This window comes from Sciurus vulgaris (genome assembly GCF_902686455.1).
Source record: "Sciurus vulgaris genome assembly, chromosome: 1".
Lineage (NCBI taxonomy): Eukaryota > Metazoa > Chordata > Mammalia > Rodentia > Sciuridae > Sciurus > Sciurus vulgaris.
Window position 1 is genome coordinate 151,399,881 of NC_136461.1, and position 72,089 is coordinate 151,471,969.

The 72,089-nt window shown below is 35.5% G+C and overlaps 1 protein-coding gene across 1 annotated transcript; it reads left to right on the plus strand.

The window, feature by feature from the left end:
- The first annotated feature begins 8,276 nt into the window (after positions 1-8,276).
- On the plus strand, positions 8,277-35,824 carry PI15 (peptidase inhibitor 15). Its single transcript, XM_079103525.1, has 6 exons — positions 8,277-8,402; positions 8,974-9,286; positions 25,333-25,451; positions 26,720-26,852; positions 26,979-27,094; positions 30,135-35,824. The coding sequence occupies exons 2-6, from the start codon at positions 9,014-9,016 to the stop codon at positions 30,268-30,270; spliced, it is 777 nt and encodes a 258-aa protein (XP_078959651.1). The 5' UTR covers positions 8,277-8,402; positions 8,974-9,013; the 3' UTR covers positions 30,271-35,824.
- Positions 35,825-72,089: the final 36,265 nt, after the last annotated feature.

A 72,089-nucleotide genomic window follows, 5' to 3' on the forward strand; every position in this document is an offset into this window, starting at 1 on the left:
CTTCTTCATAGTGAAAGGACTGGAGAGAATTGATGACTCTGGCCAGAGTGCAGATGGTGTTTGGAGAGCCCAAGTTTATTCTGGCTATGTGCCCAGGTCCTAGATTAGAAAAAGGCTATGCTGATACAGTGTTTGTTTATTTATCAAATTTAACAAACATCTTTGAGATGCCTACTATAGACCAAGTCTGAAATGATTCCACGAATAATTGCATTAAAAATCCTTCAGTCTACTTGACCATTGCATAGACATCCTATGGGGATTTACTTTGATATGGTCTTGGCACATAGAAAATAAATTTCCTACCCTGTGTTGCTATGGTGTTGTTCTTCTTTTCTAGCATTGACTTTATCCTAAACATAAACTTCAGTAGAACTTTAAGGCTTACTTTCTTTATAGGACAATCAAAGGATTTCTGGACAAACATAATAACCAAGACTTTCCTTCTCCATTATATAACCAACAACCACGTTCCAATTCCACCTATCTGCCTTTAAAGTGCTATGCTTCATCACATGTTTACCAGAGGTAATCATATATTTCATACCAGAATCCCTTGATTTACCCACTTTGAATGTGAATGTCCATACCTCTGGAGACATATGATTATAACTTAAATTATGCCATTGTTCAGGCCCATTAAATTCCAATGGACCTAAAATCCTTTTAGTGATAAGCAACTCAGTTCTCCATCTGGCTATTTTATGGACAGCAAAACAAATGCAGTTGCTCTGTGAAAAGTTTTTTCATACATTCTTTCTTCAGGGATGGCAAAGTCCATGAATAAATAAAATCTAGTTAAGCTTTGGGATTTGGCAAGAGCCTCAAGACACTTTGAGGTCTTTTAAAGAGTTTTGAGTTCATTACCCAAGATTTTAGAAGGATATGTAGTGGAGGTAAAGTATGTGACCATTCTAAGGATGATTTAGAAAGCCAGAGTTAAGGCTACCCCTCTTTATTCAAGGCCATGAGTTATCTACGGTAGCAACTGCTACACACATGTGAATTCAGGGCCTGCCTCCTTCCTCCAATGAACTGGAAGATGAAAATATAGCCTCAAACTCAGTAGGACAAGGAAGGTAGACAAGGATCATTAATAATATAGGAAGGTTATTGTCAGAGTAAGACTATTAAATTATTAAGACTATAAAGACTTCAGTTAGAAACTTCTGTAACATAACCAAACACAATGCGAGAAAGGGGGACTCAAATATAGTTTCAGTTGTATCTACAGTTTGAATTATGTCATCTGTTTATTCATTTGCTTAGTAAATATATTTTAATCTGTACTGTTTACCAAATTAATTTTAATAGTTTATTATTTTTTATTTTAATTTGGAAATTTATTAAATTTTAAAAGTCAAGTAGCTCTGTAAAGTTAAAATAAAAAGTATAGTAATCTCATTTTATTCACTCCCGCCCACCTTTACCTCCCCCAAAAGCAACCACTTTAACCTCTTTTAATTGTTTCTTTTGGTATTTAACACTACATTTCTAAGTAATATGCACATTTCTTTATTTAAAAAAAGCTATTTTCCAAAAATTTCCAGTGGTTGCCAGCTTTTAAGATGACCCTCCATAATCCGCAGCTACTGATTCGTGAACTTGTTTAGCTCCCTCCCACACTGAATGGGACCGAGTGACATTTGTAACCAATTTAATGTTGTGGAATGCTGGTGTGTGACTTGCTTGTCTAGATTTTTAGCAATACGTTTTATCTCCTACCTTGCTCACTCTTGGATGGTTTAGCCTGGGGTGCAGCAGCTTTGATACTCTATGGATAGTCAAGAAGCTCTATGAAGAGATCAATGGATCTACCATCCTTTTCATAAGAAACAAGCAAACTCTTCAACTGGCTATTTTATTGACAACAACACCAACATACCAGCTTTTTGAAGAGCTTCTTTTGGCCAGCCCTGTGAATCTTGGAAGCTCATCCTCCATCTCCACCTAAGCCTCAGCCAGCATCTTGACTACAACTTTATGAGAGATCTTGAAACATAATGACTGGTTAAGTTGCTCCCAATATTCCAATGCATAGAAACTGTGTAAGGTAACAAGTGTTCATTGTGAAACCTCAAGCTTGGGATAAGTTGTTATGCAGCAGTTTATAACTTATACAGTCCTATAATAGAGAGGGAGTATTTAGCTCTTTTAAGCCCCACTCTTTCCTGATAAACACACAAACTTACACTTATTTCTTCATCTTTCCAATAATTTCATATCTTGGGTTACAGTACCATTTGTTATTGTTTACATTATTGTGTATGTGTGAAATTTCACAGTAGAATCATATTGTATTTGATTATTATACTTTCATTTGCCTATAGTATTTTATAGATACAATCTTAATGTGTTAAAAAATATCATGAAATCTATCAATTTCGTTTATTTCCCTGGGAAACACTATGTTGTAGCTCTTTGTGCTTTTTCTCCAATCTAGACTGACTGCTTTCTAGGATACTGGAAAGTTTTTGCTGAGAGTATTCCTTTCATCATTGTCATGGTATTTTTGTTTATGTCGTTTTAAAATAATTTTATTCTATTCTTCTCTTAAAATATACCATTGTACAACTGTCCTTTATTATTTCTTATTATGAATTATGTACCTTAGAATCAAACCATGTCAGGCTCTTAAAAGGATGCTTTGGAACCATATTTTTCTGAACTATTTTCAATGTGAAATCTTGAATTTGATAACAATAGGGAATATAAACATATAGAAGTTGGAGTAATTACACAAGCATCACTGTATAATATTTAGCTCCTAGTCAGTAACCTTTTATTAAAAGTAACCTTGTATTAAAAACAGATGCAAGAATCTAGTTTTGAAGTTTCAGATAATATGATATAATTAATTATAACATATGGATAGATGGCATTTCATATATATTTTATCTAATGTCCCAAAACTTTTGAAAATGCAGTATTTTGATATTTTATATTTTAATTACATATTTATTATCTGAATACATAAAATATATATAATGAATATATGTATATATTTGTTTAACATATTGTATTATATGGAATAATTATATATTATAGAATATTAATAAGATGAACAACTTAAACTTTGAAATTGTATAAATTAACAACATTACAAATGGAAATGTCAAATGCTTTTACACCAAAATTTTTACTATTCTTGCAAGCCTTAACATTTAATCCAGTTACACTCTATACATATCCTTGATTGATTAGTGATTATCAACCTTTAGACTGATGAAAAAATAGTACCAAATCTCAAACATTCGTAACTGTTAATGACTTTGGATGCTTTGAGACTTGTAACTAAACAAGAAAGTAAACTTTATAAAGGGTAGTTGTTACATAACTAGTGTAATGTCATTTTCTGTTTTCTAAAGTCTTTTCATACAAAATAGATAATGCTCTGCAATAATTACACTATCAGAAGCAAGAAGGCTATTCTAATGAAAAAAACATACGTGGGCCGATGAACCTGGTGAAGTTAGTAGGAAGAAGAGTCACTGAGGGCACTTATGGCATAGGGTGTGGTAGGAGTAGAGAAATAGAAAGAAGTGGTTACAAACAAATAGGCCTGAAAGTTAAGTATTTTATAGTCTCAAGGTCCTTGTAAGGCAGGTCAAGACACTTGAATTTGAATTTTATGGGCAAGGAGAGTCAAGAATGAGTTACATGTAAACAAGTGAAAAGATGCAGTTTGTTTTTCAGGAGGTCAGGGTTCTCCTGAAAGACAGATCCATAAGATGAAGACAAAGAGATAGATGAGCGGGATTTACTAGGGGAATTGGCTTACTTGATTATAGAGGCTGAGCTCCACAGTAGGCTGTCTGTAAGATGGGAGAATCATGGAAGTCAATAGTGGTTCAGTGTAAGTCTGAAGACCTGAGAACCAAGGACGTCCAAGGTGTGTCTCTCCGTGCAGAGTTGAAGGCCCAAGAGCCTGGGGATCCAGGAGGAGTCTCGTGTGTGATATCAAGAATCTGCAGCGTTGAGAACTTGTACTTCTGATGTCCAAGAACAGACAAGGAAGAGCACCCCAGTTCCGGAAGAGAAAGAATCCTCCCCTTTATTTGCCCTTTTGTTCCATCTGGGCCCCAGCTGATTGGATGGTGTCTACCCACACTGAGGGCAGAACGTCCCCATTCAGCCACCAACTCACATACCAATCTCCCGTGAAAAAAACCCATGCAGATACACCATGAAGCTCTTTTATTCCAATCAAATGCCACGTCACCAGGGCTTCCCTTTCAGTAGAAGAGGATGGGCTTACCCATTGAGAATAAGCAATGCAATGACTGAGAATAAGCAAATGCTTTACCAGCTATCTGGGTATTCCTTAGTTCTGTCAATTTTTCACCCAGAATCGGTTATCACAGGAGGCAAATGAAGGCAGTATTGATAATGAATGAGAGAAGAAGCATCAGAGTCAGAAATATTGACAACAAATGTGATGAACTGATAATGATAAAATAAAAAAGAGAAGATCAGTAAGACATTTCAAAGATAAAAAGCCTCACGTTTTCCATGCAGCAAGGTAAGAAAGAATGAGGAACAAAGGATTTCATGGGCCTCTGCCTTGGAGAAGACAGAGCAAAATAATAGTTCTGTTCATATGGCATGCCACGGTTTATAAACCCTTTCATTTTACTGTTTTCCATTGTTTCAATGACATTGTGATCAAACAATATGTATTAATTAGAGTTTATATGGTAATTTACAAAGGTGCTGACTACTACTAAATAATTTTTTGGTAAGATGCTCTATGTGGGTGCTTTTCTGAGTCATCTTTTTAAAAAATGAAATGGAAGTCAACTTATGTTCTCTACTTCAGAGACTTGTGTATACCTATATTGTCTTTAATTCTCTTCATGTTACTATATAAATAGACTTCTAAGTTCAATGAGCTGGGAATGGTAGCACAGGCCTATAATTCCAGCAACTCAGGAGGCTGAGGGAGGAGGATCAAAAGCACGAGGCTAGTTCCAGCAACTTAGCAGGACTCTCTGCAACTTAATGAGGCTCTCTCTCAAAATAAAAAAAAAAAAAGTAAGAAGTTCTGGGGATATAGCTCAGTGGTAAAGTGTCCTTGGGTTCAATCCCCAATACCAAAAAGAAAAGAATTCAATGAGCATATTTGCATTGGGTAATGCCTGTGTTTCTAAAGACAAAATGATTTAAACAGCATGTCTCAAACTTTAATGTACATGGGAATCATCTGAGAATCCTGATGAAATGAGGATCCTATTCAGCGGTTATTGCATGGTACCTGAAATTTTGCATTTCTAACAAGCTTCCAGGTGTTATCAATACTACTGGCTTATGGAACATATGTTGATTAGGAAGAATATAGGATCAAAATCATATGTTCATGTGTATACACACACATACACAAACACACAGACACACCCACCAGAGTCCCCCTGAACAAGCAGGTGTGTTATACTTGAGATGCTAATAAGGTACATGATTTCAATTTTAAAACCATAAGCATTTTCTCACAGGTTTCAAGGTGCTGCCAACTGTATACGTATTTCTTCTCAGTAATATAAACTGCATTCCAATTCTGTCTTTGTTGGCAAGAAGTCCCTTGAAGGTTTCAAACTATGCCAGTGGTCTGTTTCAAGAAGAGTTCTTATAAAGAACCACCTCATTGTTAGTTGTTCATTAATAGTTCTGTTACTGACAACTTGGATGTGTGCCTCTTAATTTTGCAAGTATTTTAAAATTAAAATTAGTTCCAAAGCATTTCAAATACTTCTCCTGGCAATAACGTCTGCTTGGAAGCAGAATTCTTAACTCTCCTCCCACAGGTCTTTTCTCTTATGATTCCATAGTTGTGTGGGTTTCCTTAATAGTTTGAAATTCCACAGTATAATCCATGTGTGCTGAAAGACATCTGAAATCATTGACATGCCTCAGGGTCTCAGGATTAAGCAACTATCAGCTTTGCCTTTATGTAATTGGATGCAAGGAGGTGATCTCCTATTTAGGTTCATCTAAAAAAATCCTTTCTCTTTCTCTCTCTCCATCCCCCCATTCCTTCTTAGAGGAAATCCATTTATGGTTTGGACACATTTCACAAGAATCATATTTTCATCCCTATGGAAGTCCCCAGAGTCAGACTCCAAGAGGCAAACAATATCTCTTTGTGTACATGACAAAGAGGGTAATCTTGAATGCAGTGGTTGATTTTTATGAGGTCCTAAAAAGAACTCAGTTACCCTGGAGGAAGATAGACTCCTATCTGCTGTTCAGGCATGAAAAGTCCTTTAGTTCTCAGTATGATGGGCAGCTATCTGAGTTAAGTAGAAAGTATAGAATAACTTGGACTGACTTGAAGTCCTCCAAAATTTCAGGAGTGGTAAAGTAGAGAGTATCTTATCTTACCTCTGACAGATGCAAGAATCTTCAGTATGGTGACCATGCAATGCACTCAAATGAATACTTGCTGAAGGGTTGAGACCCTAGTTGGACAGCTCCAGTTAAAAATATGCAACTATGAGAGTTGCTTTGATATTTCATATCTCCCCCTTTGTGCTCATGTGAGTTCTTTCCTTTTTGATTCTACGGTGCCAATCATTTCCTTGTTTTAAAAATTCTGATATTGTAACTTCAACACTTCTAAAATGATTTCACTTTACTTAAGAGCTTAATGCTCATCAAAATATGGCAAAACCTAAAATCTAACACAGAGCATTGCTATTGAAGTATGTGTCCTAACACTGTATTTTGAATGACAGAGGGACTTCTGGTTCCAAACACCTAACTGCTTGCTTAAAAAGATGATAAATGTCTGTCTCACATGCACCTTTTTATTCCTATTTTGAAATGCACTGACGAAGAGTTAAATATTATGCATTAGGCCACACATACTGCTGGTGATCCAACTGGGAATATATCCTAGGAAACTTGGCTGGCGGTCCAGTGTGTCACACGATTATCATTTCTGTTGATTGTAAATTCACATAGTAATTCTCCTGTTGAAACGTGCAGAAGACAATCCCATCAGCATATTGAACAAATCAGTCTATGCTAAGTAAGATCCTAAATTGAACAGTATGTGTTTTCCAGGGTACTTATTCCTACTGATTATAAATGATCCATGTTTTATTAATAAGATCATAACACTTTACATTTTTAAAAGTCCTTTCTTTTTTTATTTGTTCTTTAGTGGAATATATTTTGACATATCATCCATACCTGGAGTATAACTTCCCATTTTGGTGGTTTTACAGGATGTGCAGTACACTGGTTGTGTATTCCTATATGAACATAGGAAAAGTATGTCTGATTCACTGGATCACACTCATGTTTGCATTCTTGGCTCTTGCTTTGCCTGATAACTTATTTTGCTCCAATGGTATTCTTCTGTCAAGGCACTTCTGATTATTGGTGGCTGCTGCTAAATTCTTCACAACCTCTCTGCTGTGCCCTCCAGTATTCTTCCTGGGAAGCTGAACTATTCTCTGCTTAAAATTTCAAGTATATTCTTCTAAACCTGAAACAGATGTTATCTTGGCTTCTGACTTTCACCATGAATTTCTCTATTCACATTTTCACAAGGCAGGTAAAAAAGGGAGTAATTTGCTGACCTCACTCTGTAGAAAAAGAAAAAAGACAGGGAATGTGAAGAGACAGAGAGAGAGATGGAAAGAGGTGGGGCGGGGGGAGAGAGAGAACATATAAAAAAAAAGTCCAAAGAAGACAGAGTACAACCACTTGAGCGTCTATTATACTAACATCATATGCTATAGTTTGGCTACTACTGATTTGCCTGGCATTCCTCTTGAGTCATATTTGTGGCCACCCAGATTAACTATGTGAGCTGATCTCTTGATTTAATATCAGCTTGCTCTTTCCAGCTCCCATGTCATTTACTATCTTAAAAAAAATGTACTGCTTGTTACTCAGCCATCTGTGTTTTCAAGAGCCTCACGGTCTTTTTTTTTTTTTTTTTTTTTTTTCTTTCTTTTCCTTCTTCTTTTTGTATGGGAACCAAAAACTAGAAAATGTTAAATGAGAAAAATTAACCACTCACAGAAAAGGTGGAAGCCCAGAGAAAAGAGGTTTGTCTTTTATGGTTTGCACTTTGTAAGCTGTGGGTGTGACTCAATTTCCTAACCACCCACATAAAAAGTTGCCACCCAATCACTGTTTTTTCTATCCAAAACCCCTCCCCTTTGATTTTGGCTAAGAGAGACCCTAAGAAAGACTGCCCTTTCTGGACGTTGCAAACTGTGACATATAAAAGCTGTCAGCTGCTCCTGTAGCCAGCAGCATTCAAACCTTGCAGGCTTTTGCTCTCTGGGAGCTTGTAATAAGACATACTCCTCTTACAAGAGTTCATGCTACAACATAGCAAAGAACTTTAAATTTTTGGAAGAACAGTATATTCATTTTGGCATTGTTCAGAGGTAAGCTATTTGGCTCAACAAGTTTATCTTGCATGCATTGATTTTAAAGTAGCTCATTTTTCTTTTCTTTTTTTTTCTGAGAGATGAGATTGGATTACTATACTACTTTTTTTTTTTTTTTTTTGCTATGTGTTGTGTCACTTGGTGTACAGCTGTGCCTGGGAGACATTGTCAGCACAGTCTCTATTGTTACCTATGATGCATTTTTTTCCCCCCTCTTCACTCCCAAGGCAAACTTTAATTCCTAAAGATTCCCCACTGGAAAAAACATGCACCAATGCATTCTGTGGTTCTGGCAATTGGGGCAGATGGCTCACATTTATTTTAGAGTTAGTGGTCATGTTGTTTACTTTACTCTAGCTCTAGAAAGTTCCTCTCAGGGGTCTTTCTCATAATACAGTCAAATGAAGAAAGATTTTACTGTAAGTGATCTCCTAGACTTGAGTTCAACATTTGTTTGGATTTTTGGAGACAGTCAAATCAAGTAATGCTCCCAAATGATGACTTTGTAAATTCTGATCCTATTTTTTTCCTTCCCAAAGACCCTAACTCTAACCTTTCTGCTTTAAAGCAAAGTAAATTCGGTGGCCTCTTCTTCTCCGCCCCTCAAAATGATAGCAATCTCTGCTGTCAGTCGTGCGCTCCTGTTCTCCCTTCTCTGTGAAGCAAGTACCGTCATCTTACTCAATTCCACTGACTCATCCCCGCCAACCAATAATTTCACTGATATTGAAGCAGCTCTAAACGCACCACTAGATTCTACGGAGATCCCCAAAGCCAGGCGGAAGCGCTACATTTCGCAGAATGACATGATCGCTATTCTTGATTATCATAATCAAGTTCGGGGTAAAGTGTTCCCACCGGCAGCAAACATGGAATATATGGTAAGAGGAATTCTTTTTTCTTTGAATTCTAAGCGAGAAAACTTTAATTCCTTGGTTAGAAGGACCTAAAGGCACCATGAGCGTTTGCATGTCGAGGGAAAGGGGCTTTTTATACATTTTAACTTAGCAAAGATTTTTTATGTGCCTGATAATATTAAATATTGTTCCATCACAGAATTAAAGGGTGTGTGTGTGTGTGTGTGTGTGTGTGTGTGTGTGTGTGTGTTGGTGTGAATCTGCACGGATTTTTCTTCTGTGGGTCTCATAACCACTGATGAACCACATCTTACACAAGGAACATAGAGTGGGGTACATTGACTGATCACATTTGGAAAGTCTACTTTAAAAAAAAAATCACATGGAACTTTCTCTGTGATTTCTGTATCTAATAGTCCTATTTATCAGCTAAAACATTTCTTGAAACTATTTCTTGAAATTACAGGTTTCATGAGCCTGGTTTATTCTTGGGTCGTTGTCTCTTCCCTTTCTTGGACAAAGCTCTCCCTGATGCTGATCTATTTGTGTTCTGAGAGAACATGCTGACTTTTTCCTTGTGATTTAAGGCTTCGTCGTTCAGATAGCAGTGAAACCAGTGCGCTTGCACACTGTTCCAACTTGCCTTGCACACATTCTTTGCTCTCTCTTAAAAATAGAATCTCTGTGTTCAAATCATTTTACTTGGGGAGTAAAAAAATGAAGTTGGTATTCAAAGGAAAGAGTCTTGTTAAAGTTTATTTTTGGTTTTGAACTTATGCAAGGTTATGATTTAAAGTCCTGCATTTTATAAAAGCATAATGTGGAGTCTGTTTAAAGCAATGAAGATCATGCATATGATATTTCCAAGTTGGGTTATTGGGCCATGGTACTGCTAACAGTTTTATAAGTGCTGAACTTAAGTTTGGGATTGCTATTGGATTCTAGGTTCATATATTTTATATAAACAAACTTTTTGAGTTTGACCCAACGTAGATGCCAATGTCACTGGAAAAAATGAAGATTTGCCAAGCAATATAAGAGAGTCATAGTTCATCGAAGTCCAACTTAGACTGTGAAAATGTGTTTCCTTAGGATTTATCAAAGAAAGAGGAGATGTAATCATCCCTAGTGGGCAAAAAGCAGTATGGTCTCATGGTTAAGATTATGGGCTCTGGAATCTAGATGCTTGGATTTGACTTCTCATCTTAGAATATAAGCTGTGTGAATGTCTTATCTCCTTGTTTCATTTTTACTATTTCTAAGATTTTTATCATTCTAAGATGAGGATAAAAGTGGTGTCTGCCTCATAAGGTTGTTGTGAGGACCAAATGAATTGCGGAGTACAGTGCCTATAGGTCAACAGATGTTCAATTAGACAGTTTTTATGGGTTTCTTTGAGCTTTCTGTGAAAGGTGTATAGTGAAAACCTGTTCAAAATCTAAACATAGAAGAACTGGGGATGTATCTCAGTGGTAGAGAGCTTACCTAGCATGCCTGAGGCCCTGGGTTCGATTCCCAGCACAATATGCACAAAGATCTAAAAATAGAAACAGTTACCCACATAGAAGAGGTCTTTCTAGAAGTTAATGTAGAGATATAAGGAGAATAAAAAAATAAGTAGGTTGGAATTATTATAGAGTTTGAAAGAAATATGTAACTTGTCTTGAAGAAGTTACTTAATGTGTCTATGATCCAGTCTCCCTTCCCTTAAAATGGGAATAAGTACACATAATAACCAATGAATAAATAATGCAAGCAAACACTATGAGTAAAGGTATAAGTGGGTATAAAACAATAGAAATAGGTGAAAAATAGATACTTTTTTTCTGCTTATATTTCTCCCCCACTTATCAAGAAATTAATTTTCTCCCCATGTGTTTATTTAATTGCTTCTATGTGCCAAGTCCTTAACTGATAATTTCCATAGATGATCTCATTTGATAGCTCACATTCTTGCTGTGAGGTTAAGATTGTAATCTTCAATTTACAAATGAAATCATGTAGACCAAGAGAAGGTAATGACTAAGTCAAAGTGGTATGGGTAATGAATGGTATTGCCGGAATGAGAATGTAATTCCAAAGAACATGTTCTTGCGGGGGCGGGGGGGCCCGAGCATCTCTTCATTTAGTAGATCTTGCAAACATGTCCCCCTTGAGGGACATCTCTGGAAATACCTCCCTTAAAATGCCAAATGGAATACTATACTATTTGTCATTCCCTCATTATTTTTTTCTCAAATACTGGAACTCAAACTTATGATTTAGTTTGTTAGAAATAGAAACAATGCTAGTTATATATATATATATATATATATATATATATATATAAGATATTTATAAATCTTCCTTAATTCCATGAAAAGTAATGAGGAGTACTCAGAGCAGTGAGTGCTATAAAGCAAATAGTGACTATCTCAAATATCCATGGAAATACTCAGCACATAGTTCATTCCCACATACATTTATCCATTTAATATCAGCTGAGTATTTGTTGTATGTCTGCTCTATTCCAAGCATTTGAGGATAACATTCAGGAATCCCAGGGACAAACAGCTTTACTCCCTGGATGGGAATCAGACAACAAACCAGGAAAATAAATAAATTACATAGTATGTTAAAAGGTGATAAGGTTAGGAAGAAAAATCAAGCAGTTTGTGGCGAGGTTGCAATATTTAATGTATTGGTCAGGGATGAGCTCACTGAGAATGGCCTGGGGGCAGGCAAAGCAGCAGCCACATAGTAGATGAGGGAGGGAAGGCAGATTGAAGAGCTAGGAACAAAGGGCCGGAAAGAGGAGGAAATTGATTACTTCAGCTAGAAAAATGTGCTTGCTTGAGTGAAATCAAGTTAGAAGGACTCTGAATAACCTGGTCAGTGGAAATGCTTCATATGAATCCATCATGAAGAAAGTTGGTGGGAAGTACAATATAATGCATACCTTGGAGACCAGAGCAGGGACTGTGATTTTAATTGTCTAGACTAAATGAAAAATGCACTGGACACTGTTACCTTCATGTTAACTTATTTGGATTGTGAGCAACTGGAAAGCTAGCTTGGTTACTAAACTGTGCCATGCACCTCAAAAACTGAGGACACCCTTTGCTACAACTGCTTCACAAACATCTGTGCTCTGAGTCACCCACTGTATATTGAAATTTTCCTTCCTCACTGCAGGCTGTCACTCAAGAGTGCCTCATACAAGAGCTTCTCCTATTTGCACCGGCCTGATTCACAGTGGTTGTTTTCACCTACAATTCTCTGAGCCTTTTACTATCAGTTTCTCCCACTAATGTCTCCTCCTTAATTTATTCCTTAAAAACCCTATCTTTCCAGGTTTGGATATCAGAATGCTAAACCATTTAATAATATTTCTTACACTCAGACCCACATGGGCTTTCTCCTTTTGGATTACTGAAGCCCTTCATGTGTATAGTATTGCTGTCATCACTGTTCAGGTTAATTTACAGTTATTTGTGTATTTCTTGCTCCTTTCTCAGTTCTAAGCTTTCAGGATGCTAAGTCTGTGATTATTCATCTTTTTATCTCTATTTTCTTGGACAATTCCTTGTGTATAGACACCCATTATTTGTCAAACTTGGTTGAAACCCCTGTGAATTATTATATGTTTATAATTAGCAATCATTTTGATATTATAAACATTTTAGTTATTTTTCTCATCATTATTCCACACACTGAAATAAGACAATTTTTTCATGAATTCTAAAAAAATCTTAAAATTAATTTGACTTTTCTTAAGTGTTTGGTTGTTAGAGAGTGTACAATTGGCCACACAAAGCAAAAGCAATTTGAGCACAGAGTTATTTGTCCTGATGTTCATATTATGGTTCTATTTCTTCAGATATGTAGTCCATAATTTTGGGAAAAAACACCTTGCTTGAAATATTCAATGTCTTAAAACAGTGTCTCTTCACACAAAGTATAGTACAGATAGAACTTTATTATGAAATTGAAACTTCTGTACTCTTGGCCTCTGTTCTACAATTAGTTTATTGACTAATTTCCAGAGCTCCTTGGACACCAGCTGTTTTTCATTCTTCCTAAGGACAGCGTAAGCCATGTCTCTAAGCCACAAACCACACTAGTTTCTTAGAATAAGAATAATCCCCAAAAGAATGAAATTGCCAGGCTCACACATATAGTAAAATTGGTAGGATGGTCTCTGAATTTGAGTCCACTGAATGAATTCACTTAACATTTTTGGAGATTCCTCCATGAGTGGAGGAGATCCAAAGATAGAAATCTTTGTTTTTTAAGTGTAAACAATGCAGTGAAAACAAAACAAATGTGAGGGAGACCACTATGCATATAATTCAGTATTAATAGACTGCTGCATAAGATCCATGTCATACCAGACAGCCAAATACTGTGGAGCAGTCAAAGAAGTGATAATCTCCAGTTGGCAAATCATGAAAGTCTTCTTGGAGGAGGAGCATTTGAGATAGATGCTCAGAAAGGGGTAGAATAGGATGACCGTGACAGCAGGCAAAACAATACATTAAAAAAAAAAAAAAAAAAAACCACCAGGAGAAAAAAAATAATCCTAAGACTATAGCCATATTTTTGAGGAGTTTGAGAAAAGATTAAGGATTTCTTAATACCAAAGCAATTAGGGAGACTATCACGTTTGAAGCAGGGTCAGGAGTGCATCCTAAAAAGATGACCTTGGCAGTTGAAGGAACTCAGGATAAATATTGCCAAGGGACATGGTCAGACTGCTAATTTCTGCTGGACAAGCAATGCTAATTAATTTTTAGGCAAAGGGTAAAAGGAACAGAACAGCTGCACCTAGAGATAGTGATGGTAGGGCAAATAACTGAACTGCAGGGCCTAAGATAGAAAACATTTGGACAGGCAGGTGAAGGACAATGTGAGGGTAATGATGAAATGAACGGAACACCTTAAAACTGAAAAAAAAAAAAAAAATGCATAATGTAATTTCAAGAAGCCAAAGTCACTATCTTGATAATATGGCTTATTTTATTTGCTAAGTGCCTGAAAATATTTTTTGTAGAGTTCAAGTTATAAGGTTTCCTGTACTTTTCTGGAAAAGAGAAAATTACTGGTTACCAAGTCATAGTAGGTAGTGAAGTAACAGCATGACTCAAATGAATGAATGGAGAACAGATTAATCCATCCTCAGAGACAGCCAATAAACTATTTGCTCAGAATGATAATGCATGACTTGGGAATAAAGAAAAATGTTGATTTCGTTTATTTGAGCCTCATGTGCAAGAGAATGTGGATAATGTAAACTACGTTTTTTTTCCTTTCTTCAGTAGTTGACTTAACACTTGTGTCTATCCTTGTCTTCTTTTTTTTTAATGAAACCATATTTTGTCCCAGATGACACATTTCCTTTCATTTGGGAAGGATAACTCAATTTTCTTGTTATAAACATAGGAAATTTGATGTGTCTAACCTAAATCTCTTCAATGAATGCTTTTATGACTACTAGCTAGCCTGAGAGTAGTTGCCAAAAAGCAGTGGACTGAGAAAGATTGCTGACAGGAAGGCGTTTCTCCAGCACATTCGGAGCTCTGCATTCCTGTTCCCCTGGATGTAGACCCTTTCAAGTGCTTTGGCTTCCAGTGGAGACTGGGCACATTTTGTAGGAATTTTCTTCCAAGTTGCATGTTGATTAGTGTTACTGGTACACAAATGAAGAGGGTAGTGACCTTGATGTTTCTTTCCTTACGTTTCTCTCTCCGCATGCAGAGTCCATTAAAGGCAGAACATTGCGTTAGTCACTGTTTTTGGTCTAGCCTGTAAGAAGTGCAAATATGAAAACATCAGTGTGCTATGATTCAGCACCTCACCATCAGGTGTCGGGCATCAAAGCCGAAAGTCAGACGTGGTCCATATACAGGGTGACTCTATTTTCTGTATTCAATACTATTTTTTTTTTTTTTTGATGGTCAGTGATATTTAATTGCCTGCAATGATGTAAACAAGTAATTTCATTGTGTTTCCTCTGAGTGTATATAGAACCTACTATCTTATATATCTCCCAAAAAACACTCAGTAAATATTGGTGGAATGATGAAATGAAGTCTTTAAACTGTTCTGATTAGAGTGTGAGTATGTGGCTGTGGTGCTGTCATGGACAACAGTCATTCAAGTTTCAGTCATGTACTCATTCCACAATATTTATTCATATGTCTGGTGCTGTGCCTAAGGGTCAATGAGGAGCAGTGACACTCTTTGATAGGAAGAAGTGGGGACAGAAAAATAAATAGGCAAAGCAGTGTGCTGAACATTAAAGTAGAATAATACAAGTTGTTTTGAGATCATATGAGGATAATGAGCCCATACTGCGGTAGGAGGCAGTAAGGGCTTGTGGAAGGAATTATTTTAAATATTAGATGCAAAAAAAAAAAAAAAAAAAAAAAAAAAAAAAAAAAAACACTATACAGGAAGGAGGCATTAAGGAAAGAGGAACTGTAGAGTCAATACAAAAGGGTGTTCTAAGAAGGTACACAGTGCCCCGAAGTTATGGATGAACTATAATGTGCCTTGAATTTTTTGTATAAAAAGAGTGATGTTGGATGAAGTTGGGGTAGACACCAAGAAACTTGTCTGAGTTTTATTCTAAGGACAAGGGAAATTATGGAAGGTTGTAGCTGGGAAGTTTCAGACTCACATTTTCATTTTGGAAAGGTCATTCTAGCCACAGGGTGTGGAGGGACTGGAAAGAGGCAGACGCGAAGACAGGATGCACTGTCATGAGACTGTCATGACCGTCTGGGTGAGAGATAATTGAAACCTGAACTAAGTTTAGGCAATAGGGATGCAGTGAAGTGAATTAGAGCAGTGAAACATTGAGACTCAAATTAATAGGAGTCAGTGATTCCTGTGATAAGGTAGAATGAGGATTCGTATGACAAGACTATCAAGGAGGATGAGTCTATATTTAACTACGACAGTTGGGTTTTTTCGAGTTAGAGAACACAAATAAAGAACAGGTTTCAGGAGCCCATTAAGTGACTGCAGGTTTATCCTTGGGGTACGTGTGGATGGAGGTTAAAAAAGTGGCTAGAGTGTGGGAAGGAACATTCTTCTAACAGAGAGTTTGGGATGGGAATATGCTTTGTTAGTCAAAATGGACCATTTTGCATGGTAGAGGTAGGGTAGTGTCATGGAAACAGCATGTAAGAATGATTTTATGTCTGGGAATGTACTCAAGAATTTTTGCATGAAAATGACTTTTTTTTTTTTTTTTTTTTTTGACTGAGATGTAAACTATCCCTAATCCAAATCTGTTTCAGGAGCTTAGGCAGCACCAACCTATCTAGTCCTCCTGTCCTCCTGACATACTCAGTTTAAGGTGTTTTGGGAAACTCATCAAATGACTTCAGAAAAGTAGAAGTTGACTAGTTTGGCTAATCTGGTGTTGTGAATTTAATATATCTGAAAAACATTTAAGAAACATTCAATGGTCATTCAATAGTTATGAACTTGAGGTGTATGGTTGCCTATGAGGATTTCTGAAGAATGACTTGGGAGAGGGGCAGGGAAGATAAATACTGATAATTTAAATGGGTCAATAAAATGCATCTAGAATTGGGTTTGGAGAGATGGGATTTGAATACTTTCAATCTATTATCCATAGCACCTAAAATCAGGTACCAAGCATTATTTTTTGACACAAATAGGGAAGAATGCTCAATAAGTTGTGTTTTTAGACTAAACTTTTCATGAAATCTCTTAAAATTTCACACCATGTACTTTAAACCAAAACAGTTCAAAAATGTTATTTAAGGACACAGTATTTCTTCCTACTAAAAAGTGCATCAAATTCATATTTCATAAGTTAGTTAAATATGAACATTCTACCAAATCTGTCTCTCTGCATTCCAGAGAGATCATGATTTCAGCAGGCCGTAGGTAGGCGGAAAGGCATTTGAATTCTTCTGACTCAGTGGGTAAATGCTAGATATGGGGTTTGCATGTGTATCACAGGACAGTTTAACAATCAAGAAATCTGGTTTTAGAATGCTGTAAACACTGAGTTCATGAAAAAAACTAACAGCACATGAAAATGCCTTCCTGTCTCATTAGTGCAGAATTAAATGATAGCTAGTGTGTATTATATTTCTCTGGAAAGAAGAACCATTGCTAGAATTCATCAACAAATTGCTTTAAAGATAAAAACATATGTTAAAGAGTGTTAAAGAGTGACTTCAGGGGCATTAGTGTCTTAAAACTTCTAAAATGTTCTTTAATGTTATCGTTCACTAACATGATTTTCCCTTTCTGCAATCTCTTCATCATTTCTACACAATTTGGGTTTTGACATTTTTAGTTGCTTCAGGGTAAATCCATTTAGTGGAGTTCATGCTTCATAAGGTGCTCAACAATGCACTGTCCACTGATTCTTATTTCAGAGGACTTTAGTCCACTAACATCACTATCATTCTCAATTCCCCATCAACAGAAGTTTCACTGAATACACCCTTGTCTCGTGAGAACTGTGCTCTTTAGTCACTATATCACCTAACCCTCACCACAGTCCTCAGAGACAAGGTTAATGTTCCTCATTTAAAGACAGAGAGCCTGAAGCTAATAGGGTGTAAATTCTCCAGTCCTAGAGCAATACAACAGTACAGTACATGTGTTCCCTTCATGTGTTCGTCTCTCCTGACCATAAGCACAGTGCATGGAGAACATCTCTACATGCACATCATCTTAGGACATCATTGAATAGTAGAAAGAATTTCTTTATTCAAACTTTTCCTTCTGTACACTTTCTACCCTTGGAAACCATGTAGGAAAACTGATAGTGCCTCAAGTCTTGAATGGTTATTAACAGGGAATAAAAGCTGTATATAATTGACCCTCAACTCCATCGCTAAGCTCTTTCTTAATCTCCAGGCCTTTTGTGTGCAAGAACTCCACACATCATCTCTCACATGAGGAGTGCTGCCAATACAGACTCTTAGGGAAGATTGCACAAAGATATTTGACTACTAAAAATCCTGATAATGGCCAGAAGTGGTGTCATTAAAATAAAATTGAAACTGAAGGCACCATGCCCTCTTCACACGAGAACAGTACCAGTTAGATCATCTTGGGAAATGGAAGCAGTGTGGCTCTGAGCCAGCAAGGCCCTTGCCTGATGTCCTCCTTGCCTGGCTTCCAACATGAATGTGTTCTTGTGATAGTGAGAGTGAGGTGGCTGAAATTGACTTGCAGAACAGAGGTAATTAATTATTCTCTGTTTATCCTACATCTGTGGATGCATCCTAAAGTCAGTTGCAGATTCAGTAGGCACATTCCCCTGCTGATTCATATTATCATGAATTAAGTTACTCATAGGTCAAATGTGTGTTTTATACTAAGGCTTGATGGAAAGGGGTGCCTGAATTTTTATTTTTAAGATTTTGGATTTTCAAAAGTTACAAACACATTTCTCTGACATTTTTAATGAAACAACAAATCCCACCATTATGTACAATTATAATGCATTATAAGAAATATGGAAAAAATACTACATCAGGGATCACAGATGTTGGCAATAATTCAGTTCAGAGTCCCTAAAAACAGCACATCTATTTATAGATAAAGAAACCTACATAGCAATATGCTTTAGTCATCTTTGTGTTGCTGTGACCAAAAGAACTGACAAGACCAATGTAGAGAAGGAATAGTTTATTTGGACCTTGAGAGTTTCAGAGGTCTCAGTCTGTAGATGGCTAACTCCAGTGCTCTGGGCCTCAGTGAGGCAGAACATCAGGACCAAAGGGTGAGATGAGAAAAGCAGCACAGACAGGACAACCAGGAAGCACAGAGAGAGCTCTGCCTACCAAGGACAAAATATGTACCCCCAAAGCATACTTCCAGTGACCTAATTTCTCCAACCACACTCTACCTACCTACAGGTACCACTTGAATCCTTTCTTGCATTGTCTCACACATGAACTTTTGGGGGACACCTCTTATCTAAACCATAACAAGATAGGACTCATTTTACATAAAAGACATCTTCTTTTAAACTTGTAGAAAAATAGGATCCCACGTTAATATTTTTTATATAAAGTGGTTCCTATTTTGTGTTATTTTTAGACCCTAGAGGGAATATTGTTATTGTTTTAACCAAGTGTTCCTTAAACCACTTCTACTCTTACCAATACTATTATTCAGTTGGTCTAATCAGTACCCCAGATTTCCCCTATGATGTCCCTTCTTTTGCTGTGCTCCCACACTTCCTCTCCTCCAGCCTAACCAAGATTCAGACTCACTGCTGCCTCCTGTCTGGTTTAACACCTGTTGCTGTGTATTCAGTTCAGTTTCCTCTATCATCATTTCACAAACATTTCTATCTAATGAGAACAAATCCACCAATTTTAAGACAGAACCTCAATAATGCCCATGAGCATTTTAAGACTTTTGGCTGCCCTCAGGGGAAATACTTTGTCATCACTTAATTTTTTTAATGGCTATTAGCATCACTTCCACAAGTCAGCACTCTTTCCAAGCTAACAAAAAGAACAAATAACCTTAGCTAAGTTATTAAAAGTGAAAACAAAAAAGCCGCCTATGTAAAATGCATCTACTTTTTATATAAATAAGTGAGAAAATGACCACATAAATGTCCAAGAATATAAGCCTCCACAGCACATACCATCCTGTCTCCACCGTCATTGTTATCATGGCATTCACGACAATGGCAGTTCATAAGTCTGTCTCCAGATACTCAATGTGAAACCGTTTTTAATTTTTTTACATTTTATATCTTTGAAATGTTTCCATGTACACATCATATTTTTCAGAGTTAACTTTGTCAAAATTAATATTCTTGTTTCTTTAATTTTTAACTTCAAATTATGAATCCTTTTGTTCTTTTTATAAATATAGCAGGCTTTGACAATTATATTTACTTACAGATTAAAAATTTTAAACTGTATTTATAGATTTAATGTTTGATTTTCACATTTAGTATTTCAGCTGACTTACTCATAAGCATCCTTTCCATGTATTTAAATAGGTCATGTAAGCGAAGAGAAACAGTAACTCTTAGATGTTTCTAAATTTTGGATTTTAAACACTAACTTAAAAATTTAACACAATTTATTATCATTTTCAACTTAAAATCACAAATTCAGGCTTTATATTGGAAATATGACTGTTCTCTTATTCTAATAGGCTATGTTCTATTAAACATTACAGATAATAGTAAAAGCAAGTACAGATTTCCTTATACAAAATATCCATCCTTTTTAAATTTAAATTTTACATTTCGATACTTCTTTTTTTTTTTTTTTCTCTGTCGGTGCTGGGGATTGAACTCAGGGCCTTAGTGCTTGCGAGGTGAGCACTGTACCAACTGAGCTATCTCCCCAGCCCCCTTTCAACACTTTTATACATTTTTTTTTAGGTAAAAGATGCTAACCACTTAAGAGAGAAAAAAAATTATCTAAAAAAAGTGCAAGGTTTTGGTTCCAAGTAACAATTATTGCTGCTTTCCGGTTTGATTGCATTTCTTATTGGCCAAAGATACTGGCTGGGATTTAAGAAGGGAGCTTCAGATGTCATTGCATTTCATGATCCTGGCTGCCACAATGTTCTGGATCCCAAAGCTCAAGGATAGTTGATAAGACAATCTCTTATCTGGGTTCGATTCATATCATTATCTAATTCTTCTGTCTTCTTATGAAAGCCAGTATCCTCTCAGGCATCAACATTCTCTTGTTCAATTCTGTATTCTTTAGCTCAAATCTAAAAGATCTCTGAACTTGAGGAGAATCCTGCGTTCTTTTCATATTTATCTTATCTCTTAGGGTCAGAACTTGTCCAGATATTTAAAATGACATCAGTTTGAATTCTGGATCTCTCTCAGGTCTTAGTCTAAGTTGTTTCAACTTGTGATTTATAGGCAAGGTACTGTGTTCAACTTGATCTATCTTGTTAGTTGACAAGTAGAATAACTCATAGTGAATATTTTAATCCAAAGATAATTCAGCTTATGAACTGACCAACTAAATGGCTCTAAACCACAAAGAACAGAAGAAAATCATTTGGGGCAATTAAGGCAGACCTACAAGTCTATGCACACTCTGATGCCATTGTAAGCTATTTTATTTTATGAATTACCTAATTTGATCATAATGCCTAACTTCTAGTGAGTCTTGTAAATGTATTTGTACATTCATTCATAATAATCTTAATTTTTGCCTCATCCTTAGGAAGAATTGAGGTATTTATAAGTAAATTATCTGTGAAAGTATCTCATCTATTTAGAGAGGAAAGAACTCATGAGACAGAATGCTAAAGCTGTTTGAATAAAAGCTAAGTCAATATCAGTTGTCTAGTTTTCCCAAAAAAGATAATATTAGTTTGTCTATTATCTAGGCATTCCATAGAAGTAGGAGCATATGTGTGCCCTTATGTCCTCTGTTGCTCCATCCATAGGCTAAAATATTAAAATCATTTCAAATAAATGATAAGAGAAAGATGCCCAGAGAAACTCATTGGATAGATTGATTGTCATGAATCCAAACAGTTATAAACTAAGTCAAATGCTTAGGCAATTTACAATTTACAACCCATTCCCTGAATTTGATAAATTCTTTCATATTATTGTCCTGGTGACGTTCAGTCCAACTTAGAGCTTCTGGGGAGAAAAAAATACTACATATGGGATCACTCCTTAAAAATTGTAAGTCTTTTGTTAAAATTTCCTTTAGGTTTTAAATACAGTTATGATTGTTATTTTCACAATTCAAATGCCTATTATATTCATAAATTCAAATACCTCTGAAGATGAAAGCCATGTCATGTACTCATTTTTTTCCTGTAAAATATAACCAATGGAGAAAGATAGTGACAGCAAATGTAGAGCTCAACTTCAACAGAAGATATGATGTCATTGCCAAATATCAGAGCGCCCAACCTACGACAATCCTCCTTTCTCTGGAAGGTGGAATTAATTCCTGCCTGGAGACAAGAGGCAAGAAAAAGAGCCTCTAATTTCTCCTGCAGCAAGCATCACAGGGAGTCAGTCATATCTTCCACAGTGAGATTAAGTCACCTTCTCTTTGAGACCTTCTCAGTCTGTGTCTGTCAGCCTTTCCAGAATCTTCCTTTAGGGACAGGGAACAGGCAGAAATTCTTCTCATCAGTTCTCTAAAAGCAAACACATGTAGAGAAAGAAAGCAGTCATTCATCTTGCCTTGCAACTATCTTCTTCAAATTTTTACCTGTTTTTTACATACAATATTCCTTTTAATAGTTAACAAAAGATGCTTTTGTAAGATTTTTTTTTCAGGTTTGCACTTTTTTGTTTATCTTTTTGACACACCCAATATTTAGCCCTTTTTGGGGGGAGGTGAACTTAGAGACACTCAACAAGGATTGAACTTAGAGACACTCAACAACTGAGCCACATCCACAACCCTATTTTGTATTTTTTATTTAGAGACAGGGTCTCAATGAGTTGCTTAGCACCTAGCTGTTGCTGAGGCTGGCTTTGAACTGCAGATACTCTGGACTCAGCCACAGATGGAGCTGCTGGGATTACGGGCGTGAGCCACTCTATTGGGCCCAATATTTAGCTTTTAGACATATGAATGAGCATAACGACAGGCTTGTATATGGTAAACTACTTTTAAAATTGTTAAATGTTTTAAATTTCTCATTATTTCTTTTTTTACTGTATTTTTATATTTAAGGTATACACATGACCTTTTGATACACAGAGATATTGAAATTGTTGAAATTTATCAAATATTTTAAATTATTTTGAGTGTGGCTAAGCAAGTCATAGGCCAATATAACAGAGATCTTCCTGGCTTAGATGCAGAAGTTGCTCAAGTGCCTATAAATCATGAGAAACTGAAGATGGAATGGACCCTAGAGGTGACCTCATCCAAACTCCTTATTTTATGGATAAATTATGGAGATAATAGTTGATATATCCTTAGTAACAGATGATCTTAGCAGTAGAAATAGGGATGGAACACAGGATCCTTGAGTTTCAGGTCAGTGTACCATGTTGTTGTTCTATTTTAGCAGATTACAAGAAAGTGTCTTTAGCTGGATATACGCTTTACCTCAATGATGCCTACTTGTATTTCTTTCTAGGTAATTACAATTAGTTAAGAACATTTCAGGAAACAACTTTTTGGCCCTATTCTGTCTGAAATTCCTTTGTGAATTTATTTTGCTGTTCTGTGCTTTGGTAAAATGCAAAAATCAACACTTCATAAATATATCTGTTATTAACATTTGGTGAAAGAACAAATATTAGACTGAACAATATCGAATGAGTCATATTTAATATACATTTATATTAGATACCATATGGATTGACAGGCTTATCTTAACAGCTGCATAGGGAAAACAAGCCAAACATTTGAGGTTTTTAAAAGTGCATTTCAGTCCTAGGATATTGTGATTTTATATGAACTCTGTGAGTGAGTTTACTTTATGCAATTTTATATCAATTTGTGGAAGATGACTTTTTTCACAATTTAAAACAATTTCTGATTAACAAATCTCTTTTGAGGGTATCTTCCTTGATCTCTTGGGATAAGAGTTTCTCTTGAAGAGTTTATTTATTTTTTCTCATTTTATTTCAAAGTCACCATCTTAATTTTCTTTTACTTCAATACATTGCCATATTAAATAAATTTATGTAACCCATTTTCCTCAGAAAAAATTAAGGCTCTTCAGTGTTATGACCAAACAGTCTCATGAGTTTGCTAGAAAACTTATAATCTGCAGGGAATGCATGGCTATTAACCCTTGCTCTGCTGTATACAAAGTCACAACCCGGTAGAAGAGGAAGGCACCAAATTTTCACATGAAGCTCCATCATGTTAATTTGAGTAGTTATAAAATTCTCTCTTCCTTCTTCATATAATGTCTTTTTAAACTTTCTAAAATAAATTAATAACCACTGTCTAGTTATAATTTGAATGCAATTTTCACCTAGAATATATAAAATTATAAATAATTTAGGAAATGTTATGACTTTGAACTATGAAAATTTAATGTTAGTTACTCTTTCCACCAGATAAATACATCACTAAATAATGTTCCTACTAGGGAGAAATTTTGAAAAACGTTTCTTCTTGGAAGAATGCTATAGATTTTCCATTATGTCTTTGTACCTTATAACTACCTAGAAAATAGACTGTCATTTCAGAGTGACTTACTATTAGCAGGTCCACAAATGCTTGGCTTAATTTCCTTATGCTGCTATGGAGATGAGCCTGTCAATCCATATGGCAACTAATATAAATACATATTAAACCTACGGGTTATTCAAATTTGTTCTACAAATTGTTTCCATGAAAGAAAGTTTGCTATACATAAATAACATCCCTACTAATTTACCTTCCTTTTTCAAGGGAAGTTAGTTACCATTTTTCTTAATTTATTTAATTAAACTATAATATACTACATTTTATAATATCCTATATAACATTGTCAAGTTATTTTCAATCATAAGTTGTTTCTAGCTCATACTAACTAAAATTGTAAATCCTCTTATTATTGTACTTCTACTAAAATGTCAAATGATAAAACATGAAGTTTCCATTAGATTAATCATACCATAATATAATCTGAACTTTGGAAGTTGCAATAAAATATCAGTGTTAATTTTGAATCAATTTGGATAAATTTGATCATATTTGTTTTTAAATATTTTAATAGCATGGCTCTTATGATTTCTAGGGAAATCTATTGACTTTGCTGGATTCAAATTTCAGTGGTCAGTATGAGATACCCCTTAAAGTTATGAAAAAAAAATAGCATTTTTTAACCTATTCTTTATCAAATTTTGTGTCTGGATGTTGACTCTAGGAAGCATTATAAAGATAAATATTTTTGGTAGTACAACCATATCACATTATGGAACATTGAGTATCAATGGTCTGAAGTTGCTTTCTTTTAGTTAAAATAGTCTCAGGACCCAGAATTGAAAGAACTCTAGGAAATAGTAGCACTATTACTTTCCATTTACTTTGTGTTTGTTATAGCAAATTAAATAAAACTGAAGGTTTTTTTGTTTTGTTTTGTTTTGTTTTGTTTTTTAACCTCTACAGGTTTGGGATGAAAACCTTGCAAAATCTGCAGAGGCTTGGGCAGCTACTTGCATTTGGGACCACGGACCTTCTTACTTGCTGAGATTTTTGGGCCAAAATCTGTCTGTACGAACTGGCAGGTAAGAAGCAGTTTCAATGATGCAGTTCATCTTATGTGACTTTATTAACTAAGGACTCTATCGGAGCATGATACCAATTCCAAGTAACATAAGAAGATATTTACTGAGTGTTCACTCTGTATCAGGTCATGATATTTGGCCTATGAATATCTTAGATGTCTCTAAGAATTATGGAACTAGTTTAAAAGCCCAAATAAGATCAGATTCCCCTTTAACCCTTGTAACACTCTCTTTTAGTCTGTTTTTCTCACTCACCTCACAAAATCTTAGAGATGGTCAAGTGAATGATGATGGGTCCTATTGCCTCCCAGGAAAAATCCCAATTGTGGCAGAAGACATTTGCATTTGTATATGTGTGTGTGTGTATGTGCAACTTTCTCATAGTCATACGTATCTGCACATAAATAAATTGATTAGTAGACAAAATAGAAAATGTTTGTATTTACATATATATTTATATATGCATATATATATTTCTCCATAGTTGTATATACCTGCATATATATATATATGAAACCTTTTTGCCTAATTGTTTTTCAGGAATATGGATTATGCAGGTATATACAACTATGGAGAAAGTTATTTCCATTGATAGGATAATTTTTCTACCAGTGTGGATCATCATTATTAGTGTTCCAAAGATTCATTTCTTTTTCTATATAGGGAAGGAAAATCAGGTGTGCTTTTATTTAAAATCAAAGTGGGGGCTGGGGTTGTGGCTAAGTGGTAGAGCGCTTGCCTGGCATGTGTGAGGCAATGGGTTCAATTCTCAACACCACATATAAATAAATAAAATAGAGGTCCATCAACATCTAAAAAATAAAAAATAAATAAAATCAGAGTGGTCCAAATTTAGGGAAAAAATTGCATTGAGAGTCTAGTATTGAGAGAGAGAGAGAAGAGAGAGAGAGAGAGAGAGAGAGAGAAATCATTTTGAATAATTTATAAAATACTATGAAGGTTATTTTGACATAGATGAAATAAGATTTTGATGATTCCTAAAATATTTACATTTTCTTTCTTCAAAATAACTTGACACATATTTAGACAAATACAGGGTCACTTCCTCCTGTCCTGGATGTTTTTTATGCTTGCTCCTACTTGGAAAAAAAGAGAACTCTACTAGATGTTAATGGCAATCCCAATGAGTAGTATGCTCTTGGATCCTCATGAATAATCTTTTTAAAAAATTAATTTACCATGTAACATGAGTTCATGTTAAATTACCACTGCTGTATCATATATGTGCTTTTTCTTTTGATATCTAGATATCGCTCTATTCTCCAGTTGGTCAAGCCATGGTATGATGAAGTGAAAGATTATGCTTTTCCATATCCCCAGGATTGCAATCCTAGATGTCCTATGAGATGTTTTGGACCTATGTGCACACATTATACACAGGTTGTTTCAATTGCCTTTGTAATGTTTGATTCATAATTCATAAATCATAATTTAAAAATTCTGTTATTATATTGATGGACATTTATTTTCTTACCAATATTGGAAAATATTGATTTATTTTCACAGATGGTTTGGGCCACTTCCAATAGGATAGGATGCGCAATTCATACTTGCCAAAACATGAATGTGTGGGGATCTGTATGGCGACGTGCAGTGTACTTGGTATGCAACTATGCCCCAAAGTAAGTACTTTGTTGTATTCTGTTTCTTAGATCCCCGAATGATGTTAAATATTTAAAATTTTTTACAGATAAATGTGTAAGACTTAACTACAATGGCCTCTAATCCTCAAATCCATATTCTTGAAAAACAATTGGTCAAAAGTTTTATTTTAACAAGGGCAAGGATTTTGGAGTAAAATGGTAAGCAAAACAATTTGGGACAGTGTGCTCACTAAGTTCTCCTTACCATCTTCTGCCATGGCAATTGTAAACACTTCATAATTGTACTTTGTAGGCTTTTAATAACTATATAAAAGACATCAGAAAAGAATCTGCTAGGGAATTTATCAATACCACAATAGTCTCATTTATCAGTACGGAAAGTTGGCTTAGCTTTTTCACTACGAAAGCATACTATTGGAAATGAATCCTTTCTTTTCTTATTTTTTTAGATTAAAAAAAATCTATACTCTCAATCTCTGGCTAACATAAAATATATTATAGAAATTTATCAAAGATTATAAAATAGTCATATTTATGAACAAGCCTTAGTATAGAAGGATTGATAGACATTTGCCAACATTTGAGAAAATGCCTTCCTAATAACAATAGCTTTTTAGAAGATAAAAGGCTCCAATATTTACACACAGTTCTGTTCCCACTTGGAATAAATACCAAAATGTGCAAAGGATTTATGATACTCTTGGTGTCTTCCAAAGTAAGTCCCAACAAAGATTTTCTCCAGCTATTCGAGCATGGGGTGGGAGTGAGAAAATGTGTCAGGAATAAGTGCATTACTCATTGATATGGTGGTGTGCCAGTGGAAGTGTTTTTGTAAAGTTAGAAAAATAGTGATTTTCCAGATGGTCCCTTCTTCATAAATATTAGGTTAGGGAGGTTTGGAAAACAGAATGTTTATTAATAATAATAATTAAGAATAGGAATTAAGCCTGTCCATTTGTTTTTATTTTAATACTTTTTGTTTTCTGTTGTGCCTTTGCACTGTCTTCTGCCATAAATAGGTTAGATAATAATCAAATAGTCAAAATGGTATTTGTTTCATTCATTTAGCAATTTTGTTTTTGCCCAATGGCTAGAATTTTCTGATATTACTGATGAGCTACATGATTGCTTTTTATTTTTTATGTATTTTAAAATTTTTAGTTATTTTTTATTTTTGCAGTCCTGGGGATTGAACCCAGGGCCTTGTGCTTGTGAGGCAAGCATTCTACCAACTGAGCTATATCCCCAGCCCTATGATTGCTTTTTAGATTGAAGAAATTAAGATATTAGATTAATATGCTTTATTTCAGTTTTAATAAAATTTTCTGGAACCTAGGTAATGAAGAGTTTTAAAATCTTGACTGGTAGCTGAAATTCTTCCAATGCCAAAATAAAGTTATGTCTAGTCTGATATTCAGTGGGAAGAAAGGAAAGGTAGAAATGAGGGTGGGAAGTAGAATCTAATTAGATGGGATAGGACAAAAGTAAAAGAATGAATAATATATCAACTGACAGATTTACTGTTGAACATCATTATTCTCTATTCAACAAAATCTGAGTTTTATGTAGAAGTTCATAATGTAACATATAATGTCACAAAACTTTTATTTCTAATTTTCTTTTACCAAAAATATGTTTCAAAAAGTTATGTAAAATAAGAAAAATTATGAAATTTAGATAGCATAGCCTGAATCCATATATTTTTTTATAGCTTTGGGTAACTAGATAGAGGGAAACAAGATTATTTATACAGAATGGAATGAGATGGGGTTAAGGAACCAGGCACACTTAGAATGGGCCTGGAATGTTTCTGCACAAGCAGGTGATGTCATCAGAATTATGCTTGGGCAATCTTATCCTCAAGGTAGAATAAATTAAACACAGGTGTAAAGTCCTAAAATTCTATCATTTTTTTAATATCAAGAATTAATTAGCCAGCTTTTCATTTCGTAAGTAAATTTTCCTTTAGAGACATTGCATAGAAAAAAGTGTAGATCTTTATTTAACTGGCTTTACTAGATATTTTCATGACCTCATTGTCACTGTTTGGTCTTTTTCACATTTAAAGAAGATGAGGACCACCACCTGTTTCACATTTTAACCTCTTACATATTATTTTCATTTCCTCAACCCTGGCTTTTTGCCATTGATGACCAGATTTTCTCCTGAAAACTCAGTTTCCTTCCCATTGCTGTCTATATTAGTATTTCTTAATGCTCTAGTCACTGATCACCTTGCAAACTTCTCCTTCCTAATTAAAAGAGTCAAATAACAGTATGGCATCACAGCTATTTTTAACTTGTCTAAATGGTGAACTTGGTTCATTATCATGATCATGGTCATCCATACAGTGGAAGAAAAATACTGACAGCACAAAGTAATTCAGTCAAATGTGTACAGTGTTAAAAAATGATAGCATAAACTAAAATATTTTGAGTAGCTATGAATTTGTATTGGTATTTTGGAAAGGTTTTGGAATCATCTCTCATTGTCTCTGTGAACCCTCATTCTCTTACTATGAGAATACAGTTATGCTTTACTCTTTATTTTATGAAGACTGGGAACTAAAATATTTTATGACTTTAGAAACACATCTTGTGAACATTTATGGAGTATTTATTGTGTATATGGTGACTTACTCATTTCATAATTTCTGAGGTTCCTATAAGATACCAGGTTAACCATCCTTAGGGAGCATTAGCATGAGTTTAGGAGCAATAAGTTTAAGTGGCAAAGATCTGACTTTGTTCTATAAGGCTGCTAAAGGAGGCAGAGGTGTGGATGGAATGAACCTAGAATTCCCAGGATCTGTGGTATCACCATGCATTGTAGAACCTCAATGGTAATCCTAGCTTAAACAGAGAGAAAACATTTTAAAAGCAAGATGTGTAGAATACCATATTGTGGGAATAAGAAAGAGATGTACCTTTCAGTACCTTTCTAAACTAAGTTTCTCAGAAAGACCCTCACCTGCAAAAATACATGTGAGCATGAGCTTAAGGACTGTCTGATTTTTAAAAATGAGTATCTCTGATGCCATCTTGTTTTCTCCTTCCAGGGGCAATTGGATTGGCGAAGCACCATATAAAGTAGGAGTGCCATGTTCATCTTGTCCTCCAAGTTACGGGGGATCTTGTACTGACAATCTGTGTTTTCCAGGAGTAACGTCAAACTACCTATACTGGTTTAAATAAGCTCACCTTTTTCTCCAGTAAATGTAATGGTTTCTGGGAATCATAAGCATATATATATTTTGAATTTTGCACATATTATACATATTTTATGACAAACGTTTCATTTTAGTATTCATTTGTATAGTGTTTGTCCAGTATTTTGTTTAATCCTTGAAAACAATCAAAACATCCATTTCTATTTTCTGATCTCTAAATTAAAATATTGTACAAGTAATGATGACATAGTTAATACATTCAATTCCAAAACTTTCATTCCAAAGGAATTATAATATTATGTTCCTAAGGAATAAAATATATGTTCAAACTGTAATGTGTGTGCATTATACACATATATACAGGTATGTGTATGTATATGTACACACACAAATGATGCAAACATAGATAATAATACAATACAGTAGTAAACTTGAGGGAACTTTTTAAAAATATTCTAAAGTATATTTGAGGTGGTGGGACATCTTCAGCACCATTTCTGAAATACCATAAATGTGATAGTTTGCAAAATAACACTCACCTAGTGGTATCGGGAAATAATTAAGTGATCAAAGATTTCATTCTGGAGTTATTTTACCTTATTTGGGTCCAAAGGCTATGCTCATTTATGTAAATTTTCATATTCCACCTTTTGCTTATTAGTCTCATTTTATTGAATCAGAATTCACAGTTCTTACTACATGCAAGGCACTCTGTTGGTTATGTTCTGATACAGTTATGTTGGTTCTTATGGGTTACGTTGGTTATGTTTTGATAAAGCAAAGATAATTAGATATAGTTCCTGCCTTAAGAAGCTCACAAAGATATTTAGGAAACAATGCAAACTATTGATTTTTTGAACTAATTGTTTCTCATATAGTTGTGAGAAAACAAGCAGTAACAGCAACCACCTATAAGTGGACTAAATGATAAGCTGGCTAACATGTAAATCTTCTGATTCCCAGAACATTTCAGCTACAGCACGTGGAATGAGGAAGGGGAAGAATAAATGACTCCCCAGAGATTTCTGAAGCAAAATAGATAGTTGTGACTGGATAGTTGAAAGCAAGACCCTCAGGAAACTCATGAAGTACAGGGAAAGTGAGATTTAGAAGACCGATGTGAAAAGTCACAGATAGAGCTTTAACTGCACAAAAAGATCAGGTGGAGAGATTCAGAAGGGCATATCCTGAGGACTAGTATGTCTCCAGGTCCATTATGGGATGGTGAAGAAGTTCAGGAAGAGACATGGTGGTGTTTCCACCTTCTCATCATTGTTCTGCCTGTAGTTACCTGGTGTGTCAATCTATCTGTCATCTTGGGCCTTCCATTATCATATTAAAGATCTTTCATGCACACCATATACAGTCATGGTTTTTGTTAGCAAAGCCTTCTTCAGACATTTTCCTACAGACTAATTACTAATTATTTTTCTACATGTAGGAAAATTACATTTAGTCCCTCATTCACTTTAATTATGAAAATCAAATAAGTTGCTATGAATTTAGTAATGTGATTTAAAAATACATTTCTTCATTTATGAAATCTTTCTAGAATGGAGAATACAACCTCTGGGTCAAGGCAGTTAACCCATTACACTTCAAATATGTGTATGTTTAGTCAGGTTGTGTAATGTTTCCATAGGATTACAGAGCAAATAAACATGGTTAGTTCCAGTGTACAAATAACAGAAAGAAGCTACTAGTTTAAATTCTGTACACATTTGCAGTTTCTTAGGGTGGATACGTTGAAAGACAGTTAAGTAGATCCACTCCATGGGAAAAGAATCCAACATTTGGAGATTGGGTCTACTTGATGAAAAACAACTGGCCTAATTACTATTACAAATTGAATATGGTGACCAAATGTTTTATATCATACTTCTCTGCTTTTGTGGGCTCATATGTGGACCCTATTAAAAATAAATATGTTTGGAAATAAAATGGAGAACAGAAATAATTATATGATTTAGGGCCCAATCCAACTTTCACTTAAGATGCCTAGGTAATTGGACAGAAAGCCCATTAGTGGGATATTGCTTGATTTATTTAGGAAGTGTTTCCATCCTCAATGTTACTATAGCATTCTGCAAAAACTGTAGTGAATACTATTCAACAGATGTTCAAAAGCTGTAGTGAGTACTATTCAACAGATGTTGACTATTCTCAGTGCCAGTTCTTGCTGGCTTGTTTGGGTAGCCTAGTTTCTCAGTTCTCATAATAATGAAATTTGCTGTGCATTTCACAGAGATTTCTATAAAGGTAAATTTGCCATATTAATAGAAATTTATGAATATTAAAATTATCTTAATAGAGCTCCTCTTTGGCATGAACTTTGTCTAATTCTTTGTATTCCAGCTTCTTCTACAGCGGCTGTAATATAATGAGTGTTTAATGAATGCTTATTTGAATGGGTCTTTAGAATTCACTTTAAAAGCTTAGAAGTGCAACCATTTAGAGGAATCACACCTTTCCTTTATTTTTTCAAGATAAGAATCTCCTAAATATAAAGTTTGAATATAACAAAACTCCAGATATATCATTAAACTTATTGGAGTAAGACTAGGATCTACATACTTATAAATGACACTTACATAACAGTTCTTTCCAAACCACAACTAGAACCATAACTTTATTTATAATTTAACAACTAAGCTGAAAATATAACGGGTATATTTGTTATTCTATCTGTACTCTTTAAAGCTAGCCATATAAAAATGGCCATGTGAAATATTTTATTTTCGAGGCTAAAGCAAATGAAAATTTGCTAGTATCAAAGTAGCGTGTCGTATTTTTTCATAGCAGGCAACAATGGTGCTAGTACAATTATTTCACACTGTAATTCCCGGCGGCAGAAAAGGTCTGGGAATAAGCTATTTCGTACGAGCAGCTTTAAACAGTCAGTATTAAGGTTTTCATTTGGAAGGTTTCTTTCAAAAGAAATAGTAATTGTCATATACGCTCTAGAAGATTGACTTTTTCCCCATACCACCATGTATGCAATAGAAAAATCCAAACTTTTGTCATAATTTTCTTTTGGCTTCCATGTCAGCAAAAGACTGAACAAAAAAATGACAACTTTAGCTATTAAATGGATTCATTTCTTTATGGAATTATCTATGAGTTGTGTAGGCATAGTCTTAATATTCCTGGTTGGGATAGACAACCTGGCTTTAAACATGTGGACAAAACAATTATTATTACTGCTGCTTTTTCTTTTGTTCAGAAGTCTGAACATCATCACTTTTGTGGCTCCTCAGAACCGCACTAGGAGTTTCATTTGGCCATGCTGTTGCCTTCATTTGAAACACCTGTAGAAACATTCATTAGCCAATTCCATGCACCTTTAGCAGAGCTGACTACACTAGAGACAAGTTCAACCAGTAAAATTTACTCTGAATATTTGAATTGAGACAATATATATTTTCCCATTTATAAATACTTGTGTTAAGTCAACTTATAACATCTACATAAGTAAACCAGATACATGTTTATGTCAGTTTAAATATTTTAGGTTCATACTCTGCTTATTAAATAAATGCACAAGCTAAACAAATAACTCAAATATTTCTATGAAGAGAAAGTAATGCTGAGAATTTGGCTTGTTGTTTCCCCACATGACACCACACCTTAGGTTCCACAATATTATAGGATATATGCCATATATGGAAGCCTTTATCTACTGAAGTACATAAAAATAATAATTTGTGTTTCTGTTAATATCTAAAATTATTTTTGTTTTTTAGTTCCTTTGTATTGTCATTATAAATGCAAGTGAAGACATTTAAACACATGCAGAATGATTTTTAAAAATTATGTCATGGTCTAATCTTGACTTATGAAGGGTCAGTCAAAAAGTAACTACTCACTGGTCAATGGTGCTGAAAACACATTGCAAATACCATATTCTTGCTATAACTTTGAGGTATCTTTGAAATTAAGGCTATTACTAAGTGTGAATTATCAGTATCTATTCTGGTGCTAAATATTTGGTGCTAAATGAATTGTTAGTGTTAACGGCTTTAGTAATGCTCCTTTTAGTCAGTCATCATTCAATTCTTGACTCAAATATTAATAAAAATCTTTTATTAAATTAATCTTCACCAAAATCAGGCCAGTTAAATATTTCTTTTTGTTTTTTAGTTTAACAGTCCAACTTTATTGAGGTGTTGCCTAATGTAAATAATTATTAAGGAGCCATCGATTTTCTTCTTTAAGGCATTTTTGTAGCTTGGCAATGCCCAAATGCAAATATCTCCTGAAGTTTGCACTGTGTTATTAACCATGCTGCAGGCCCTGGTGCCCTCTAGTGGTTGTAAAAACAAACTCTTGATAGCTACTTGGCCTACAGCAAAATACATTTGTGTTCAGTAAATAAGTTGTACAATATTAAAATTCTCTAATATTCCCTAAATATGACAGAATTTGGAACACTTGATTCTACTTACATACTTTTCTAAGAGAAAGAAGGATAGTTAATATATCCCGGCACTCGTTTTCCTAAAAAATATTATTTTTATATGATTTTCCAGTTTTATGGTGCTTTTTAAAGTGTATTTTTCTTTTTGAACAAGGTATTCCTAGAATATATTTTATTTGGTTTATATAATAAGTACAATTACAATCATCAAAAATAATTATAGTTGTGTCTTATTTTCAAGAAATACTTTAACTTTGTTTAGCATAGTAAATACGATAAAAATGAGAAATACTAAAATAATAACTAGTTACATATGGAAAAGAATGATCTTTCCACCTTTAATTGTTGGTCTATTTCTTGACAATGCTATTTGGTCAGACTATTGAGATAATGATAACATGTTATTATTCCATGGAAAGTCCTTCTAGTCTAACAAATGTACTCAAAAAGGTGAAAATTATGTCACCTGTAGCTAATGAAGGCAATACATATTCTCAGGTAAAACTTTGGCTAAGATATGCAATTGACTGGGTGGATAAGTCATCTGTTTTAATAGATTTCCTAAACTATGCTAGCACAAAATTTACTTTGAAGTTGTCTTCCAAATTAATATTTTCAAATTTATTTTAAAGCAATAAACCTTTTCTATAATCTAAATTTTATGAAAATAAATTTTATGAAAATATGAGGCCCTAAGTTATTTGTATGGTTCTTTCAAACCTTAAGTTCACTTTGCATGAGTTAAATCCTGTTAGTTTTATGGAGAATCAAATGCTGGTCTAAACTGGTGCTTGGTTACATGCTACATCATCTTGTGTTTTGTTATTTGATAAGCAGACTTTTGGTACCATAATATGAGTTAGGGGTGATTGTGATGTACATATGAAAACAATGTTTTTAAAATACATAAATATGTTTCATATATTTATGTAGTCCTAAAATATACTATATCATTTCAGGTATTATAAAAACATTAATTTGGATTAATTTGATTCGTTACCTAATGCTGCGGAAGTGCAAGGTGCCTTTGATGTTATTACGTAATATTATGAATGTGTGCATATATAACACCTGTGTAAACCTTTGTCCTTGTGGATCATAACACATGTAGCTTTTTGAGCTCCTTTTATTATATTTTCATTCAATAAAATATCATACTCAATCTTTTTGCTTTTTGAGTATATCTAATTTCTTTCTTTTTCAATAGTTTTAAATAAACCCCAAACCAGATGACATGATCATTTTGGGTAAGACATAACCTCTTTTTCTAAAGCAATAATAATCATAAACTTCAATTCATCACTGAAATACACCAATGTTTCTTTCCCTTTTGTTCTTCTTTCCTTTTTTACCTCCCACTCTTTCTTCCCTTCCTTTAGCACTAAATTTGAGAAAATATTTTGAAGTGTCAATTAAACAAAAATTTTTTCCATGGAAAGAGAGGAAAAGAATAATGTATTAAGATGTTCTGGGGTGGGGAAGTTGCTATAGTTGACCATGATTGTCTTTATGATTTCCCATATAGAGGACCTAAGAGATGTTGTAGGCTTCCCTGAGTGAGAGGAAATTTCTTGGGCCTCCAGTCATTTGGTGACTTCCAAGGTGGGTCACCTCTTTGCTGAGATGGTAGATCTCACAGACTAGTCCATTGAGATGAAACAGGTTCTAGGACTTTATTTGAATTTCTTCTGTTTATAAGATGGGAAAACTTAACGAGGTTCTCCCATCCTGGCCCTTTAGTTCTCTTTCAGCTTCTGTTTCTCCTGCTAGTCGAACTTTATTTGAATCACTTCCTCCTATTTCAAGTCTCCAGTTTCCCACCCTCACAGCCGAGGCATTCCATCCATCTGCAGAGGTAGTGGATTTCAATTAATTGATGTGTGTGTATGTGTGGTTTGCAAATTCTAACCCCACAGACTTACCCTGACTTATACCAACAAAATCCATTCTTTTAGTCTTGCACACATCTGAAGGTAAAGGAATGGGGCATGACTGGCAATAGTTTCCTGAAGTCTTTCCCACCAGTAAGAGCTATGTTTGGTGTCCTCATGAGAAGCAAGCATACCCTGACAAGGCACACCAGCTTTCCTGGATACAGCAGACCATGCCCTTGTGAGCACAGTCTCCTCCTGCTGCCCTTGGACTTTGAGCTAGCTCCTTTTGAGAAAGAACCTTTCTCATTGTGCTGCCAGTGGGCTGTGGCTTCCTTCTTCTCTATGTTTACATGCTACAGGAGTGACTGGTCCCATTGTAGCAAGTTGGAGAGGTGGCCCCCATCCTAGTTAAATCCCTTTGACCCAAATTCTTTCCCTTGAGGAAAAACCAAGAAGGTTTTGACATGTTCCCCTCATGGAAAGTCTATTAATTAAAGGGAACATGCCAACTTTTGAAGGAACACATGAGTTTTACTAAACTTGAGTGCAGACAGGAATTGGTTCTATAAATTTCCACATAATTTATTAAGCAATTTAGTTAATTAGTACTATCTCAAAAACATTTTTATGAAAATGGAAAGTGCCCCCAAACAGTTTAACTCTAATATTATGGTTTGAATATAAAATTTTCCCCAAAGGAGTCAGGTTTTAAAAGTTTGGTTTCCAATGCAGCAATGCTCAGAGGTGGTGCTTTTGAGTGGTGACTGGATCATGGAAGCTCTGACCTGTCATTGGGAGAATCCATGGATAAATTCATAGCTTAATGCACTATTGGGAAGTGATGGAAATGTTGGGAAGTGGGACCTAGTAGGTGATTAGGGGTTTGCTCTTGGGGGTTATATTTTGTCCCTGAACCATTCATTGAGGGAGATGTAGAAGGGCATAGACAGCAATGGCGAGATGGTGAATGAGGAAGTCAGGGGCAGGTCCAGAACAAAGGAACATGGGGAAGGTCTGCCAGTGAGGTAACTTCCTGGTTGACAAAAGAACTCATGACCACTAGCGGGGACTCAACCAGATAGACACTTCCATACTTGTGCATCTAAGTAGGGGATCCAATGGACAAACTAAAATAGACACATGGACATGGGTAACAGGGAACACCAATGAACAATAAAAAGGAGAGCAAAGACAGGAGAAAAGATTAAAAAAGAAAAGAAAAGAAAGGAGGCATCCCAGAGATCATAAAAAGAACAATCCAAAACTTCTCTAAAGGACTCCTGGCTCCCGGGCCCCTCTCTTGGAGAAGTCTGTTGCTATTGTTTGCAATGAATCTCTGCCTGCTATCTCTGTGTCCTCTAATTTCTTTGCTCAACAGAGACAATGAACCCAAGACCCCCAGATGATAACTCCATGATGTTCTAGCTCACCACAAGTCCACAACAATGAATTCAAGTTCCCAAACTTAACCTGAGCCAAATTAAATCTTTCCTTCTTTAAGATGATTTTCTCAGATAATTCATCACAGAGAGAAAGTTACCTATTTTTTTTCCAAAAACTTTTTAAATATTTGTGAAAATTCTAAAAACCCTAGAATTGGTCCGTATCTTTAAAACTTACATATGCATTTGCCCTTTGATTCAGCAATTCATCTTCTTCAAATTTTTTTCAAGATACTCTGGCAATATATGAGATATTGTGTTGTACAATGTTAAGTATTTCAGCATTTTTAATAGCAAAAGGCAGATACAACCTCAAAGTCCATCAGAAAGAGGTTAGCTACATCACACATTCACAAGAGTGAATACTACTGCCTTAGTCTGTTTGGGTTGTTATAACAAAGTACCATGGACTGTGTGGCTTGCTCACAAAGCTGGAAGCTATAGGTCTGAGGTCAGGGTGCCAGGGTGGTCAGGTTCTGGTGAGGGCCCTCTTCATGGGTAATGCTGCCCATCCTCACATGGCAGAAAGGGTGGGAGCCAGCTCTGTGAGGCCTCTTTTATAAGGATAATAATACCATTCATAAGGGCTCCACCTGAATGACCTAATTACCTTCCATAGACCTCATCTACCATTACTGTAGCAATGGAGGGTCAGGATTTCAACAGATTTAATTGTGGAGACACATCCAGTCCATAGACACGATGCAGCTGAAATGCAGAAGGAGAAAAATTTCTCTAAAAGTGTTCTCCCAGGATACATTGCTTAACAAAAAAGAATGATATACAAGAATATAACTAGTATGCTACCTTGTTAGACACATAAACCATGTATATATGTAATACTACTTGTTTTTATTTGCAAAAAGAAAACTGGAATAATGAATTTAAAATGAATAAAAATTACTTCTGGGAGTAATAAGGAAAGTGGATGCAGGGACAAAAATATTTCAAATAACTTTAGAACAGTATTTTGAGAAAACAACCTTAATGGAATGGAATGTCGAGGCAGAATTACAAAGAATTATTTAAACATATTCAGTAGGTTGTAGGTAAATTATTAGGAGGGAAGTGAGAACAATGAAAGAGAAATGAGAATAATGAGAAAGAAAAATGGAATAATGACAATGGATAATGAGAATTTCTTTCTTTTAAGAACGAAACTTTTTCAATGTTAAAGTACAATTTACAAAAAAGTTAAATAACACTGAAATATTAAACATGATATTGAAATATCAACATTAACTTTAAAATTTTTCTTTGTGGAAATTAATGGTTTAGAAAATCTCTGAAGAGTGAAAAGTCCTAGAAGCTGTCACAATCAATAGGAACAAGTGCATTTAGTGCACAGATTGTTGTCTCCAATATCATCCCCCACTAACAGTAATACCTGGCCTCACCTCAGCTACTATCAGTCTTTTATAGGGGGTACTGGGGATTGAATTCAGGGGCACTCGACCACTGAGCCACATCCCCAGCGATATTGTGTAGATATTGTGTATTTTATTTAGAGACAGGGTCTCACAGAGTTGCTTAGCCCCGGCTGGCTTTAAATTCATGATCCTCCTTCCTAGGGCTGCTGGGATTACAGGCATGTACCACTTCGTCCGACCAGCTACTATCAATCTAATCCAAGAAACTGATGTCTCTCACACAGATTTGGTGTATAAAGTGAGATATGTGTTCCCTAACAAGAATATAAGAAGGATCATTGAGAGTAGTGATTTAAAAACCACAAGAATATATATATATATGTCTATATATGTCTATATATGTATATATGTGTATATATGTATATATGTATATATATGTACACACATACATACATATATATATACATAATGTTTTTTAAAGAAACAAATTAGTTTCCTATAGGATAATGGATTGACAGGCAAGGGCCACATGTCCTGTAAGGGGGTGGGTCCCTGAAAGACTGGGGAGTGTTCCTGGGCAATGGCATACCTGTGTCCTCCCGAGGCTATTCACCCTTAGGGTTTTTCTATGTACTGTTTTTAGGGAGGCAGGGAAGGAGATGAACTAATTTTGAAAGCTAAATTTGAAACTTTTACTTAACATTGACAATATTCTTAGAAAATTTCTGCAGAACCAAGATCGAAAATAATTTAACAATAGCACATGAGCTAACATTAAGAAATTAAACAGTTAGCTGGGAGCAGTGATGCATATCTGTGATCCTAGACACTCAAAAAAGAGGCTGAGGCAGGAGGATTAAAAATTGGAGGCAAGCCTCAGCAACTTAGTGAGACCATGTCTCAAAAATAAGAAATAAAAAGGACTGGGGATGTGGTAAATTTCCTCTGGGTTTAATTCCGGGTACCAAAAATAAATAAATGAATGAATAAAAAAATAGAAATGAAATAAATGTAATAACTGATAATTACTTTGTTTCCTTGCTTATGACAACAAGCTTTCTGTCAGTCACATAATGAGGTAAAAAAACAATGATGATCCAATCAGATATGACAGACCAATGGAAGAACTGAAAATGTTTACTCTTATTTGGAATATTATTAATGATTCATTTATAATGAACGTTTTTCTTGATAGATTTGCTAGGGACAAGCTATTATGATTAGCAAATATTTTTAAACCAAATATAAAATGATTCTTGAAATTAGATACTGAGAAAACTTTTCAAAATATTTCATCACATTGCTCTAAGAAAAATATTAAATACTCATAAAATTAAAAATTAAAGTTATAATAATAGCAATACCAAAATAATAGTTTGGTGACAGTATTTTTATAGCAATGACAAAGAAATATTTTTAAATTTTTAAAATTTTTTTATTCTAAATATCTTACTATTTATATTTTATAATGAATACAATCACTAGTTAATGGGATCTATCTAATGTCTAATATCCAACTCTGGCCCCACTGCCAGTACCCACCAAGTCCCTGGGGCTGCTCAACCCTGACCCTGGCTTCAGTTACTCTCACCTCTGGGATGGCTATAGCGCAAGAGCACCTCTACCACTGGCAGGGGCAGTCCCAGGAGCACTGACAGAGGTGGCCACCAGCTTCTCGGCCAAGCACTTCCTGAAGGACAGCTGCCACCATGGGGGTGTCTTGCCACTGCAGCAGTTCCTCCCGCGGTTCCCAAGATCTCCGTTTCCACCTATTAAGCCTGGAAGCATGAGCTGCTGGGCTCTGGTCCTCGCTCCACCCTAACCATAGCCCCTAAGGCGGTGCTGGCCATGGAGGAGCTGGAGAAGTTGCTCTGGGAGAGGGCTGCCGAGGGTCCGGGGAACTCCCCACTGACAGTGTCAAGCCCTGGAATGGTCTTAATACAGCAGGCCAAGTTGTACCTGGAGGGTTGTACCTCCCTGAACACTCCGGTTCCCTATCACTGCTTCAAATTCAGGTTCTTTGTCACCTCAAGGTCCACCTATTATAACAGGGGGTGAAAGGCCCTCCGGAGGAACCCCAACTTCAAGCCAGCCCCAGCCCTCACAGCTGCAGGAACTCTCCAGTTAGCATCAGTTGGGGAAGGAGCCCTGCTCCCTTGGAAGGATGAGGTGGAAGAGAGGACAGGGAAATCAACAGTTGAGAAGCTTGCCAGGCCCCAGGAGCTCTTGCCCTGGAGTATGCCACTCTCCCATTGGCAGGGCCACCTGCAAGCAAGTGCTGAATGGGCATCTGCACTTCCATCACTTCTGTCTCCACTACCTTAGCTTATCACCCGCTGCTTTTTGGGTCTGGAAAAGTCTTGCCTGGGGCTGGCCCAGAGGTCTGACCAAACTCCAGACACAGGAGGCCCCCTCCTTGGGCAGAGGGTGAGGTGGCAGGAGGTGGAGGAGAAATAGAAGGAAACTGGCAGGAATATGACAATTGTCGCCCCACCTATAGGGACCCTGTCAGCGGGGGCTTCTTCAGGAAAGGATCCAGAAGAGATCCAGGATGGGCCTTCCACAGAGGAAGCCCTGAGAGAGGTAGCCACACCTCAGAGTGAGCCCCATGGTAGGTCTCTGTCAAGCCACCCTTTGACAACAGTGGCAGGTGGCAGGAATGGCCAGGTGCTGATGACAGCCATGCTCTCTACCATAAAGTTCAAGGCCCAGGCCAAGCTGTTCTTGCAGAAGTGATTCCAGTCCAAGAAGAACTTTCCCTCTTACAAGGAATTCAGTGCCCTTTTTCCCCTCACTGCCAGCTCCACCTACTACATGTGAAGCCACATTCTATAAAGGCCTCGCCCTCGTGGATAGTTGATGGGGAGTACAGATGGACTGGGGAGGAAGAGGGACCAGTTTGGAGACCATCAAGGACCTGAGATGTCTTCTGGTTTGACCAGGATGCCCTTTGCTCTGGCTACCTTACTCTCTAAGAGCATATTTGCATTATTTTCTGGCTCAAGGGCACAGAGAACCAGAAATCAGCAATCTGGTGCCTTGCAGAAAGCTGTAGGAGCACAGATATTCTTTTTTGTTTGTTTTTTTTCTTGTGTGTGTGTGTGTGTGGTGTTAAAAGCTTTAAAGCTGTATTTTGGGGGTGTATAGAGAAGTTTGTTAGTTAAAGTTGTTTTTAGCTTTACCTGGGGATAAGAGTAGTATTATTGCATGACCATCTATCCTGGTGGGCAGGATATATGCCTTCAGTTTCTTTGGGAGATGGGATCCTCTTTACTCAAAGATATTCCCTAAAATATTAGAATTGAAACTGAAAATAAAAATCATTAGTACAATTATATTTTCATATGTTCTGAAAACAATAGGATCCATGGACTTTAAAATATCCTTATAGAGTTTTGTGTTAACAGAATTGTTACCATAGGAACAACTAACCAAAAAACCATTATCTTTCATTTGTTAATTTACTTTTTAAAAAATATGCAGCTAGAATCAGAGTTTAATGAATATTCTGTTGGGAATGGACCCAGGTTGTCTGAGTGATCAATTCACGGTACAAATGGCCCAGAGAGACATTGTTATGATGACTCCTCTTTTCATCTTTTTATGGAAAAGAATAAGTCCAAGAATGAACATTCTGGGAGAAAAGTACCATGTTTTTGACTTCTTCCTATACTCTCTGTATTTGAAAATGAGAAAGGAATAGAAGAAACATGTGAAGAGAAGCACATCAAGGGCTACATTTGCTCAGCAATTCAATGTGAATCAAAAAGGGAAATCAGGAAATGACAAATAACCAGCATCTTTGAAACCTGGGTCTTTCTCCTGTTGTCCTTAAGATGTTGTCCTATGCAAAGAATTGTGAGGGGCTGTCTCCTTTCTTGAAAGGGTCTGTCTTATTGGGAGTTCTCAGAACACTATATACCTATAGAAACTTCTCTAGGTTCTGCAATACAGGGACAATCAAAATAACCTGTACACATTTTTAAGTGCTTTTTGGGAAGAGGATCAAGAACTACATCATATTCTAGGTTGAGAATGCTGACAGAAACACTCATAAGTGTGGAGAGCAGTGACAGAATGCAGTGACTGAGATTGGGGATCTCTGATGACCTCGAGACTGTGACATGCCGGTACCTGGAAATGTTTCTGTGCAAGGCCACAAGATGCTTAGCTGCTGCAGCAATGTCCTGCATGAGGAGGCTCTGTGTAAGAGTCCTATCAGCTCAGACCTTGATCTCAGGCACACAGCTCCTGGGAAGGAAGGAACTCTTATGCTAGACAACCACCATGTTTCACCAGCTCCGCTTCTCCGGTTCCTGCCTGCCTTACAGTAACTTTTAACAAAGGACTTTCTTGAGAGCTACACAAAGCTCCTAACATTGCACTTTGAACTGTGAATTGCAACTGTGGAAAAACTACATAAATATCCTAGTTTCCGTGACTTTCTGAATACAAAGAATAATGGTTGCATAGTCTTTAACCTGAAAATGAGACATACATAATGATTGCTGGTGAAACTCTTTAGATCTCTATCTCCATCAGAAAGCAGAGCTCCACCTGATCCCAGCTTAATCTTCAAAATCTGAGTCTGTTTTCCAATCATCCTTTGCCCCTTGCTGGACCTGAGAGTTTGGTCTCAGCATGTAAGTAAACAATCAAAACTAAACTGGTCTGATTAATTCATAAACTCCTCTGTGGGGCTGTTCCTCCCTATATGTCATTGCAAATATGCACATAATGACTCATTTTTCCATGATATTTTTTGTATTCCAACTGTATGTCAGACAGTGTTCCAGGTTTTGGAGCCATGGAGCAAACAAACTGGATAAAAATTCACATTTTCATGGAATACACATATTGGGGGTTGGGTGGGGGGATGGAGAGAACGACAAGAGACAAATAGAAAGAAAAAATGGAATATGGCTGAAGGCAATAAAAAATAAAGCAGATGAAACATAGGAAATGCAAAGAGGGGGACACTTGATTTTATGTAGGGACCAGGAAAAGCCTAACGAAGGTAATATCTCATGAAGGATAAGAAGGGTTTGAGAGAGATGGCTATGTGAAGTATGTATCTGGTGTTATGGTTTAAATATGAGGTGTCTCTTAAAATCTCCCATGAATGAATGAATGCCCAGAGATGAAATTGTTGGATTAGTGGAGCTGTGATCTAATCAGCCCATCCTAGTCTGAATGGACTGCCTGGGTGGTAACTATAAGCAGGTGGGGCAGTCCTGGAGGAGATGAGCCACTGGGGGCATGCCTGGGAAGGATTCAACTTTCCTGTGGTCCCTTCCTTCTTCTCCCTGACTGCCATGAATGGAGTAGCTTCCTTCTAAGACCAGGGCAAAGGACAGGTAACTGATTATCAAAGAAATGGAAATGGGTAGGCTGTTGCTGACAGCCTCTGGGGAGGGGAAGGATTACATTTTCCACCACAAGCAATCACCCCTGGAAGGCTCTCTTCCGGTCTTTTGGTCATTTATTTTTGGCATAAGAAAAAAGGACACCTAAAATCTATAAAGGGGCAAGATATCCCTACTCTTTCAGGCAACAGCTCTGGATCCCTCCTCTACAGAGGAACTCTCTCTCTCTCTCTCTCTCTCTCTCTCTCTGTTTTATCTTTTAAATAAAATTGCTTTCTTGCCTCAGTAATTCTCGGGTATTTAATCTTCAGCACCAGGGGAATGAGGACCCAATCCTGATTTTCAAGACCCTTGTCATCTCCACATGTCATGAAGCTCCACCTCACCATCACCCAGAGGAATGAAATCAGTCCACCATGGATTAAACCTCTGAAACTGTAAGCCTAAATACACAGGTCATCTTCTAAATTGTTATTGTTGAGTAATTTGGTCACAGAGATGAAAAGCTGACCAACACACCTTGTATTTATATGTGGATTACTGGGAAGGAAGTTCAGGGGCAGAGGAAGAAGGAGGGCAATGGCCTTACAGCAGGATCATGCCTGTGTGCTAAACAGGTTGCAGTGAGCAAGAAGAAAATGGTGTTTGAAATGAGGTAAGGGAGGTCACAAAGACAGGGTTATAGGCAATGGTCATCCTAAAAATTTTGGCTTTTATTCTGAAACAGAAATCCAGTAAGAGACTTAGGCAGAAAGGTGTCTTGATTTCACACACTTCAGAAGGATGGTTCTATTGATTTGGTCTCATTATTTTAGAGATTCAGTTCATGGCCTGCTGACTCCATAGCCCTGGGCCTCAGGTGAGGCAAAACATCATGGCAGAGGGCATGGTAGAAAAAGACAGAGAATGCTCTGTTCATCAGGGACAAAATATAAACCCCAAAGACATGCGCCCAGGGACCTACTTCCTCCAGCCATACCCTACCTGCCTACAATTACCACCCAGTTCATCCACATCGGTAAATAAATGTACTGAGTAGGTTATAGCACTCATAATCTAATTATTTCACCTCTAAACATTCTTTTTTTTTAAATTCATTGTACACAAATGGGGTACAACTGTTGTTTCTCTGGTTATACATGAAGTAGAGTCCCACCCTTTGTGTAATCATACATGTACATAGGGTAGTGATGTTTGTCTCATTTTGTCATTTTTCCTTCCCCCCACCCCTCCCATTCCTCTTTTTCCTCTATACAATCCATCCTTCCTCCATTCTTGCCTCCCTTCCATCCCCTGTTATGTACCATCTTCGCTTACCAGAGAGATCATTCGGCCTTTGGTTTTTTTTGGGATTGGCTTATTTCACTTAGCATGATATTCTCCAATTGCATCCATTTACCTGCAAATGCCATAATTTTATTCTTCTTTATGGCTGAGCAATATTCCGTTGTGTATGTAAGTGTGTGTGTGTGTGTGTGTGTGTGTATATATATATATATATATAAATAATCACATTTTCTTTATTCATTCATCTGTTGAAGGACATCTAGGTTGGTTCCACATCTGGCTATTGTGAATTGAGCAGCTATGAACATTGATGTGGCTGCATCACTGTCGTATGCTGATTTTAAATCCTTTGGGTATAGGCCAAGGAGTGGGATAGCTGGGTCAAATGGTGGTTCCATTCCAAGTTTTCCAAGAAATCTTCACACTGCTTTTCAGAGTGGCTGCACTAATTTGCAACCCCACCAGCAACATATAAGTACCTTTTCCCCCACATCCTTGCCAACACCTATTGTTGCTTGTATTCTTGATAATAGCCATTCTAATTGGGGTGAGATGAAATCTTAGGGTAGTTTTGATTTGCATTTTTTCTTAATACTAGAGATGTTGAACATTTTTTCATGTACTGTTGATTACTTGTAGATCTTCTTCTGTGAAGTGTCTGCTCATTTCTTTAGCCGACTTATTGATTGGGTTTTTTTGTATTTTAGATGTAAAGTTTTTTAAGTTCTTTATAAACTTTGGAGATGAGTGTTCTGTCTGAATTGTGTGTGGAAAAGATTTTCTCACACTCTGTAGGCTCTTTCTTCACATTGTTGGTAGTTTCCTTTGCTGAGAAAAAACTTTTTAGTTTGAATCTATCCCAATTATTGATTCCTGCTTTTATTTCTTGTGCTTTGGGAGCCCTGTTAAGGAAGTTCTGGTCCTAAGCCCACATGATGAAGATTTGGACCTACTTTTTCTTCTATAAGATGCAGTGTCTCTGATCTGATTCTGAGGTCTTTGATCCATTTAAACATCTTGCATTGTCTCACACATGAGGTTTTTGGGGATACATCATATGTAAACTATCATTTAAACAAATTTTTCTTACATTTAACATCTCCTATGCTGAGGTCAGAGTTTATTTTGGTAGTTCATTCCTGCTAGGCTTCACACATTTTTTTTTTTTTTATGAAGATGGACTGAGCTCACTGGTATTACTTATACTCTATCTATCCACCCCAACATCCCTGTTAGGTCTCATATGGTTCACACTGTTTGAGTGTGTGTGTGCGTGTGTGTGTGTGCGCGCGTGTGTGTGCATATGTATATTCCATGGCACAGTTGTTTCATGGCTTTAATTTTGTTTCCTCTAGGGATCTTTGGTTTTGCATTTATAGGCATGCTGTCATTCTTTTTTTTTTATTATTATTTTATTGTAAACAAATGGGATACATGTTGTTTGTACATGGCGTAAAGGCATACCATTTGTGTAATCATGAATTTACATAGAGTAATGTTGTTTGGTTCATTCTGTTATTTTTTCCCTTCCTCACACCCCTCCCACCCCTCTTTTCCCTCTATACAGTCCTTCCTTCCTTCATTCTTGCCACCCTCCCTAACCCTAACTCTAACGCTAACACTAACCCCTCCCTCCCCCCATTATGTGTCGTCATCATCCACTTATTAGCGATATCATTCGTCCTTTGGTTTTTTGAGATTGGCTTATCTCACTTAGCATGATATTCTCCAATTTCATCCATTTGCCTGCAAATGCCATAATTTTATCAAGCATCAAAACACTTGAACTCTCTTAATTTCTCAATTACTCTATCTCCTAGTTTCCCTTGCTACATATTTATAAACATTCAACAAATATTTCTTAATGTACTACAAGGTTTATACTAGGATCATGTTTATATCTCAGAATATTAGCACTGAAAGAATTGATGCTTTTGGGCAAGACCCAGGTCAAGCTGCTTATTATCTCTGCCAGAATTACAAACCCGCAGGTACACGAGCGACCAACAGGTGCCACTCTCATCACTGTCTGTAGTGGCATCTTTCTGTTAAAAATGTAGGGAAACGTATAAGAGTTATATCATAAGAACATTTAATATGATTTTTTCCTTACTCATATTTAATAAGGAAGAAAAAGTGTGTGTTCATAAAATAACTATGCAAAGAATATGTGAATGATTTTGTTTGTCAACATTTGATGAAGGAGTGTAATTTATTTTTCAGATGGAGAAGTAAGTTTGTGAGGATTTTTATGAAAAAATTTGAGAAGGAAGTTGAAAAGAAACATTGACCTAGAGTGTGAGAACTGATATACCATTGTAAGTTTTAAAATTTGGTACAAGAGCTCTCCTTTATGTCTAATGAAAAGTGTTTTCATAATGAATTAAGTACAGGTAATTTGTACTTGCCAAAATTCAGACCAATTACAATATAAAAGTTGACTTTGTTAAGTCAGTATTTTTGGGAAAATATAACCTTATAATTTAAATAAACAATTTTTAATGCCCTCCAATAAGGAAATACTATTCATGGAGATTTTTAAGTACCTATCCAATTTCCTAGGCTTTTTTTTTTCTTTAATAAGTATAATATGCAAGCAAAAAATAATCAAACAAAATATATAATGGTATTACCTTAGCACATTAAAAATTGTTCATGTTTCACATATATTTAATTATATTTTTTAAAATTAAGTAAAAGTGCCCATATTATTTGTATTCTGCTCTTCTCACTAGTAAAAGTGGTATCCAGTTACAGTCTATTATGAAATATACTGTAATGCAAACTTCTAAGAGAGGAACTAGTACATTTTAGGGAAGGCCTGGGGTTTGCGGGTGAGTGCAGACTCTCTTCAGGCTTTCTGCTGGAGATGATATCAGAGCCCTCCTCCCACCTGTCCACGATCCATAATTATAACTCAAGCTATACATTGAATTTTTGAGAATTTCCCTAGAGTGATGTAAGACTGTTGCCCACAGATCTGAACGGTTCTAGAAATCAATCCTAACATGTAAAAAGAAAACTGAAGCTGAGCACATCATGGTTAAATTGCTAACACTGAAAAATGATGGAAGCTCTTAAATGAGGTGAAACAAAGTCCATTATCATTAATGGAGCAGCAGGAAGACTCATGGGTGATTTTCAATAGGAAGTTTGGAAGATGGAATCCAAAGGAATCATATCCTTAAAATTATGAGAAGAAGAGAACTTCCAAGCTGAAATTCCATAGAAATTATCCCTCAAAAATAAACATGAAATAATGTATTTGGAGATTAAAAGGAAACAGCTGAGAGGATTGTTGACCAAATACATAAGTAAGATTTCTTCAGATATAAGGAAGGTAATCCTAGATAGAAAAATGAACTTCAAAAAGAAAATGAAGAACACCAGCAAGGTAAATATGAAGTTAAGATAAATGAATACTAGCTGTTCAAAATGATCAGATCTTAGGAGTAATTTTATGACATTGGTTAAATCTTGGCATAAGGCTAGACTAATTCAAACAAACAGGGTTCCAGACTTATGTTTCCTGGTTTATAACATAGGTATTACTGCCATTCATAGGTAAAGATTGATATTTTTCTATAAAAGTGCCTTTATTATTTGAATATCCATTTTAAAACAAACAAACAAACAGTATTAGGCCCTACTTCACAGGGTTCACAAAATTAACTCGAGAGGGATTTGCACAAATGTAAGTGAAAAATAAATAATCAAGTTTGTAGAAGGAAACCTAAGAGATAATTTCATGACTTTGGGGTAGACCAGCAATTCTTAGGATGCAATAAGCAATCACCTTTAAAGAACAGATTAATAATGGATTTCATTAAAACTAAGACCACCTTTTATTGAAATATGGCATCAAGAGAACAAAAAAAGTAAAGCTCAACCTGGGAGAAACAGTTTCTCATGAACTTCAATGAAATATTTATATCTTGAGTTGTTGCATATATGCAAAAGGGACATTATAATCCTAAAAATGTGACAAAACATTTGAAGTTTTATTCTCAAAGATATTATAGATTTTTCCTCAAAATTGCTTTGCCATTATTTATGGTCTTATTCCATTTATATATTTATAGGCTTTTAGATTCCTTGAAAAAGTTAAATGCAGATATTTTACACTCTGTATCTGCTAATTCTAATATCTGAATTACTTGCTAGTTTGGTTTGGGTGTGATTTTTTACATGAAGTCCCTTCTCCCATACACACGAACCTCTACTCACACCAGAAACTTTATCTGTGGATTATTTTGAGGCCTGGGTTGAAGCCAAGTTCATCTTAAAAAGAGCTTCTTTTGCCTCAGTTAATCCCATCGGGACACTACCAATCTGGAACTACTTTAAGTTCCTTGATTCAGATTTTTCAGACCACAAAGACAGAATGGATTTGGACTGGAAACATTTGTTGTGTAAGGGCTAGCTTGTGGTTATAGATTCTCAAGGATGATTTTATTTTCTAACTACCTCGTGCCAAGATCAAGTCAGCTAAGTTTACTGGCCATCCCCGTCTTTGTGGTGGATTTATTTCTTATCTTCTTACATGGGAGGGATCTGGCTTCATGTGGAGTCTACTATGTGGCTGCCCACCTGAGTCCCCTTTTATTATATCATTTTCCAGATTCCTTCTTTTTTATTGGCCAAGAATGCATTAAAACAAACATTTTATTACAGAATTTAAATAATTTTATATGTGAGGATTTTTCAAGGCATTTACATTGCCACACTGGTAAAAACAGAGTCACATCTCTGTACAAATTTTCAATCTAACTTGATATTATTAAAGTAGAGTGTAGGTTACCGGAGGCTGAGAAGCATGGGAGAAAGGGGTGTGGAGAGAGAATCATTAAACAGGTGCAGGGGTTACAATTGGATAGGAGGAGCGACTTCTAACATTCCATAGATTAGTAGGATAACCATGGGTGACAACAATTAATTGCATATGTCAAAATAGATATTAAAGAAGATTTTGAATTTTCTCAATACAAAGAAATGATAAAAGTCTGAAGTGATGAATAGGCCAATTACCCTGATCTGATCATTCACATTGTATACACGTATTGAAATGTCACATTGTATTTGATACATAAATACAACTATTATGTGTTATTTAAAAAAATTTAAAAGGAATATGCGGTTTGAATAGAATTTTATGAATACTCAAATAATATAAACTAGGGAATCTTTAGCTCTTAAGCATGCCAGGATATAAACCTATGAAAATTAACTCTAGACTATATTCATGATCACCATTCAATTTTGTATGTGGTTTTCATGACACACTGACTAGCAAATTAATGAATATTTGGTAAATACTGAATAATGCCATTACTTCTTGTTATTTATGAATAATTAGTTGTAGATCATAACAACAATACTTATTATTACAGATAATCACACGCAAATGATGACTAAAGTAAAGAAAACCAAAGAATAATATCTTAGATGGATTCTTCATAATTACATCAGAAGTAATGATAGACTTTGGATCTACCATTTGATACAAAATCCATCAAACACTTTAGCATTAATATGTTTCTGATTCTTTCCTGAAGTTAGAAGTTTTTTCTGAAAAATTTAATTTTTGATGTGCTATATAATTTTTCAAACTTCTTTTACAGTTTGCCTTTCTTAATTCTAAGTTCAAATAAAATTTTCATTTTTGCAATATTAATTTTTGAAACTTTTATGACTCAACCAGAGTTTGTCCACATTCTCTATTGAAATATTGGTGAATAATTCTGTTATTTAAGTTTTTCCCTTTCAGAGATTTTACCAAATTTCTAATAGTCTTGTCAAGGAGAGATTTCCTTTCCTACAAGTTAAAAAGAGTATTAGTTCCAATAATTTGAACTTCATGGAGAGAAGGTTGAGAAAAAAAATCCAATATATATCTTAATATGATAATGAAAGTGTAGTTACTTTTATGCACAGTTATAAAAACTCTAGCTCCTAAAATATACAGCACAAAAAAAACTACTTGCCTTAATTGCTTTAAACACCTTTTTTGATTCTAAAATTTTGTGAAAGTAGGAATAGTTTTCAAATCCACAATTCTAGATGCCAAAATCAATCAGATTCCAACATGAATACAAAAACAGAACCAATATGTAAGTTAAATATAATACAATAAAATTTATGTGGCTATAGATTTTGTATAAATGTTCTCTCATTATTCCAAAAGCCTAATTAGATGTCTGGAGTTGGATAAAGAATAGATGAAGCATTGGAGAACAATAAATTAAAGAGTATACAAAGCAACATTTTATAGTAACAATCACAAACTAACTTTAACTTCTGCTTTACCGAATTTGTTGTTTGATCAATAGACAGAATTTGCTTAATGATTGGAGTTTACTATCATTTATAGAAAGGAGTTGAATTTGAGATTTGCCTTGGAGGCATTGTATTTTTATCAATGGATTATTCAAATAATCCATTGCTCCACCAAATCATTGATAGAGCAAGTGATTTGGGAAATAAAGAGGGATCAAAAGATTCCTTTCTGCTAGTATTTCATTTTATAAAACATTAATTTACTATGAAAAAATAGTGGACACAATATTCAATACCATTTAAAGATTTTACATGAAAAAAATGAAGAAAAAATTTCAATAAGTTTTCATGGAGGATTTAGGGGGCTTTAGGGAAATATTAAGTTTCTACTAAAACAAAATGCCACCATGAGACTGTGATTGTACCTACAAGGGGAAGAAGAGACTCTTAAACTAGTAAAACAATAAACATCTTGTTCAGTGTGAGGAATATGTAGAAAAGGCCATCTTTCCAGTTTGCTCTAACTATTACCCCTGTATTTGTTAGCTGGAAAACAATATGGCACTTTTGACATGAACTATGAATAGACAAATATCTATGCTGATATATCCCTTAAAGTGCAAATGAACTTGTTCATTAGCAATAATAACTATTGTCAACTTATTATTATATCAGCACCCAAAGGAGACCCTTTTGAAACAGGTTGAACTGCCAAGTTTAAAAATCATCTATGCTTATGTATAGATAGATAAACTGAGAAGTTTGCTAATGTGATCATTCTTTCCCTTTCCCTTGAAACTGAAGGATCCCAGTATTAGTTGACAGCCTTTCAGTTAAGATAGCTGTCTTTAAAGCAATTTCCCAACTACTTTTTTACTTTTTTTTTTCTGCCATCAGTTATCCTGAGGTTAAAAGAAATATCTCCCATAAACTACTGCCGATCAAGTACAATTATCCACTGCAATGGCAGCAATTCTAGACCGTAAAAGAATTTCCAATGTTTGAAATCAAAATTTGAGAGTATGAAGATTATTTTCCATTCAGTCATTATTATCTCCTTTGGATTAAACGTTTCAATTTCACCAGATTCCTCAGATCTGTTTCTTCACAGAATTTTGTTCAAAAGTTGCTTTTCTCTCTCCACTGGTTTTATTTCCCAGAACAAACAAGATTTCCATGAACCATGGCCGGCACTTTGGCTGGTTCTTGAGCACATTCATAATGCCTTCTTGTACAGGATAATTTTTCCAAAGGTAGAAAACCAGCTTAGAAAGAACTTGGAAAACAAAAACAAAGAGTACATTTGGTTTGACCTACACACATCACATCACTGAATTCAGCATATTAGTTCATCAGTTCTCTGAGGACTTAAATAATATGGGGTTCTTCCTTGGCCTCCCACTGTAGATGTGGGCTCAGCTTATTTTAATATAACTAGCCTCCCCCCTTTCTATTCCACACTGAATGGAAAACTGGACTGCTTCTGTTCTCAAAGTTCCATTAGCTCTTCAGGTTCTTTTAGGAGCCTTTTACTTTATTGAAACAATGATTGGAAAAGTATTTTGAAGCCTAAGTGATTTGCTGTAACCTGAAACACAATGCTGGGGCTTTGCTCAGGCATCAAGTGAAGTCTTGTTTTAATTATTCCATTCTCCCTTTCGCTTTTGGTATTGGTCTCAATGTTGGTACGCTCTTGCTAAGGACCATGTAAAACTTTTGCACACGATAGAGAACATTCTTATCTTCATATTCTGTTTTTGCTTTCAGAATTAGATCAAGGAAATTTTTATGGAGAGTTTTGCAGAAGGACAAGGAAGGAAGGAGAATACATAAGAGAGATGCCTTTGTCAACTTCTAGTTCAGCCCAGCATTATTCTGGTGTATCTCACTTATTCTGCTGTATCCTGCTACTGGTATTTCCATACTAGCTTACAGATTATGAAGAATGCAGAATAGCAGAATGCAGGGACTCTAGAGCCAAAAGCCCTGTATGAATCTGGCTTTAACACTTTGGGAAATTCTTTATGCTTATTGTGTCTCAATTTTCTCATCTATAAAATGAGGATAATAAGACCTCATAAAGTTGAGATGATTATGAAAGTTAATATGTGTAAAAGATGTCAAACAGTGCCTGTCTGACCGAACTTCCTCAAGAAACATTGGGTATTCCATCTAGTCTTTGCTCTTGAAGAAAATGTTGCAATTTCTTGGGTAAATCTGTCTATTTTACAGTATACTTTATGTTAAAATAGTCCCCAAATTGTTTCAGTGTTTTCCTTACTTAGTTCTGGATCTATTTTTGTCTTCTGCCTGGGCTTTTGGACAAATAATTTTTCATCATTCAAACTCAATTTAAATAGCAGTTCATTTAAGAGACCTCCCCTGGCCATGCCTTCTAAAGTCACCACCACCTATTTTCTGTCTTTGACTTTATTTTTTCCTCATAGAAGATTTTACTATTTTATTGATTGATATTTAATGTTTCTGTCTGTGATTACCACTAAATAGTAAATATAATGAGAGGGAAGATGGGAGACTATGTCTATATACTATATGTACTGCATGCACTGTATATACTACATATGCATATATAATTATTAATAAATATGAAATGAATATTAAAATACTACAAGACCATCAGAAGTTTCAAAAAAGAAACACTCAAGTTACATTCTCTTCCTTGAGGAAAATTAGAGAAATTCAGATATTTTCAGAACACTGTTTACTGGCTTTTCTCCAAATAGTCCTACATTGATTTAATATTTTATAGTCTTGTTGATCCTTTCAAAACCTAGCACTAATTTTGTTAGATTTGTGTTTGAATTGGACCATGACATCATTTGTAGTTTACCTAAGGCACTGCCTGAAATACAATCAATGGCAGATTGATTTACCCTCCTGACTTGGGAAAGATTGGGCTTGATGGAATGGGAGTATAAGTGATGCAAGTTTCTCCCTCAGTGTGCAAATGCACCTCGGTTTTCATACTCTTGTTCTTGCCACTTTCCTGCTCATAGCAAAGGAAAAAATTGAAGATGATGATTTGGTATCTTGTATTTTTCTGAGATGATATGCCATGGGACTAAATGAATATCTCAAACCACGGTATAAATTTTAAGTCAGTTAAATCTTGCTTAAATGTGTTAAGTGCCTAGTAGCAAGCATAACTCAGCTGCCAAAGATACAGGTGAGTAAGCTACAGCCCACACCTGCACTTTATAGTGTCTACTAGGATAGGTAAATACATTTTTCAAGTAACTTGAATGCACTACCAAATATATTATGATAATACTACAGCTTTAAAAAAGTGGGAAAGTACAGTAAAAATATTATAAAACTGCTATTTATTACATAGTTATTGTATATAGTCACTGGACACTGCTTTACTTAAATTATTGCATTCAACATTTAAATCTGGCTCTTAAACAATGCTTTTTCCTATTGTCCTTCATTTGTGTTTTGAAGTAGAGGACAGCATAGGAAAAGGGATAGAACTTCAAAAGTTCATAGTGCATTTATGTATCAGCAAGCAGCACAGTGTGATAAAGCCTGAGTTCTTTATAGGCAGAACATAAGCCTGTTAAAATAGACCATGGCCAAGTCATATAGAACACAGGAAGAAAGCTGAAAGAATGTATACTAGCTAAAAGCACCCACGAATCAACAATGAATGTATTAGAATGGTACAAAAAAAATTCAAAATAGTTTATGGCTGTTCAATGTATTTTAATAATACCAATGCACTGCAAAATATTCCAAAGATTTTTTTACTTGTAATTATGGCATTTATATGCTACTTATTTATTAACTAAGATATTTATCAATTAATATTGATGGTGTCAGAGAACTGCTAAATAATGAAAATCAGTGTTCTCAGAGGAGACATATTCTTGTGCCTACATTTAGGCATGTCCCTCTCAGTTTTGATTTTGTCAGTGCTTTTAGAGAAAGAACTTGAACAACACTGGGTGGATCCAAATACTACGAGGATTAGACCTGGATTTTGTGGTGAGAAATTTCAGATTAAATTATTATTATGCCTTTTTTGAGCATGAACCATTTACCAATGCCTAACAATGAGCCATAGGGATAAGGCATGGTCTTATCATTCAGTGTTGCTCACCTATGGTATAATGACAGTTTCGAGTTTTGCTTTCTTGCTTTTATGGAGTGGGGAGGCAAAATTTCTGAGAATATGATAGCAGCAATTAATAAATAATGGACTTTTGTGTTGTAAGTTATTTGGAATGATCTTTCTAAAGAAAGTCTGTGAAAAGCTTATGTTCATCAATTTAAAAATGCCCTAATAGGTTTTAGCATATAATAAACTATACATATTTAAATCATACAATTTGATAATTGTTGAACACCACCAACCTTAAAGAATAGTAATGAAGAGAAAAGCAGATTTGAGCTATTATACTTCTGATTAAAAAAATAATCAACAAAAGAAAGTGACCAGTGTTTTATGGTAATACAGAAATGCATGGAATTCCACATAGTCATCCTGTCAGAGGAGCAGGGGCAGGTCACGGAAGGAATTGCAAATTATATGAGTTTCACGGTTCAAAGGGAAAGGCATCCCAGGCAAAAAGACTTGTACATACCAACTATGAAATTGCAAAGTTTACATGACCATTCTTGGAATCAGTTACAATTCTCCTTGGGCCTTTGTAGACTTTTATAGAAAAGTTATAGTTAGCTCACTTCAATTAAGAAATCACTCTTGTTAATCAATGGATATATGTCAAGAAATATATCCTAGAATATATTTAATCACCTGAAAGTCCTAGAAAAGTTGTCAGTACACCACTGAGCTTAGGCTCCTCTGTCACTTGCTCCTTTCCTGTATTTAATCACTCAGGTTTGTGAAATTCCTGTGATTTTGACCTGCTGAAAAGAAATGCATAAATTTTACTCAAATAAGCTAAAAGATTTTGGAACTGCGTGAGATAATTAGAAAAAGATTCACAGGACAGAAGTAGTGACTGCAACATTTCTTCTTTGATGAAACACAATAAGAACCCCAAACAAGTACATACATGAGAGAAGGACCTGGAGAAACAATTGGGTGGGGGCTTAAAGTCAAACACCATAAATAGTGTTCATAAATTTAGTTCTTCCAATTCTATGAAAGACTAGGAGGGCAAAGTTATACATATATATATGTATATATGTAACCCAATCAGTTGTACCAATAATAGTTATTATACATTAAGTGTTTATTGGGTGTTAGTATAACTCAAGGTTTTTAAGTATGCTATACATGTAGGTATTATTATATAATCATACTCATTTTAAAGATAAGGAAACCAAAGCATAGATAAAACCCAACTTACTTGGTTAAGGTCAAACAGCAAGTGAAACCAGGTTGTAATATAAAATGCATGGCTCTGAATATAGGTTTAAAATATATTACTTATTTCAAAAGAATATCTGCACTCCTATGTTCATAGCAGTATAATGTACAATAGCCAAGATATATAATCACCCTAAATACCCATCAATGGGTGAATATTAAAAATTGTGGTGTATATAAACAATAGAATACTACTCAGCCTTAAAAATGGGGAACTCTATCATGTGGGACGGCATGGGTGAATCTGGAATATTGTGCTAAGTGACGTAAGTCAGCAGAGAAAAACTAATCCCTCATGTTCTCACTTATGCTAGAATATGAAAATTTGAATTTATGAAAATAGAAAGTGAAACGACTGTTACTAGAGGTGGGATAGGGTGGGAAGGGAGGGAATGAGGAGTTCTTGATCAAGAATCCAGAGTTTCAAATAGAGAAGATGAATAGGTTTTGAGTTCTATAACACAGGAAGGTAATTATTATCAACAATAGTATATATTTCAGAATAAGAAGGTGACCTTCAAAAATTTCTCTATAAAAATGACATGTAAGTGAAGCGATAGTTGTGTTAATTGGCTTGATTTAATCATTACCTTTGTGTACATATAGCAACACATCACATTGTGTCCATTAATGTATACATTTTGCTCTGTCATCAACATAATATTAATAATTAAAATTTTTAAAAAGAAAGAAAGTTAATAGAAACCAGTTAGTCCTACATCACAAGTCAGGACTGTAGTGAATAGCTTCAAGGATGAGGAAAAGATTCAACAGTATGCACCATGATCAAGACATTAAAAAAAAATAAATACATGGAAAGTACAGGAGAAAAATTAGAATTCCAAAGAAATATAAAGAAGGAAGAAAGAAAAGAAGAAGGAGTCAAATCTCCCACAAACCAAATTAACTTTTATTAAGTCAAACAAGAATTTGGAACAAAAATAAAGCTAAATGAAATGTATTAAAGGCAGATGATAGAGAAAACAGTGCTGAATAAGTGACAATTAGGCAGCAACCTATTTACCCCCAAACTTTCAATCCTATTGCACCAGATTCATGATTAAATGTCAAACTATAAAAATTAGGGATAGGCAAAACTGGTGGCAGTGAGAATTCTACAAATATCCAGACTATTTTTCAAATGTTTTGGGTTTGGCAAAGCTTCCTAATACATTTTTCCAGGCCGTTTTCCCCTTAATTTTTAGATCCTCCTATACTTCAAGGGAAATATAATATGAACATTTCTGATTCATTTACACTTAACTCATCAAAACTTCATTTGGTAAGAGTTATCTCATGGCCAAAGCCCTTTTTCCCTCTGTGGAAGTCATGTTTCACTGATATCCAACTACATCCAATGGACTGGGCTTACCATGTCTGCCAACATTCAGCAAAGCTACAGTGAGTTCTAAAACTGGAAATCTAATCAAATGCTAGATTAATTTGCAGTGACCACATTATTGGGGAAACTACAAATGGGTCATGGCCTTGCCTGAACCTGTGACCTATGATGTATTCTGTTGATGGTTATATAAGAGTGAAAACAATTATTAAAAAAGAAGTACATTAAAAAGAAGTTCGACACAGAATATTTGTGTCCATATGTACCTAAAATGCAGTCAGCTGTGAGGTATATTACCCTTGCAAAAGTAAGCTCTTCACAAAAACAAACAACTAAGTGATTAATAAATAAATACAGTTTTCTTAAAATTGCCTAAATATCTGTGGAGAAGTGTATTTTTTTCTTACCAAGAGGCTCAACAGTAATATCGGGTTCTAAAAATTCAAAGTATTTAGATTTAAATCAAATAGAACTATAAATATGACAATGTACACATTGGTCCTTTATTTCAAATGAACATACAGACACTTATTTTTGCCAGATTTGGACATTAATCTTATTAAAAGTCAGTGTTTATGAGTCTATTTCTGTTTATAAATCATCATTATAATTGATGTAAAGAGAAAGAAGCATTAAATGACAAAGTATTTTTCAGGAATGGAGAATATTTATTTTAGAATGTAACTCAACAAAAGATACACATATAATTTATCTTTTAATAAAGCTGCTATACTTTAGAACTTGTTGTCCCCCAAATGCCCACATGTTGCAGACTTGATTGCCAGTCTGTGGCACTATTGGAAGAAGGTAAAACCTTTAGAAGTTGGGGTCTAGTGTAAAGAATTTAAGTTATTGGAGACCTAATCTGTCTTTGAAGGAGGTGCTGGGATCCTGGCCCCACTTTTCTTTCTGTGTGTGTTTGCTTCCCAGCAACCATGAACTGAGCAGCTTTGATCTACTATGTGTTTCCTGCTTTGATATTCCGTCTCACCACAGGTCCAAAGCAATAGGGTCGAGTTATCAGAAACTGAAACTTCTGAAATAGTGAGCCAAAATAGATTTGTCTTCCTTTAAGTTGATTAATCCCAGGTATTTTGTCATAGTGATGGGCATTTGGCTATCATAGAAAATTGGTATCGATAAGTGGGGTTGTTGTTATGTGACAATGTGGTTTAAAAGCTTAGAAATTGGTTTGTGGGAAGAATTTAGAAAAGTGTGTAGAAGCAGACTAAAGAAACCATAAAATACTACAAGCATAACTTCATGGGCAATTCTGGTAAGGAATCAGAAGATAATATTTCTTATAGAAATGCAGACCGCAAAGGCTATGCTGATGAGGTTTCAGGTGGAAATAAAGACTATTAGGAAATGGACTTGGGAGCACCCATATTCCACTCTGGCAAAGAAATGGTTATATTTTGCCAGTGCCCTGAGACTGTATGAGGCTGAATTTAAAGGTGACAATTTTGTTTAATTGATAGAGGAAATTTCAAGGCAGCACAGAATTCAGGAAGCTTGACTATCATTATCTGCCATTATTCAAATTTACTGAGGGGAATATAGGAGCAAAGAGTAACAGAACAAAAAAATTTAAAACATTGTAGTTTGGCCAAAAGAGTATTGAATTTAAGGTTATGCCAATAAGGTGTGGCTGCTAAAGAGATTACCACCATTAAAAAGAAGCCAAGTACCTTTGTCATGGAGCAGTGGGAAAGATGAATGACTTTAGGGCATTTCAGGAATCATCAAGAACCTACTTATTATAGACTCAAGATTATGAAACTCTAAACTTTTAAAGACTTTCCTTTGAGAAGAGAGCCTTAGGGGATCCTGCTTGCAGAGGACCACATGGGGAATGGTTTCTTCAGGATTAATTTCCCCGAATTCAGACCACTTAGAGACTGCTGAAACTTTTTCCCAAGGGGTCCGGATGATACCCCAAGATGGGAAATTCTAATTCAGTAACAATTAAAATGAAAATGGAGTCAAGGAACAAATAGGCAAACCTAACTGGAGAGGGGGCATAGCCCTGAAATCCAGAGAGATAATGCTGCTCCCCAAATAAGAGAAGGGGCAAATATTTTATCAGGTTACTTGGGTGGGTTGAGTTCTTTTTGATTATTATCTCAGTTATGGTTTTGCAGGTGGATCCAGAGAAGTCTTTATCACAGTGTGTGGCTATTTGCAGGATTCCTCGCTTTGTTTTGCAGGATGTTCATTTATCAGACCTATTATCCTGGAAAGTGAGGAATTCCGTTCCCATGAAATGATCACTACTGAATGGGGATAGGGTTGGTGATCTCATTATAGGGTGATCCACCTGCAAGACTCTGCTATTCCTAGGTATAGAGCAATGACTGAACATTTATAGGTGCTGTTCCAGGGTGTCTGGAATAGGACTTTGTAAAAGTTGACCATTGAATATCCCTGAAAATCTTGAAAATGCTTTAGTAACTTTTACCTTGGTGTCCTCAGCCTTGAAAGGGTTCAAGATGGATTGGATATATGTTATGTTTAGATGCAAGATGTTCCCCAAAAGCTCACCTGTGAGAAAGTACAAGAAAGTTTAGAGGCAAAATGATGTAGTTATGAGAGTCTTGCTCTAAGCAGTGCTTTACCCTGATAGGGATTGACTGGGTGGTGACTGTAGGCAAGTAGGGCATGGCTGAATGAGGCGGGTCCCTGGGAATATGCCTTTGAGGTATATGATATGTCCTTTGTGAGAGGAGAAATTCCTTTCTCTCTGCTTCCTAGTGTAACATCCCCAGCTGCTTTCCTCCATGACACCCTTCCACCATGATGTTCTGCCTTCTCAGGTCCAGAGCAATGAAATTGGCCATCTATGGACTGAGACATCTAAAACTGTGAGCCCCAAATAAACTTTTCCTTCTCTAAAATTGTTAAATTCAGGTCTTTGGGTCACAGTGGTGAATAAACAGACTAAACCAGTATTTTTAAAGTCAACAAACCTTGTATAACCAGTTTTTAAACAGACACTACTTAAGTGATTAACATGCCTAAATACAGAGTTGAATGAGAATATGACCCAAAGTTTAAGGCTAAGGGGACAGGCACAAATTGAAGGCAGAGAGGCCTAATCTTAATTCTTCAGGCATTAGCAGGCCCAAGTGAAATCAGTGCTTTCTGGCCTAAGACCTTGTTATGATTGGCAATTCTGACTCATCCATTCTTTGTGGTACTTTTAATGGGTAATAGGTCATGAGTTAAGGCCTGGGAAATGCATCTTTCTTTTGTCCCTGTGGTGGTTCCTAACTACTTAACTGGTAGTTAGGAACTTAATGGTATAACTTAATGGTATAACTCACACCATTTATAAGTAATCTTTAAAACAGTAAATAGAAAATTTTTATTTTCATAAGTCTTATTCTTTCTTTGTAACTTGTGCAATTGTGGGTGTGCATGTGTGTGTATGTGTGTGTATACTATAGTGTGTCTCACAATGTCAACAATGAACTAACAGTCTCTATTCTGCTCCTCCCTCCTCTTTCCCCTTCCCTCTTTCCCTATATCACAGTTGGAAAATGAACTGGCATTTTAAATTCATTGCTTCCAATTAAGGAGGAGCACTAGAAAAGGTATAAATAGAAATATTTCATAGTTGCTACATCTCCCTTTAATAGCTTCTTGATTTAATTCATAGTTACAGAACATATTATAATTATTGTACTATAAACATTTTGTATGCTGAGACTGCCAAGTGTTTTTGCTTATTATACATTTATTTAACAGCTGCTTTTGGATTTCCTACAACATTTTAAGCATTATTTATTTGTTCCCACTTTGATTCACAAGATTAAATGATAGGTTTTTGTAGAACTTTTTTATTAGGCCTCTTCTGCAAATCAAAACTAATAGTTGTCATAAATAGGAGGGATACAGGCTATTTTACCAATTCAAAATGTAGTACTTTATATCTACTTAAAAGCACAAGTGATATTCTAGTCTTTAATTAATAGAAGAACAAAAGGATTTCTGCTCAGTGTTCATACAGCATGCAGTGTGGTCTTCAAAGTGGCCTAAATCCTGTCATGGAATGATCCCTCCCGCCCTTCCTCCCTCCCTCCCTCCCTCCCTCCCTCCTTCCTTCCTTCCTTCCTTCCTTCCTTCCTTCCCTCCCTCCTTCCCTCCCTCCTTCCTTCCTTCCTTCCTTCCTTCCTTCCTTCCCTCCCTCCCTCCCTCCCTCCCTCTCTCCCTTTCTCCCTCCCTCCATTCCTTCCTTCCTTCCTTCCTTCCTTCCTTCCTTCCTTCCTTCCTTCCCTCCCTCCCTCCCTCCCTCCCTCCCTCCTTCCTTCCTTCCTTCCTTCCTTCCTTCCTTCCTTCCTTCCTTCCTTTCTTTTGTCACACTGGAGGTTGAAACCCAGGACTTCACTCATACTAGGCAAGTGCTCTACCACTAAGTATGCCTCAGTCCTTTTGAAACATTTTATTCTGGGACAAGGTCTGATGAAGTTGCCCACCCAGTCCCTTCTGGTAATCCTCCTGCCTCAGCCTCCTGAGTAGCTGGGATTACAACAAGTACCAACATATGCAGCCACATTTCACCTTGAAACTTCCTCCCCTCTGGCTCTGGCCACTTCTCTGTGATTCTTGTTAGCTTCTTCCTCTGTTGCCTTATTACTTTTATTCTCTCTTAAGATGACCTTATCTATTCCTCCAAATTCTACTGCATATTGAAGAATCACTGATTTAAAAATAAAATCTCTAGATTCTCCCTCTTCCTCATCCTGTAGAATGAAATTTCAGCTACATACTGAAAAGTTTCTATAAACAGTACCTCTTTAATTTGTCTAATGCTTAGCTCATTATCTCCCTCTAAAGGTTGCTTCCTGCCTTTCTAATTTCCTCCCCACTTCTTTTTCCTTTCCTTCCCTCTTCTCTCCCTGTCTGCTTTCCTCTTCTTCCTTTCATCTAGCCCTCCCAGATTCCCACTCTACTTATCTCTTCTCTTCCAGCATCTTTGTCTCTTTCTGTAGATACATGATTTAAGCATATGTTAAAGCCAATTTAATCAGAAGTAATTTCTCAAAGGTAGCTGTTATTGACAATAATTTAGATATTTCCCCACAGATATGCAATGCAAGTAAATGCATATAAATGCATGTGTGTGTGTGTGTGTGTGTGTGTATGTGTGTGTGTGCTCATGTGTGAATTTATCTGCTGTTCATCTTGGGCACAAATAGTATGCTGTGCATATAATTTGCATTTTGCCTTTTTCATTTAGTAGGTTTAGAAATTAATCCATCACAATAAGCACAGGCTTGACTTATTGCTTTTGATGTATATAAAATATTCATTTGAGTATATATATATATATATATATATATATATATATATATACCTTAATCTGTTGATGAACATTTCACTTGTTTCCTATTTTTGTTACTCTAAAAATTCTGAAAGAAATTTTGGCATACATTCTATGCATTTACATAGAGACTAAATGTATAAAATTAGAATTATTAAGTCAAAGGTGTGTACATTTATAATTTTAATAGCTTATTTTAAAACTAATTTTAATAATTGCTTATGTCATCTCCAACCCACATCTGCATCTTGACCAAATTATTTTCACCAATGGTTTTTAGTCTTACATATTTGTTTTTAAAAAGTAACATCCTATGATAGATTTAACTTATATTTTCAACTCACAGTATTTTCTCATAGTATTTTTTAACAAAATAACTTCAGATTTTTACCAGCTTTCCCTTATGGTCATTAGTTTTTTGCCTCCACATTTAAATATAATTTTCATTGTTAAATAATTAGCTCTTTTTCTGGAGTTTTACTTAGAAACATTTTTCCTATAGTCTTCATTTATCTTTTGCAATTATTTTGGCATTTTATTCATGCAGAACTTTAATTTTTATGAAGTAAAATCTATTTCGCTATATTTAAATAATTTTGGTATTAATGTACTGGATTCATGAAAGAATGTTAAAATATTTCTATTTTGCAATATTCTAAATGAAATTAAATAATATGAAAGTTACTTATTTTTAAAACTTTAATAAATATGATCTACTTTGTCCCTCAAGTCTATTATTTTCAAAAAGGTAGTTCTTTTAAAAGTTCATCTGTTTTTGTTGATATCTTTCAATTTTCTTGCTGTTTCAATTCAGAATTTCAAATATAACTGAATAATTTTGAGTAAGATAATATACTTCTTTTAAGTCAATTGTCAATTGTATTTTTTGTCACTGTGATGTCTATGTTTATTTAGATTATCTCTAGTTTTAGGGTTTTGGCACTTTGAAGATGTACTCTTGGAATTATGATATTTTTATGAATTTTAGAATCACTAGTTCTATTTTTATTTTTACTTTTTTCTTCTATGCTTTTGATTGATATTCAATTCAATCCAAATGTTTTTTTGCTATTTTCTCAACATTTATGTGAGTTTTAATTTTTATGCTCTTTTTATTAATGTTAATGGATAAAACTATTTGGTTTTTCTGGTTTTGCTGTATCTGTTGATATGTAGGGTTTTCATTATTGTTCAATTCCATATGTTTCTCACTTGGCTTATTTCCATATTCACTTGGTGATTAAGATAGCATTTTCTTTTATCACTATGCAAACTGGTCTTGAAATTCTAGCCAGAGCAATTAGTCAAAAGAAAGAAATTACAGGGATGCAATAGGATACAAATAGGAAAAGAAGAGCTTAAACAATCCTGTTTGCTGATCAAATGATCCTATATTCAGAAGATACAAAAAACACCAACAGAAAATATCTAGAACTCATAAATGAATTCGGCAATACTACCAAAAGCACTATATGGATTTATTGCGATTTCTATTAAAATTCCAGTGATGTTCTTCATAGAAATACAAGAAGCAGTCATGAAACTCATTTGGAAAAATAAAAGGCCCAGAATAGCCAAAGCAATCCTTATCAATAAAAGTGAAGCAAGAGGCATCACAATACCAGACCTTAAATCATACTACAGAGCTATAGTAACAAAAACAGCATATGCAGCACCAAAACAGACATGCAAACCAATAAAACAGAATAGAGGACACAGAGACATACTCACATAAATACAGTTATCTCCTTCTAGACAAAGGTGCCCAAAACATACAATGGAGAAAAGATAGCCTCTTCAATAAATATTGCTGGGAAAAATGGAACTCCACATGTAGTAGAATGAAATTTAATCCCTCTCTCTCACCTTGCAAAAAACTCAGCTCAAAGTGATCTGAGATCCAGGTATTAGGTCAGAAACCCTGCACCTATTAGAAGAAAATGTAGGCTCAACACTTCAACATATTGGCTTAGGGACTGACTTCCTTAACAAGACTCCTAATGTGCAAGAAGTGAAATCAAGAGTCAATAAATGGGATGATATCAAAATAAAATGTGCTGATGGACTTCCATTATTTATTTGTTTATATGTGGTGCTGAGACTCAAACCCAGGGCCTTACACACAATAGGCAAGTGATCCACCACTGAGCCACAGAAGCCAATCCCAAAAAACCAGAGGCCAAATGATTTCTCTGATAAGTGAATGGTGATACATGAGGGGGATGGGTGAAGGGAGGCAAGACTGGAGGAAGGATTGATAGTATTGAGGAAAAAGAGGAGTGGAGAGGGGGTGGGAGGAAGGAAAAATAACAGAATGAGACAAACATCATTATCCTATGTATATGTTGATTACACAAATGGTGTCACTCTACTTCGTGTACAACCAGAGAAATAATAGTTGTACCACATTTGTGTACAATGAATCAAAATAAATTTAAAAAATAAAATAAAATGTGTCTTCACAGCAAAGGAAACAATCAAGAGCATGAAGAGAGAGTCTAAAGAATGAGAGAAAATCTTTACCACCCCCACCTCAGATCAGGTGTTAATTTCCAAGAGCTCAAAAATTTTATCACCAAAAAAACAAATAACCCAATCAATAAATGGGTGAAAGAACTAAAACAGATACTTCTCAAAAGAAGAATTATGAATAGTCAACAAATATATAAAAAAGTGTTCAACATCTTTAGCAATTAGAAAAATACAAATTAAAACTACACTGAGATTTTATCTCACACCAGTCAGAAAGACAATTATTAAGAATATAAGTAACAATAAATGTTGGTGAGGATGTGGGGAAAAGGGTACACTCACACATTGCTGGTGGGACTGCAATTTGGTGCAACCACTCTGGAAAGCAGTATGGAGAGTCCTCAGAAAACTTGGAAAGGAACCACCATTGACCAGTTGTACCACTCCTCAGTATGTAGCTAAAGTAGTTAAAATAGGCATATGATATGACAGCCACATCAATGTTTATAGGAGCTCAATTCACAATAGCTAAGATACGAAACAAACCTAGATGCCCTTCAATAGATGAATAAATAATGAAAATGTGGTATATAGACACAATGGAATATTATTTATCCACAAAAAAGAATGACTTTTTGACATTTGCTGGTAAATGGATGTATCTGGAGACAACCATGCTAAGTGAAATCAGCCAATCCCCAAAAGCCAAAGGATAAATGGTCTTTCTGATATGTGGCTGCTAACACACAACAAGGCGGCAGGGGTTGGGGGCCAATGGGTGGGGATGTAAGAATAGAAGTTCATTGGATTAGACAAAAGGGATGAAGGGAAGGGCAGGCGACAGGAATAGGAAAGATGGTGGAATGAATCTGACATAACTTTCCTATGTACCTATGTGAATACACCAAGTGAATCTCAACATCCTGTACATCCATAAGACTGGGATCCTAATTAGAATAAGATATATTCTGTGTTTGTATAAATATGTCAAAATAAATTCCACTGTCATGTATAACTAAAATGAACAAATAAAATGAAAGAAAAAAGTATTAAGGAAATAATGCTCTTTTTTTTTTCAGTGGTATTTCAATGGTTTATTTTTCAAAAATATATATATGATTGACAATTTTTTTCCATTTTTTTATTAAAAATCATAAATTTACATAGGGCAATGTTGTTTGAATCATTCTGTTATTTTTTCCCTTCCCTCCACCCCTCCCATCCCTCTTTTCCCTCTATACAGTCCTTCCTTCCTCCATTCTTACCACCCTCCTTATCCTAACCCTAAACCTAACCCTAACCCTAACGTTAACCCCCCTAACCCCCCATTATATGTCCTCATCCGCTTATCAGCGAGATCATTCATCCTTTAGTTTTTTGAGATTGGCTTATCTCACTTAGCATGATATCCTCCAATTTCATCCATTTGCTTGAAAATGCCATAATTTTATCATTCTTCATGGCGGAGTAATATTCCATTGTATATATATGCCACAGTTTCTTCATCCATTCATCAAATGAAGGGCATCTAGGTTGGTTCCACAATCTGGCTATACTGAATTGAGCAGCTATGAACATTGATGTGGCTGTATCTCTGTAGTATGCTGATTTTAAGTCCTTTGGGTATAGGCCAAGGAGTAGGAGAGCTGGGTCAAATGGTGGTTCCATTCCAAGCTTTCTGAGGAATCTCCATACTGCTTTCCAGAGTGGCTGCACTAATTTGCAACCCCACCAGCAATGTACGAGGGTACCTTTTTCCCCACGTCCTAGCCAACACCTATTGCTGCTTGTGTTCTTGATAATCGCCATTCTAATTGGGGTGAGATGAAATCTTAGGGTAGTTTTGATTTGCATTTCTCTTATTACTAGAGATGTTGAACATTTTTTCATAGATCTGTTGATTGCTTGTGCATCTTCTTCTGTGAAGTGTCTGTTCATTTCCTTAGCCCATTTGTTGATTGGATTATTTGTATTCTTGGTGTAGAGTTTTTTGAGTTCTTTATAAATTCTAGAAATTAGCGCTCTATTTGAAGTGTGAGTGGCAACGATATTCTCCCACTCTGTAGGCTCTCTCTTCACATTACTGATAGTTTCCTTTGCTGAGAGAAAGCTTTTTAGTTTGATTCTATCCAAGTTGTTGATTCTATCTTTTATTTCTTATGCTATGGGAGCCCTGTTAAGGAAGTCTGATCCTAAGCCAACAAGTTGAAGGTTTGGACCTACTATTTCTTCTATAAGATGCAGGGTCTCTGGTCTGATTCTGAGGTCCTTGATCCATTTTGAGTTGAGTTTTGTGCAGGGTGAGAGATAGGGGTTCATTTTCATTCTATTGCATATGGTTTTCCAGTTTTCCCAGCACCATTTGTTGAAGAGGCTATCTTTTCTCCATTGAATAATTTTGGCCCCTTTGTCTAGTATGAGAAAATTGTATTTATTTGGGTTTGTGTCCATGACCTCTATTCTGTACCACTGATCTATCTGTATATTTTGGTACCAATACTATGCTGTTTTTGTTACTATTGCTTTGTAATAGAATTGAAGATCTGGTATTGCGATACCCCCTGCTTCACTCTTTCTACTGAGGATTGCTTTAGCTATTCTGGGTTTCTTATTCTTCCAGATGAATTTCATAATTGCTTCCTCTTTTTCTGTAAGGTACATCATTGGGATTTTAATTGGAATTGTATTGAATCTGTATAGCACTTTTGGTAGTATGGCCATTTTGACAATATTAATTCTTCCTATCCATGAACAATGGAGATCTTTCCATCTTGTAAGGTTTTCTTTAATTTCTTTCTTTAGTGTTCTGTAATTCTCATTGTAGAGGTCTTTCACCTCTTTTGTGAGATTGATTCCCAAGTATTTTATTTTTTTCGATGCTATGGTGAATGGGGTAGTTTTCCTAATTTCTCTTTCTGAAAATTCATCGCTCATGTATAAAAATGCATTGGATTTATGAGCATTGATCTTGTAACCTGCTACTTTACTGAATTCACTTATGAGTTCTAAGAGTTTTCTGGTGGAATATCCAGGTTCCTCTAAATATATAATCATGTCATCAGCGAACAGGGATAGTTTGAGTTCTTCTTTTCCAATTTGTATCCCTTTAATTTCTTTGGTTTGTCTAATTGCTCTGGCTAGAGTCTCAAGAATGATTGAATAGAAGTGGTGAAAGAGGGCATCCCTGCCTTGTTCCAGTTTTTAGGGGGAATGCTTTCAGTTTTATACCATTAAGAATGATATTAGCCATGGGCTTAGCATAAATGGCCTTTACAATGTTAAGGAATGTTCCCACTATCCCTATTTTTCTAGTGTTTTGAGCATGAAGGGGTGCTGTATTTTATCAAATGCTCTTTCTGCGTGTATTGAAATAATCGTGTGATTCTTAACTTTTAGTCTGTTGATATGGTGAATGACATTTATTGATTTCCGGATGTTGAACCGACCTTGCATCCCTGGGATAAAACCCACTTGATCATGGTGCGCTATCTTTTTAATATATTTTTGTATGCGATTTGCTAAAATTTTGTTGAGAATTTTTGCATCAATGTTCATTTAGGATATTGGTCTGAAATTCTTTTTCCTCAAAGTGTCTCTGTCTGGTTTAGGTATCAGGGTGATATTGGCTTCATAGAATGAGTTTGGGAGGGTTCCCTCCTCTTCTATTTTATGGAGTACTTTGAGAAGTATTGGAATGAGCTCTTCTTTAAAGGTTTTGTGGAACTTGGCTGAGAACCCACCTGGCCCTGGACTTTTCTTTGTTGGTAGGCTTTTGATGACCTCTTCTCTTTCATTGCTTGAAATTGATTTATTTAAGTTGTGTATGTCCTCCTCATTCAGTTTAGGTAATTCATATGTCTCTAGAAACTTGTTGATGTCTTCGAGGTTTTCTGTTTTGTTGGAGTATAGATTTTCAAAACAGCTTCTAATTATGTTTTGTATTTCACTCGTGTCTGTTGTGATATTTCCTTGTTCATTCTGAATTTTAGTAATTTGAGTTTTCTCCCTCTTTCTCTTTGTTAGTGTGGCTAAGGGTTTATCAATTTTGTTTATTTTTTCAAAGAACCAAGTATTTATTTTGTTAATTTTTCCGATTGTTTCTTTTGTTTCTATTTCATTGATTTGGGCTCTGATTTTAACTCTTTCCTGTCTTCTACTCCTTTTGGTGTTGGTCTGCTTTGAGCTGTAGCATTAAGTCGTTTATTTGTTGATTTCTACTTCTTTTCTTGAATGCGCCCGATGAAATAAATCTTCCTCAAAGTACTGTTTCATAGTGTCCCAGAGATTTTGATATGATATGTCTTTGTTCTCGTTTACTTCTAAGAATTTTTTTATTTCCCTCCTGATGTCTTCTGTTATCCATTCATCATATAATAGTGTATTATTTAATCTCCAGTTATTGGAGAAGTTTCTGTTTTTTATTCTCTCATTTATTTCTAATTTCAATCCATTATGATCTGATAGAGTACAAGGTAGTATCTCTATCTTCTTGTATTTGCTAACAGTAGCTTTGTGGCATAAAATGTGGTCTATTTTAGAGAAGGATACATGTGCTGCTGAGAAGAAAGTGTATTTGTTCTTTGTTGGATGGTATATTCTATATAAGTCAGTTAGGTCTAAATTGTGATTGCGTTATTGAGATCTATGGCTTCTTTATTCAATTTTTGTTTGGACGATCTATCCAGTGGTGAGAGAGGTGTGTTAAAATCGCCTTGTATTATTGTGTTGTGGTCTATTTGATTTCTGGAATTGAGAAGGATTTGTTTGACGTACATGGATGAGCCAATGTTCGGGGCATAGATATTTATGATTGTTATGTCTTGCTGATTTATGCTTCCCTTAAGCAGTATGTAATGTCCTTCTTTATCCCTTCTGACTAGTTTTGGCTTGAAGTCCACATTATCTGAAATGAGGATGGATACTCCAGCTTTTTTGCTGTGTCCGTGTGCATGGTATGTTTTTTCCATCCTTTCACCTTTAGTCTGTGGGTATTTCTTTCTATGAGATGAGTCTCTTGCAGGCAGCATATTGTTGGATTTTTCTTTTTAATCCAATCTTCCAGTCTATGTCTTTTGGTTGATGAGTTCAGGCCATTAACATTCAGGGTTATTATTGTGATATGATTTGTATTCCCAGTCATTTGACTCATTTTTGTTTTTTGATATAATTTGGTTTCTCCTTTATTTGGCTATTCCTTTAGGCTAGTTCCTCCTGTTGCTGATTTGCATCATTGTTTTTCATCTCTTCCTCATGGAATATTTTGCTAAGAATGTTCTGTAATGCCAGCTTTCTTTTTGTAAATTCCTTTAGCTT

Excerpts from the sequence above, each read along its gene's own strand:
- PI15 (XM_079103525.1), top strand. The coding sequence starts at position 9,014 with ATGATAGCAATCTCTGCTGTCAGTCGTGCGCTCCTGTTCTCCCTTCTC. Across the intron at positions 26,853-26,978 it reads TGTGCACACATTATACACAG|ATGGTTTGGGCCACTTCCAA; the intron begins GTTGTTTCAATT and ends TTATTTTCACAG. Across the intron at positions 27,095-30,134 it reads GTATGCAACTATGCCCCAAA|GGGCAATTGGATTGGCGAAG; the intron begins GTAAGTACTTTG and ends TTCTCCTTCCAG.